The sequence below is a fragment of the Glycine max genome, chromosome 18 (assembly GCF_000004515.6).
Source record: "Glycine max cultivar Williams 82 chromosome 18, Glycine_max_v4.0, whole genome shotgun sequence".
NCBI lineage: Eukaryota > Viridiplantae > Streptophyta > Magnoliopsida > Fabales > Fabaceae > Glycine > Glycine max.
The window spans coordinates 10,926,624-10,998,712 of record NC_038254.2 but is presented as its reverse complement, the minus strand read 5'-3'; the positions used below and the strand labels follow the sequence as shown (position 1 = coordinate 10,998,712).

The window sequence follows — 72,089 nt, the reverse complement described above, 5'->3', positions numbered from 1 at the left end:
CTCTCCCTTTTTGATGATGACAATCAAGTGATTTCTTTTCGACATCATCAAAACATGAATGATTCACATTCTCCCTCTTTTTGATGATGACACTCATTATCAAGAAAATTCTTTTTGACATCATCAAAACCTGCATGATTTACATTCTCCCCCTTTTGATGATGACAACCACCTGTAGGTTAGGAGCAACAACAAAAAAAATATCTATTTGCATATAGTTTACTCCCCCTTGGTTTTGCAATGATTGCTTATATGAGACAATTGAAGATTTCATATTGTTTTTTATATATAAAAAGTTGTCTCATAAATAATAGATATTTTCCCTTACTATTTTATCTTTTCTCTTTTTGTCCCCCTTTGTCAACATTAAAAACAAATCATGAATAGAGAGGAGAAAAATGTTACCACTTGTTGCAATGTATGAGAGTCAAGTGATGTCAAAAGGCATTAAAACAAACTATTTTGCACCCACAAAAACACATATCCAGTATAAAACAAGAAAAACCATCAAAAGTAATCAATAATCAACATAACCTTTAAACACAATCATCAAAGACAATCAAAACTCAATAAAAAAAAACAATCATAAAAAAATAATCATTCAAATTTAATCAAGCAAAAACAAGCACAATAACACATCAATCAAAAACACAATCAATCAAACACACAATCAAAAGCAATCAACAAAACATAATAAAAAACAATTATCAAAGACAATCAACATAACTATCAATCATAATCATCAAGGACAATAAAAAACTTAAGCAAAAAACAAGCATCAAACCTCAATCAAAAGTTAACAATCATAGACAAAAATCATCAATAGTAATCAATCAAAGACATGTGACCTGTTGGTATCATTTAATATCACTTATTGGGCTTGTTGATCAAGTGGCCTTTGTTTGTTGTCTTCATAAAACACATATTCACTATTTTGGGGAGAAATATGAATAAACTCGGATGCATCTCCCGCCATGTGTTTAGAGAAATTGCTATCAATGTATCAACTTTGCTCTTCTCTGTTTTCATAGTCTTTCAACATGAGACCCAGAATTATGATTTTATTCTCTGAATCACTTGAAGAATTTATGATATTATCTTCCCAAGTGATGTATGCTTTCTTTTCTTTCTTCTCTTTGAAATTCCTCTTGTCGGATTTTTCATTCTTCTTTTAAAGGCAGGACGACAATCGAATCTCATGTGCCCAAGTTGATCGCATTCAACATTTTGGGGCTAAGGAGGAATCTTCTTCTTTCATCATCATTCCATTCTTCTCTAGTTTTTTTTATATAGTTGCATTTCTCTCTACCATTGTAGGAATAAAGGAATCAAATTCAATGGCTTCCCATATCTTTAAATCTATGGCTTCTATAAAGATCTGCATTCGGGTTTTCCAATAATGATAACCCTCACCATTGAACATAAGAGGCCTATTAATAGAATTTCGCTCAGGAAATGGAAAGTTAGATGAGGCCATATCTATTCTTGAAGTTTTTAAACTTTATACAAGAATCCTGCTCTGATACCACTTGTTGGACAAATGTGGCCTCAGTTATCTTAAGAAGGGGTGAATTAATTTCCCACTAACAAACTTTTAACCCCCTTCTAAATGAGATAGGCTCAGAATGAAGAAGAAGCAACAATCAATTTAATAATGTTATTTAAACATGCAAGACAAAATTGATTGCAACAAAATAAATTAGATAAAGGAAGAGAGAAACGCAAACTCAATTTATACTGGTTCGACCACTTCCCATGCCTACATCCAGTACTCAAGCAACCCACTTGAAATTTTCCACTATCTTTGTAAAACTCCTTTTACAAAGTCTGAACCACACAGGGACAACCCTTCCCTTGTGTTCATAATTCCTTACAACTTAAGAAATCCTCGATCCCTTAAACAATCTCTTTGTATAAGAAGAAAGAAGAGGAATTCTCTCTTGAAGAGAAGGATATTACAATTGAAGTGCATGGATGAACTCTTAATGGATTTGCAAGTGTTTTCCCAAAAGTTTCTTTTGAGAGAGCATTTGGCGATGAAGTTCTCTTGGAATATCTCTCTCATTGCTTTTTGAAGTCAAACACACACATATATATAGGCCCTTCGTGCCTTTTCAGAATGGTTTGAAGAGATGTGTCTTTTCAAAAAGTTTTTTATGAAATTCTTCATTGGTAATCGATTACAGGTTTCTGGTAATCGATTACACAATTATTTTTTTGAAGGGTCATGACTTTTGGATTTGAATTTCAGGAGTTTCATTGCTGGTAATCGATTACAGACATATGGTAATCGATTACATGTTCAAAATTCAAATTCAAAACCCTTTTCAACAACTATTTCTCAAACTTCCTTTCTGGTAATCGATTACACTTGCTAGTAATCGATTATTAGAGCCTTGCATGACTTTGAAACCCTTTGTTTTGAGGCAAGGCTTGATCTTGAATCAAGGCTTTGTTTGTTGAAGCAATCTTGTATTAATCTTTAAGCAAATGTAATAGCCTTGTTTGATTCTTCTTTGGCATCATCAAAATCATGTATACATACATTCACATATATGCTAAGAACTTGTGAAGAACATCTAGGTTATCCATGTCTAGGGATAAAGTGGTATTGTCTAACTTGTTTATGCATCTTTATTGGTAATGCAAATTATTTAATATAACTCTTAAGGGATTAGGAGCAATATTAGCTAATTTAGGCTCTCACACTTGAGGAATCATGGTTAGAGTAGGTTAGAGGATGTGGGTAATAGTCAGTTTAATGTTAAATAGAGAAAAATCATTTACGATTGCATCAAGAATAGTTTTGATGAGTGAAGCCCCCAACACGTTCCATAACTCATCATCAACGCCATTTCACAACTTCGAGCGTTTGTTTTCTTACCTTTACACATTCCTTGCTTTGTAGTTAATTTTTGCCAATTTATATTTATGTGTAATCAATGAACAAGATTCCATTTGATTTATTAATTGCATAAGAATTATATACATGCATACATACATACATACATATACATATACATATATATATATATATATATAATTGAGTACAAGCAACCCTGTGGACTCGACACTCGATCTCATCATTTATCTACTACTTGTATAAATTGGTATGCTTACCAAGGAGTCAACAAGAATCCCTTCGAAAGTTCTTTATCGAGTTCTCATTGGTGGATTCACTTTTGTTTGACATGTACCTTCTTAATGGTGCGGTTAATTTGTTGGGCTCGAATAAATGATTGATTTGAGAAATAGGTCTTCCACTTTGGTGTGTTAATTTGCATAGACCTAAGTTTCAGGAACTTTTATACGTGTTTAGTCATCTTATTTACTTACTATTTACCTTTGATACTTATTTACATATCACTTCTAGAAAATGGAATTTAGCGACTGAAATTAGCGACCAAATATATTCAGTTGCTATTAGCCATCGAAATAGTGATCAGACATTTTTTGTCGCTAATTGGGACCAAATTTGCCATTGAATTTATACTTAGTGGCTAACTTGCGTCAGCGACCGAATTAGTGGCTGAAATTTAGGGTCATTGAAAAACTTAATCGCTATATATCTATAAATACAAAGTATTGTAGCAACGGAGTTAGCAACCGAAGTGGACTTGAAGGTATTGACCGAGTAGTATTGGGTCGCGATGTTATGCTGATAGTGAGTGAATCAATTTTGGTCGCTATAGGATAAAATTATTTTGAGGTTAGCGACCGAATGTACTTTTTCTAGAAAAATTAAACTAAATTTTTAATTTATTATAAATCATAATAAATATATAATATACTTAAACACATTTTATACATGAAAAGTATTGAAATTAATATTTACATTATTTTATAAATCATAATGATTATATAATATTTTTAATTATACTTCGATAATTTTTAATAAAATTAACAAACCAACATTTGCATTATTTGATTACGATAAATAAATCACGGTTATTATTAGTCTTTTAATTTGTGTTTTTTACAAAATAATTGTTTAATTTATATAATTATTTAAAATTTATAATAAATAAATACCCTTTACGTTATGAAAATATGTGATAATCAAATTTTGTAAAATTAAGTATTTTAAAATATTAAGAATAAGTGTTACACTAATGATTCATTAAGGTTCAATATGGTGTAAGTGGAATTTATGCATTGATGAAAACCCAATTTGACTTTAGTAACATGTGCACTAAGCAAGACCCAATAAGATGTAATGTGTAACTTATGCATTCACTAAAAGCTCAAATTGACTTTAATTTAAGGCTTGATTGAAAAAAAATCGATTTCTCATAATTTGCCTATTTTACCAAATCGGTGTCCCTATTTTTCGTTGACGGCTAAATTTTAAACATTGACTAGACTAGAAAGTTGACCAACATTTTCTTAAAAAATAAGAACTTTAAAATTTTTTGAAGAAAGACTAGAACCATGATCCTTGAAGCAAGATACACACTCATTTACCACTGCAACCAAGTACTTATTTGAATATTTGGTACAAAATATAGTATTAATACAAGTTTTATGCAAAAACAGTTCAAATTCAAAGTTTATTCTTTTTTAATTTATTACATTTTTATAATCTTATATATTATCTTTTAAAATATAATATAAAATAAAGCTTGTTTAAGTATACATATTCTAATTGATGTGAAAATAAAATTTAATCTTATATATTATATTTTAAAAGACAACATATAAGATTATGAAAATATAATAAATTAGAAAAGAATAAACTTTGAATTTTGAACTATTTTTGCATAAAACTTATATTAATACTATATTTTGCACCAAATATTCAAATGGTCACATGTGTGTATTGGTAAAGGAGTTTGTCATTCACTCCAAGAACCATAGTTCTAGTCCTTTCAAACATTTTTTTTAACTTCTTATTTTTTAAGAACATATTGGTCAACTTTCTAGTCTAGTCAACGTTTAAAATTTAATCGTGAACGGTTAGTCAACCGTTAAAATCAGCTCTGAGGACTAAGATAGTGAATCTTGATATATAGAGGGACTCAAATAGTGAATTAAAAAACTAGGGAAACCGATTTGGTGAAATAGACAAAATAGAGGAACAAATTTTGCAATTAAGTCTTAATTTAACATATTCATTAACTAAGACTCAATAATGATTTATTAAGGTTCAGTGTGTAACTTATGCATTCATCACTTTCCAATATGATGTTAGTGTAACATATAACTAATGATTGATAAAAACCCAATAAGGCTCAATCAAGGCCTAATATCACTTTAGTGTAATTGAAACCCAATAAGACCCACTGCATGACTTTAGTGTAACATATGCATATGCACTAATGATTGATTGAAACCCAATAAAGCTTAATCAAGGCTCAGTATCCACAACCCCAAAAAGGTTATTCTACATTAGTTATTAACCGTCGTCGTAGGCAACGTCATAGAAAGTCTTTACTTTCTACAATGGTTCTATAAAAAAACCATCTTAGAAAAAGACACCCTTCTAAGACGGTTCTTAGCTAAAAACTATCTTAGGAGGGTATCTTTCTAAGATGGTTTTTAACTAAAAATCGTCTTGGAATGTGTTTTTTTTAATATTATTTTAAAAAAAATTAAAGATTCTAAGACGATTTTGGTCTAGAAACCATCTTGGAATGTAATTTTTCTATAAAAAAATAAAAAAACTATTTTATGTATTTTTAATAATAAGATGATGATATTTGTAATTATAAAGAAAAATAAAAAGTATTAATTATAAATAGAACATGCACAATATGTTGCTTCAAGAATACCTGCAACCAGGTAGAAAGTTAAATAAATGATTTTGATTACATGAATATACATAATCATTGCCAAAAACAACTAACTTTACATATACCTACAACTATATGCAGAAAAAGATAACTACAAAAAAACCTAACAAGCATTTGAGACCATAGTTACTTCAATTGTTCAAGTGTAGGGATTTTTGCTCATAATTTTTGCTGGTTTGGACAAGATGTACCTGCAACTGAAGACGTAACCACTGATACCACATGACCACTAGCACAAAAAGTTTTTACATCACCCTAGTTAACACCGAAAAAGAGAGGATATTTACTACTTCAATATGATAATGGAAACTAATCAAACAATCATATAAGCATAAATAGGTACTTCAATATTCAATAAAAAAGCAGTTCATTTAAGAAAAAAATTAATCAACTTAAAAGATAAAATATTTAACTAAATAAGAAACTGCAAATTTAACTTCATATGGCCATTCCCCATCAATGCAATAAGATAATTTATCTTTCACCTTTAATATCAAAAGTTTGACTCATGAGTCATTCTCATACAACTCTACATTCTTTTTCATTTGACAAATTTGAAAAATAGTAAAGAAGCCATTGTCATTCTTTTACAACAAAAGAACTATATTTTTTATTTTTAATTATTTTAACATCATTTCTTTGTTTAATGCAAAATATCTTTAATTACTGTCTCATCCTTGCAGCTAGCTAGTAGATGAAAAGGGACATATATCCTTTAAAAACTAAACCACTTGAGATCTCAAGAATGATATAGCTTCATTGATTGATCTTTCGAAGGGCACCTTAATTGTAAATTTAACAGTGATCCCAAAGTAAAGTAATTTGTAATTTTATAAGAAATATAAGAATTCTAATTAATTAACTTACCATTCCATGGTTAAGGATGTTTAGCTTGTGTGTTTTGTTTAGTATCAAATTGGGGGGACACTACTACAAAATATAGAATTAACATCGCACGATTAACATAAGTTTTTTAAAAAACCGATATTAACAAAGTGCGGTGGCATTTTTGTAAATAAGCCGAGTTAGTTAACATCGGTTTTGACAAAACTGATGTTAACCATATGATGTTAACATCGGTTTTTTTAAACTCGATGTTCACTACCTGAGGTTAACATCGATTTTTTGAAAACTGATGTTAACTACCTTAGGTCAACATCGGTTATTTTTTAAAAACCGATGTTGTTTTGTTGTAAATTAAAAACCTGAATTACTTCATCCCCCCGCGCGCTAAAACCCTATCATTTCTCCTTTCTCCTTCCGCCTGAGCACCAACTGCCGCAAATTGCCCTGCTGAAGCTACAACTGCCACTGAAACCCTACCGTCACTACAACCACATTGTTGTCAACTATGACTGCTCGTGAATCTTCTTTCTCAGTCCCACTCTGTGTTGCCTCTGGCTGCCACTCGAGGTAAGCTTCATGTCTTCATTCATTTTCGTTGCATTTAGACTCTGTTTTCTTTGCTTTTTATAAGGACATTGTTGTAGAGACCCATATTGTTGCCGTTGGACTTTGTTTTTTTACAGTCAATGTTTTGATAGTGGGGCAGGGGCTGATGGTTATATATGTGAGTTGTTTTCCTAACCGTAAGATTTATTTGATAGTGGGAAATGGAATCTAATGGTGGAGATGTGGGCAGAAGGGTTTGAGAGGTTTTAGGCACAATGGATGGTTTTGGGGATTTCAATGAGTTAGGAGAACACAAGGGCTTTGTGTACTTTGGGTCAGAAAACAAAAGCTTTGGTGAAGTAACCCGGCTTCTAGTGTGGCAGGTATTGGTTTTGCTGACAAATAGTGCAGTTGCGAACAAAAGCTTTAGTGTCAAAGTACATGCTTGACCAGTAAAAGGAGGTGCCAAGCCTAACCAAATTTGGTTGAAGTTTAAAGTGTCCTGTCATTGGGGAGGAGTGGTGAAGATTTGAAATCTGAGGCACAAAGAGTCAATTCTGTAAGTACAATAAGCCTTTTGAGACTCTGAAAGTTATTTGCATGCTTTCATCAATTTCAACTTTTCTAATCAGTTATTTGCCTTCATCTTATGAGGAAAAATACTTGAGTAACTTTTCTAATCAGTTAATTAGTAGCTAGTTTTTGTTATGAGTGGGAGAAAGATTTGAGTAGCTTACATTATGATAATTATATGGAGGCAAATGTTAAGTTTACCACTATCTTTTGTTGTTTTCAATTTATTTTCCTTATTCTCAACCTTGGGCAATTAGTTAACAAATGTTATAATTTTTTGTTACAATCAATCTCAAAATTAGGTTTGGATCTTGTCAAAGTCTTTCTAATAAAATATTAAGTTGACTACATCATTGTTAACACTGACATAGAACCATCATTGATCCTTCTTATTCCTATTTGAGACATCCTTTAAGTTTGGCCAGTGATCTCGACATCCTTTTTGAATTGCATAGTCTTTTTAATCTTGATCTTTGAAAATCCATGTTAGATGTCTAAGATTATCTTATTTAATCAAGAACTATAAATAAACCACCTTCAAAGAATTGGCAAGACAAAGCATTTATATTTGTGTTATTGCTTCCAAGTTTGTTAAAATGTCAAAATTGTACTCTTTCCTGTAGAAGCAAAGCTTCATGGTGAATCAAAGGTGATTCAAAGGTGTTTTGATGATAACAAAAGATGATGACAAAGGTGATGACAAAAAGCTCAAAGATCAATCAAAGAACAACTCAAGTGAATCAAGAACAATTCAAGAGTTCAAGATAAGAATCAAGAAGAATTCAAGACTCAAGAAGAAAGTTTAGAGTCAAGAATCAAGATTCAAGGTTCAAGATCTCAAGAATCAAGATCAAGATTCAAGAATCAAGAGAAGGCTTAATCAAGATAAGTATGAAAAGTTTTTCTCAAACATTGAGTAGCACATGATTTTCTCAAAACATGTTTACCAAAGAGTTTTTACTCTCTGGTAATTGATTACCAGATTGTTGTAATCGATTACCAGTAGCAAAATTGTTTTGAAAAAGTGTTCAAATTGAATTTACAACGTTCCAATTAATTCCAAAAAGCTGTAATCGATTACCAGTGCCTTTGAACGTTGAAATTCAAATTCAAATGTGAAGAGTCACATCCTTTCACATAAAAGCTTTGTGTAATCGATTACACTGATTTGGTAATCGATTACCATTGATTGTTTCTGAATAAAATCAAAAGATGTAACTCTTCAAATGGTTTTTGACTTTTTCAAATTGGTTTTAAGTTTTTCTAAAAGTTATAACTCTTCTAAATGGTTGTCTTGACTAGACATGAAGAGTCTATAAAAGCAAGGCTTTGTTTTGCATTTCAACAATCTTGAATACTTTTCCAATCAATCTCTTTCAATCCTTTACAAGCCTTGAATCTCTTTGAACTTCTTCTTCTTCTTTGTACCAAAAGCTTTCTAAAGTTTTCTGGTTTTCTAAACCTTGAAAACTTGTGCTATTCATCTTTTTCATCTCTTCTCCCTTTGCCAAAAAGAATTCGCCAAGGACTAACCGCCTGAATTCTTTTTGTGTCTCTCTTCTCCCTTTTCCAAAGGAACGAAGGACTAACCGCCTGAATTCTTTTGTGTCTCCCTTCTCCCTTGTCAAATAATTCAAAACGACACAGTCTGGGAATTCTTTTGATTCTTCCCATTCCCTTATACAAAAGTGTTCAAAGGACTAACCGCCTGAGAATTCTTTTGTATCCCCATTCATAAAGTATCAAAGGTTTAACCGCTTGAGATCTTTGTCTTAACACATTGGAGGGTACATCCTTTGTGGTACAAGTAGAGGGTACATCTACTTGGGTTTGACTGAGAACAAGAGAGGGTACATCTCTTGTGGATCAGTTCTAGTGGAGGGTACATCCACTAGGTTCAAAGAGAACAAGGGAAGGTACATCCCTTGCGGATCTTTGCTTGTAAAAGGATTTTTACAAGGTTGAAAAGAAATCTCAAGGACCACAGGTCGCTTGGGGACTGGATGTAGGCATGGGTTGTTGCCGAACCAGTATAAAAACTCTTGTGTGTTTGTCTCCTTCTTCCCTACTCTTTTACTTTCCGCTGTGCATTTAATTTCCGCTTTCACTTTCTATTAAGTTTCTCTTCTACTCCTCATTCTCTTAACAATTTAGTAACAACCTTAGAAGAGTAATTTTTAATTAGTAAAGGTTTAGGAATAATTAATTCAACCCCTCCTTCTTAATTATTCTGAGGCCACTCGATCCAACATTTCCCACCTCTCAAAATTATGAGTTGTTTTGAATGCTATGGTTAGGAAAACATGTATATGTTGGAAACTACAAATAAATCTTCCCCCCAACTGTAGCAAATTCTTATGTGTACATTAGTAAGTCATACTGCCTAATTGAAAAGCTTCTTCCATGGCCCTCAAAAATGACAAAAACTCTCTATTAATAATGTTGGTAGGTTCCAAATTGGCAATGTCATTGTTATTGAAGGATGATTGATTCCCCATTTCTATCTTACAAATTAGAAACCTACAAACTGGGCACTAGCCCGTACTTATTAGCCATGGTACAATGCAATCCTTATGAAACATGTGGTTGCAAGGAGTGAGCATGACCTCCTCACTGGGCTCAAAATCTTCCAAGCAAATAGCACAAGTCTTTCCATCTTCATCCTATTCTTTCTCCTTCTCTTTCCAAGGCTTTGCAGCATTGTTTCTGTAATATAAGCTCACCCTCCTAGCATACCTCTTTGGTGGAGGGTCATGGACTACTTTCTTAAGCTTGCTGAAAGCTGTTGATTTGGAAATTTCTACTAGTGGGGGAGCTTGTGTGTTTGTTTGGAATGTGGCTCTTTGAGGTGGTTGAAGGAAAATCTCTCTAAGCCTTCCCATATCCTCATTGTGGACATGAATTTGTTGTCTTCTAGGTGGTGTTACTGGAAAACTGCAAATTGCTCAAAATTTGGTAAATTAGCTTGTCTTCCACCCTAAAGCCTAGAAATTTACAAGTTCATGCAAATAAATAGCATAAGTATATCATGGAGTGGTGGGGAGAGGTTGCTTTAATATGATCATAGTGTTCATTGTCTTCCCTGCTCTAAAAAAGAATTCCATTACTACCAAAAATTAGGCTTTTGCGGTCTTCCTTTTTCATTCTTGACATTAGTATTTGAATGTTAATTCATTTACCAATTGTGAAATCCGGAATTTTTGAAGTTATATTTTTAACTAGATTTATGCTCATGTGTCACATTGAACCTAATACTTTTTAATTCTGTGAAATTTACAGCAATTGAAACATGCTTCCCTATGTCAATCATAAAAGCATTTGATTAATCATTGAAAACTTCTCACACTGATTACCATTCTTGGGAAGTCTAAACACACAAGCTACTTAATATGCAGTTTGGCCTTACTTTGGTATACTGTGGAATCCTAAAGGATTTCTGAAGTCTGAAAACTGTTGTCGAGCTAATACACCTGAACTTTTGTCATCCTAATAATATTATGAACCAATTTTATATACAAGTTATCATCCTCAAACAATGATAGTTCCATTCTCTGCTTCCATGAACATAAATTAAATTTGGCTTTCTTTTCTATGCCCTCGTGTCCTAACAATCTTGGCACTAAAACAATAATAGAATAAACTTACAGTGACATGAGTAGAGTTAGATCTATAAAACACAGGCACCTCATTGGATTCACGATGATTGAAAGTGTGGCCATCATTTCTTTTCAAGTGTAGTAATTTAAGTTCTACATACATGAAAAACCAGAGGAATTAATGCCTATTTTCTTCAACATGTTAGACCCTGATTTTGCTCTCATGTGTGTCTGTCCTATAATGTAAGCTACCCCAGTCTCCCAGGCTTCCATCACCTCCTCCAACTCTTCCATTACACATGTGTCAATCTTTGGACTCTCTGGTACCAAAAACCTTACCCTTTTCTTCTGCTGCTGGATCACATTGGGTGACTTTATCTCCTTTAGTTCTGATGGTCCTGGAAAGTCCACATTATCTACTTTATTCTTAGTCATCAAAAGGGAATGTGTAGAACATGTCCCTACAATTGCCATTCTATGATCCTTTACGGGCTCATCATTTGAAGAAACTAGACCCAGCTCTTTTTGTGCGTATGAACTTTGCTATGCAGCACAGAAGATCATTCTCAAACTCAACATCATCTCTGTGGACATCATCGTCTAGTTACTAGTTGTCATAATGCTCGACCTCCATCATGGAAGTTGCAAATTTGCTAATATGGTTCTATTTAGGGGGAAAATGATCACTTGAGTGGTTTGAAGAATGAAGGAGTGTATCAATTTGAAACTCAATAAGTAAATTGTTATACATATCAATGCTTTAAAATTGATTTAGACTACAACTCTTACTGCACCTTGACAACCCTGAAAACCAAACCAAAAACAGAGTACCATTGATTTCAGATCATAGCTGAAAAAGACACTAATTACCAGGGAAAATTTGCAGGTATATATAAAAAATAAGAATCAAATGTTATTTGCCTTGTAACTACTGCCATCCCTAAACTATCTAAGCAATTGCCTTCTTGGGAGATTTTTGGCATTCTTCCCTAATACTATACAACATGTAACTTTACCACAATGCTTCCTACACTTGTTTGGAAGTATGCAAGTTTGTTATAGCCTAATTACATCCCTGGTTTTCTCTTGCCCATATAAAAGTGCCTAATACATACAGATTACAATGATGACAACCAAGTTGTAGCTTCCTTGTTAGACCATTGGCTCTGCATGTATGTATGTATTCTAAGTTGGTAATGTCTTCATTTTCACTTATAAAAAATCATTAACAAAAATGCAGTGCAGACTTGCAGGATCATTGAGTTTTTGTATATCAATTCCTGTAACATAATTGAATAGTTGCACGGTCTTTATTTTGTTTGGTCCTTCACATTCATCCTTCACAAGGGCTTGCGTTTAAATTTGTAGGTTATGTTTCGTTCCAGTTTGTAATCTAAGCCACAGTTGGATTATCTACCAAAGGACTTGCAACATACTTCTCTTGTACAACAAGTGTTGAACCAATTGGCTGAAGGTATGTCTCTATTATAGGGTATGGATTCCCAAATATCATACTTATGACCATGAACAAAAGCTTCTACATGCCCAAATATGATAGTTGTTGGTTTTTTGTATGTTAAATTTTGTAACAGAAAAAAAAAGAACACTTAAAGACCATAGTTTAGTTCAGTACCCGCATTAGTTGACTGTGCAAACAGGACTATAATGACCATGCCTCATAATACAATATAATATCTTATGTTGGAAATGCTCCACACTTGTTCATTTACCCAACTTATGTTTTAAACTCATGTTTTAGACAGCTTTTGGCTTTTCTTTGCCTCATGCACTAACCTTAGATTTTGTTCTCATAAATCCACAGTGATTTTTATTAATATCCTATTCTTAATTCTTTAACCACTCTATTTTTTATATAAAAATATAGATATTAGAAGGCTTGTTCCCATATAAGGTACGAGGTGAGAAACACTAAAGTTGCTTTTATGTCTCAACCTCCTTGCTATAAATGCACTATTAAAAAAAGATTACCCCTCTAACAGATAAATTAAAAATGATAAGATGGCTGATGAAGAGAGAGAGAGAGGAGACTGGAAAATGAAACTAGTTTTGCAAAATGGCAGCAGCCTCTCTTTGCTTATTTTTTTTTCTTTTCCATCATCATATATATAAAATGTGTAGGTAAAAGGTACATGTGTTGCTTCATTTTAGCAATAAATTTAAGGTGTGCATGTGTCAGGCAACAATTCTATATTGCAAAACTGATATGATTGGTTTCATATGCACTACTCATATGCACTGATATGATTGGTTTCATATGCACTGCTCATTACAAAACTGATATGTTTGTTATGTTAAGATGTTTCCTTCATGAATGGTGGTCAGGTGTTGTGGCCTGAATGTGGTTGGCAGTCAGTTTGTTTGACTGATTTGATTATTGTTGCTGCTGCTGTTAGAAAGGTTTATAGGAAAGCTACATTGTGCACTCATCCTGATAAAGTACAACAAAAGGTACATTTGCTTCATCTTTTCTGCTGCACTCCCACTTTTCCTTTCCATCAAACCACTCCCACTTTTCCTTTCCATTCCCCCTAATTATTGCACCGCCTTGTTTTTAGATACTATATATAGCTACTACCTTCATTTTTCTGCTTATTAGCCTTTTCCATCTAGGTGAGCTATTGTTTCTGAATATACCTGCTCATAACACAGTAGTCTGCTTAATTACTTTCACCAACTCTATCTAGTATTTATGCTATTAATTGTTGACTGGTTTTTACAGAGTTATCTTGGAGCAAAAAATTCAACTGCATTGGCTACTCTTCAAGGATTTGACTCAGTAAGTGATATAAGTTAATATATGTTACTACCATTGTTGGTTTGTGATAGAAACCTAGTATAAGTGAATATATGTTACTGTCATTGTTAATATATGTTACCTCGCAATTCTCATATGCCCTAATTTTGTTATAAATAAGAAGATGTTCCTCTCTCCCAATCTCTCTTCTATATATATAAATGCAAACATGCCTTATTTCTTCAAAGTCTAAATTGTCCCAGCCCAACTAACCTAATTAACTAACTACCTTTCTCATTGACAAACTAACTCTATCAATCATCTAACAATTGATCCCATCCTCTCGCAACCTGCACTCATGTTCTGCAGTTGTGGCACAACACCCATTCTACCTGTTTCAGCCACCATGCAAGGAACAAAGTTCAATGGTCTGCTGGCACAACATCCATCCTCTCGCAATCTTGGTCAGTGTATGTGAGACCCAGAGTTTAGTCACCTTTGTTGGCACATCCTCCTCCACTCAAGAGCTCAGGTCTGCTAGTTTCGGAAGCAGTGGGTTTGCTGGTGTACTCATAACCTAATCCTTCTTGGTTGTCACATATTCCATCCACCTCTGTTAGACCACCTTCTCACTACCAGTGGGAGGGATTTCTCTTTTACTACCCACACTAGAATCCCATACTTCTAATGTGGGACTAGTCTCATACCTTGTTGGATCCTAACATTCGATCTTGGTTAGCATCTTGCTTTTGCTTGTATTATTCTAACTTTATAATGATAAAGCATGTCAATTATATCACTAATTTGTTCCTCTAGATTTTGGTTAGGGTAAGTGGAAGCATCATATGTTGCTTTTATTCTATGGATAATTAGATAATGGATAATGCCATTGAAGTGAAATGGTTCCAATTAAATCAAGATACATAGTAAGGGACAAATGATTCCACAAAGAGATAACTAGATAGCATTTGCTGCTCAAACATTGCAAGACATAGTAAAAATATCTGATAATATAGATGCTCATCTAATCTTCCATATAGTTGCACATAGCCAGGCCAGCCCTCTCCAACCCCACTACTAAAAAGCATCCACTCCCCACCACCTCCTCCTAAGAATCCCTACAAGTACCCATCTCCCCCACCTCCAGTGTACCCTCACCCTTACCCCCATCCTCATCCACACCCACACGCACACCCACACGCACACCCTCCCTATGTCTACCACTCACCACCACTCCCACCAAAGAAAAAACCATACTATTACCACTATCCACCACCACCTCCTCCAAAAAAAGCTCAAACCAACTAATAATATCAAGTTATTTACCAGCAGCATAAAGAGATAAAGACATGTTTGTTAGGAGCTATTCCCAGCACAACCAGACTTGTCCTTACAAACCAGCCCTCCAAACACCAATCCCACACCATGTTGGAGGAGAAGCATAGAATAAGACATGGATTTGGGGTTTTGGAAGAGAGGGTTCAACTCAACAAACTCCATTGAATCAATAATTGCCAAACAAGATTGTTGCTTCAAGACCGTCCCTCTCCAATCCAAAAGCCTCAGATAACAATGAATCATAGATAAAATGAATTTGTCATACCTCTAGCATATTCACAAAAGAAGATACATACCCAACTACAATAATAAAGCATAAGCACCCCCCAAACCCAGAATTTCAAATTAGTTACATAAAGAACTGTTGATGTCGATATTTGTCTGTAATCGAAATTTACATTTTGTATGTTCTTGTATGTCATGAATGTAATATGCTATACAAACAATTGTTGATGTTGATATTTGTCTGTAATCAAAATTTAGATTTTGTATGTTCTTGTACATCATCAATGTAATTTTCTATATAAACAGTTGTTGTTCATGCTGAGTGAACCTTAGATTCCCGTTTGAGACTGAATGCAATGCTTCTTGCGGACAGTTTGCATTAGTCATTGTATTTAGTCTTGAATTGTCCATTTGGACAGTTTGGGGAGACTGGTATTTTTATGTTAGATTCATTCGTTAAGGTTATTATTATTTTGATTAATTTGATGAAATTTTGGTACAATGCATTTCAATTTGTTCTCTGAGTGCATACTTGATTATCAGGAAATTAATTTCACCAATGTCATGTCGTGTACCTGGAGACCAATGCGAAATGCTGCGGAAATTTAGTCATAATTTTCAAAATAATGCTAACCCTGACGTATGAAGCTAACATAAAAGACAATCTTCCTAAATGGGATAGGGCCACACCTATAAATAAAAAAGTGAGATTTTCATGCATGGAATTGCTTAGATGGATTGAAGTTGGATGAATCAAAGTCGCATGAGCCCAGAATATGAGGATGTCATCGAGCAGTTCTTGCAATTTGCTTCAGAAAGGGGTCGACTGAATGAAGAAGGAAAATATTATTGTCTTTGCATCAACTATTTGAACGGAAGACGACAACTACTAGATGACATACGGGAGCATCTATTGTGTGATGGGATTAAGAAGAATTACACAAATTGGATATGGCATGGTGAAGTGACAGACATGCAGAGTGGGTCCCAATCTGAACCGTTTGATGTAGAAATGGGAGATCGCTTGGAGGACATGATTCATGACCTTGGATAAGAGTCTTTTCAGCAAGCACACGCCCCTGTGTATGAAGGATTGCAGAGTGATTCAAAGAAGCCTTTGTATACGGGGTGCAAGAATTCCTTAACCCTGTTGTCTACGGTGTTAAGTCTGGTTAATGTGAAGGCTAGGTATGGGTGGAGTGACAAAAGTTTTACTTCACTGCTTAAGGTAGTGCACAATCTACTTCCAGAGGATAACACGCTGCCTAAAAATTACTATAAGGTGAAAAAGATACTGTGTCCGATGGGTATGGAGTATCAGAAGATTCATGCTTGCCCCAATGATTGCATACTGTACAGGCATGAATTCCAAGAAATTTCCAAATGCCCTATCTGTAGGACTTCACGGTACAAAGTGAAGGATGAAGAGGAAAGTAGTTCTAATGAAAACTCAAAGAAGGGCCCTCCATCGAAGGTTTTGTGGTATCTTCCAATCATTCCAAGGTTTAAGCATCTTTTTGCTAACGAGGACGACACAAAAGACCTTACATGGCATGCAAATGGAAGGATTTCTAATGGAATGGTCCGTCATCTGACTGATTGCTCATAGTGGAAGAAGATTGATGGTTTGTATCTGGATTTCGGGAAAGAGCCAAGAAATCTTAGACTTGGACTAGCCAGTGATGGAATGAATCCATATGGCACCTTAAGCACTCAACACAGTTCATGGCCAGTTCTGCTAGTAATTTACAATTTGCCTCCTTGGTTGTGCATGAAGTGAAAATACATGATGTTTTCTATGATGATATCGGGCCCAAGACAGCCAGGAAATGACATTGATGTTTATCTAAGTCCGTTGATTGAAGACCTGAGAAAGTTGTGGGACGAGGGGGTTTTAGTGTTTGATGTGTTTCGCAAGGAGACGTTTGAAATGCGTGCAATGCTTTTTTGTACCATTAATGACGTTCCAGCATATGGGAACCTCAGCGGTTGCAATGTTAAGGGTCATCAAGCATGCCCCATCTGTGAAAAAAACACAAGCTACATATACCTAAAACATTGAAGAAAAATAGTCTACAGTAGGCATCACCATTTTTTAACACCCAATCATCCTTACAGACGACTGAAAAAAGATTTTAATGGAAGTCAAGAGCACGATATTGCATCGATACCGTTGACTGGTGAGCAGGTATACCAGCGGGTTCAACACCTAAATAATGTACTTGGAAATACCCAAAAGAAGGATAAAAGTAAGACTTGCATACGAAAGAAGAGGTCCATTTTCTTTTATCTTCCATACTGGTGTAATCTAGACGTTAGACATTGTATTGATGTTATGCATGTGGAGAAAAATGTATGTGACAGTGTGATTGGAATGCTCCTTAACATTCAAGTCAAGACGAAGGATGGCTTGAATACCCGTCAAGATCTAGCTGAGATGGGGATACGATCACAGTTGCATCCAAGGACTGATGGGAAGAAAATTTACTTGCCCCCAACTTGTCATACATTATCCAAAAAGGAGAAGATAAGTTGTTGTCAGTGTCTTCATTGGGTGAAGGTTCCACAAGGATACTCTTCAAATATTAAGAGTCTTGCGTAGTTGAAGGAGCTTAAGCTTGTAGGGTTAAAGTCTCACGATTATCACATGTTGATGCAACAATTGTTAGTCATGGCTATACGAGACATCTTGCCAAACAAAGTCAGGTTAGCCATAACTCACCTGTGCTTTTTCTTCCATGCCATATGTAGCAAAGTTGTTGATCCTGTCAAGTTTGATGAGCTGGAAAATGAGGCCGCAATTATATTGTGCCAGTTGGAGATGTATTTTCCCCCTGCTTTCTTTGACATCATGATTCACTTTATTGTGCATCTAGTAAGAGAAATCAAATGTTGTGGTCCTGTTTATTTGTGGTGGATGTACCCGGTTGAGCAATACATGAAGATTTTAAAAGGGTATACAAAGAATCTATATCATCCAGAAGCATATATTGTTGAGAGGTACATTACAGAAGAAGCCATTGAATTTTTTTCAGAATACATTGAGAAGGCTAAACCTATTGGCCTTCCTGTGCCTCGGCATAATGACAGAGTGGGTGGTAAGGGTTCAAGAGGACTGCTTGTGATCACTCCAAGTCTAAAAGATTTGTTACAAGCTCACTTGTATGTCTTGAACAACAGTAATGAAGTTTTGCCATACATACTTAAGCATGAAGCTTTAGTCAAATAGAATAATCCAAAAATGTCAAAGAATTGGGTGTTAAAGAAGCATAACAAGACTTTCTGTGATTGGTTTAAAGATACAATCTTTGCAGATGAAAATGATTCAGAAACATTAAGAAAGCTAGCAGATGGGCCTAAAAGAAATCTTATAACTTGGTAAGGATACGACATAAACAAGTATTCATTTTACACAAAAGCGCAAGACGACTAAAGTACAATGCAGAATAGCGGGGTCACCCTAAGGGCTGAATCTCAACACTTCGCAAGTGTGCATGATGCCAATCCCTGTGTAGCTTCCATCCCTTACTTTAGGTTCATTGATGAAATTTGGGAGCTTAACTATGTGAAATTTATTGTTTGTGTTTTCAAATGTAAATGAGTTGGCAACAACACTGGTGTGCGCACCGATGATATATGATTTACGTTGGTAGACCTAAAGAAACTTGGTTACCATAATGACCCTTTCATCATGGCAGAACAAGCTAGACAAGTATTTTATGTGCAAGACCCTTGTGATGAAAGGTGGTGCGTGGTTCTACAGGGAAAAACAATTGGTGTTAATGTAGAAGATGATGATTCATACATGGACACCTATGTTAGTCCTTTGTCCACACAAATCACTCCTAATGTTGTCGGAGAAGAAGAAGCTAACGACATTCATGCTAATCATAATGATCATGATGAAGGAGAATTAATTAACATCGTCTAATGTAATTTTCTATTTATATATTTGATTTAGCTAGATTGATTTACATAAGTCATACAGTTATTTTTTGTAATGTTTATTAACCCTGGTTTTTTTGTATAAAGGATCATGGCTTCTTCACCTGGCTCGCCTCCTCTTTCTCCTTCTCCTCCTCCTCCTCCTCCTCCTCCTCCTCCTCCTCCTTTAGACGCATCAGCTTCGTCGTCTACCATGAAGCGGACACGCAAAGCCATACGTCTAAGATTCTTGTCTACTAGACCACCTGGTGCTGAGAGACCAATGGTCAACATTGATCCTGCTACCAACAAGGCCGACGGTCCCCAAAGGAAGAAATTAAAAACATATTTGGGGATTGTGGCACGTGATAAGTTGGACGTCACGTACGAGAACTAGAAGGTCCCTACTGCTAAGAAGGACTTGATTTGGGAGGATATTCAGGTATTTTTCCTTTCTTATTTGATGTTCTTTAATTAATAGGCAAAAAATACATTATTGTAACAAATAAACCTTATTTGTTATTGTCATGCGGAATTTGAAATCCCAGAGGCTTCTGACAGTAGGAGGAAAAAGAAGTTACTTAAGACTGTCGGCGAGAGATGGAGGCAGTTTAAATCAGACCTCACGAGGAAATGGGCCCTTGCAGCCGATCAGGACGGTGTGGACGACACTGTCTGTGAGAAATACGACATAAGCAAGGAAAAATGGGCCCAGTTTTGCCAGACTCACAGAGACCCTTCTTGGGAGGTACGCACCTTGCCATTTAAGTTTTTTTTCAAAAAACATTAACTTGTTATAATTCATTCTAACAATTTGAAAGATTATTTTTTTTTATTTTTGCAGGACGTGCGGAAAAAGGCACAGGCCATCCAAAAATAGAACACTGCCCCCCATGTTTTGTCTCGTGGGGGTTATCAATATTTGGAGCAGAAGCTCCTGGCTGAGAAGACCATGTTAGACAAGTGGCCTCAGATATCTTAAGAAGGGGGGGGGGGTTGAATTAAGATATTCCAAACTATTTCCCCTAATTAAATATCTATTTCACTTTTTACTCAAGTTATGAATTCCCTTAATGACAATCTTCTTAAATATTAATTCAAATGAAACAATTTGAATATGAATATAAAGCAATAATAAATAAAGGAGATTAAGGGAAGAGAAAATGCAAACTCAGTTTTATACTGGTTCGGCCACACCCTTGTGCCTACGTCCAGTCCCCAAGCAACCCGCTTGAGAGTTCCACTATCTTGTAAATTCCTTTTACAAGTTCTAAACACACAAGGACAATCCTTCCTTTGTGTTTAGAGATCCTTTACAACAAGAGACTCACAGTCTCTTAATCCCTTAGAGAATGAGAAGAAGAAGAAGAACAAATCTCTCTAGAAAGAGATGGATTTTACAGATTGAGCACTCAAATAATCCCTTAATGAATTGCAATTGAATTGGCCAAGGAATTCTTGAGAGGATAAAATGAATTTGCTCTTTGAGAGGATAAACACTTGTTGTTCTGAAAATCTCTGAGCAATTTCGTGTTTAAGTCACATATATATAGACCATTGGTGGTCATGAGTAAAGCCTTTGAAAAGTTGTGACTCTTGAAATTATTTTTCTGAAAATCCTGTCTGGTAATCGATTACAGTAATTGTGTAATCGATTACAGCTTTTAAAATTTGAATTAAAACGTTTACTAACTGCTGGTAATCGATTACCAAAATTGTGTAATCGATTACACAGTCTAAAATTTCGAATTCAAATTTTTGTAGCTGTTATAAAACGTATTTGGCCACTGGTAATCTATTACATCCTCTGGTAATCGATTACCAGAGAGTAAAACCTTTGAGAAACACTTTTTTTAATTTAAATCACTTGGCCAAACCTTTGCTAATTCAATTAGGAATTCCCTTCCTAATATTCTAGTGATCATCTTGATGTTGTGACTTGTAATCTTGAAGTATTGTCTTGAATTTAATCTTAATCTTGAAAAACCCATTTGCATTAATTGCAACACATCATCATGATCATCATCAAAACATCAAAGGCAATTGCATCTACAGACCAAGAAGAAGCTGCACAGTCAAGAAGCATTGATGGTGTCATCGACCCTCCATCCCCCGTCAGACGCCACGTGAAGTGGAAGATGGCCCGCACCAAGAAAATAGGGGAGATAACGACTGAGGCCGCAAAGAAAATCACTGAGAAGATCGTAAGTCATTTTCAACTAACCATTAGAATTATATTTCTTTATTTTGTGAATGCCATGTACAAATGTGTCTTTTCTGTGCAGGATTCCTTTGAGGAGTAGGCATCACAGGGATCCTTCGTCCCCCATGGACGTCAGGATGTTCTCACCGCTGCTATTGGACGTCCAGAGCACCCTGGACGTGTTCGTGCTGTTGGAGCCAGTGTCACCATCAAGCAATACTTCAAATCGGCTCCACGGATATCCCACAGCTCTTCCTTGCTGCCTCCTGAAGAATTGCAGCAGCTAACGCAGCAAATCAGGGACCAGCTAGAGGAGTCGATCATAGAAAAAGTGACTTAGCAGCTCATGGCATCGTTCAGCCAGATGCAGTCCCAGTTTCAGTCCCAGATGCAATCTCAGGGACTTGCACTGCCTCCAGAGCCTCTAGTTGGTCCCTCAGGTCCTCGAGTAAGCACAAAGGAGAATTGTGTTGATCCCTCAGGAAACGATCCTGAGACGAGTGACTCAGACATGTGCGGCTTGTACATCGAAGCAAATCCTGCCCGCCTGGTTGCCCTGGGAATAGTTTATGAGGGATGCACTATTGTTCATAACACTCCTTTGTTGCCTAGTCAAGTAAAGGTGGGTGTGGAGGAGGTTAAAGATCCAAATGCTCCCGTTCCTGTACCCACTGATGAGGTTTCCTTAGTGGGGCAGGCAATTCACACCTTCCTTGCTTGGCTGACACATCTGATCAAGCCTTTATCACAGCAGGTACTTTACTCTTACTATATGTTTCTTCTTTTTGAATTAATTCATTCAGTGTGCCTCAAATTAGGCCATTTAACTTTGTTTCATGAACAGGCAGCTGTGTCTCCGACAAAACCACCTCAAAAGCTGGATCCGGAGGTCGATGATCTGCTTTATCTGATGACATTGACCATCCTAGAGCTTTTCTTGAGGCCTTACTAGGTTACATGGGATGCCACCGTGTTCGAGGTCTTTAATCCAGACTTCCCGCTCTACATAAAGCACGAAGACCTCTCCGAAATCGCACACGGTGGTCAATATCTCAACATATCAGTGTTACAGTTGTGGATTCTGTAAGTCATTTTAGATTACTTTTAATTACCTTATTGCTTTCAATTCATAAATATTTAACTTTGACTTAACATAAGCAGGCATCTGACTGAAACAAGTATGCGAGCGGGGAATTCTGATTTGTATGGATTCCTCGAGCCATAGTCCATTCAGAGGTCTGGGTGTTAGACAAGTGGCCTCAGATATCTTAAGAAGGGGGGGTTGAATTAAGATATTCCAAACTGTTTCCCCTAATTAAATATCTATTTCACTTTTTACTCAAGTTATGAATTCCCTTAATGACAATCTTCTTAAATATTAATTCAAATGAAACAATTTGAATATGAATATAAAGCAATAATAAATAAAGGAGATTAAGGGAAGAGAAAATGCAAACTCAGTTTTATACTGATTCGGCCACACCCTTGTGCCTACGTCCAGTCCCCAAGCAACCCGCTTGAGAGTTCCACTATCTTGTAAATTCCTTTTACAAGTTCTAAACACACAAGGACAATCCTTCCTTTGTGTTTAGAGATCCTTTACAACAAGAGACTCACAGTCTCTTAATCCCTTAGAGAATGAGAAGAAGAAGAAGAACAAATCTCTCTAGAAAGAGATGGATTTTACAGATTGAGCACTCAAATAATTCCTTAATGAATTGCAATTGAATTGGCCAAGGAATTCTTAAGAGGATAAAATGAATTTGCTCTTTGAGAGGATAAACACTTTGTTGTTCTGAAAATCTCTAAGCAATTTCGTGTTTAAGTCACATATATATAGACCATTGGTGGTCATGAATAAAGCCTTTGAAAAGTTGTGACTCTTGAAATTATTTTTCTGAAAATCCTGTCTGGTAATCGATTACAGTAATGGTGTAATCGATTATAGCTTTTAAAATTTGAATTAAAACGTTTACTAACTGCTGGTAATCGATTACACAGTCTAAAATTTCGAATTCAAATTTTTGTAGCTGTTATAAAACGTATTTGGCCACTGGTAATCGATTACATCCTCTGGTAATCGATTACCAGAGAGTAAAACCTTTGAGAAACACTTTTTAATTTAAATCACTTGGCCAAACCTTTGCTAATTCAATTAGGAATTCCCTTCCTAATATTCTAGTGATCATCTTGATGTTGTGACTTGTAATCTTGAAGTATTGTCTTGAATTTTAATCTTGAAAAGCCCATTTGCATCAATTGCAACACATCATCATGATCATCATCAAAACATCAAAGCCAATTGCATCTACACTGGGCAATTGCAGTTTGAGGCTGAAAGTTACATAAAGAGTTGGATGCAGAGTTCAAAACGTGATGTCTACCTTGGAGCCTACCTAAATGGGTAAGTCACACTAAATAACTGAATTTAATTAATGTTTACTAATATACTAACCCATATTCGTCTCCACTACAGCGGACACTGGTAGATGGTGGTCATCCTGCCTAAGGAACACCTAGTTGTCTGGTTTTGTTTATTGCATAACAAGCCAGACAACTACCTTAAGGGGATAATTAACAGGTCAATGTTCTTTTCAATACATTTGCATTAAAATACCTCAACAACACTAGTTTTTAATTGTTACTCGTCTGGAACAGTGCTTTAAAAGGTCTTGATGATGCTCCACAACCTAAATCAAAGGCTGCTGCTAGGTGGATTGTCATCAAGGTACGTCATTTACATAAAACTTCCACTTATATATACTTCTTATGTGTGTGTACACTAATTGTTTAATTAATATCCAAATTTCATTATGTATTTAGTGTAATAGACAAAAAGGAAGCACTAAGTGCGGCTATTATGTCATGCACTGGATGTCCACCATCATATTAGGAAGTTTTAGGAATAACTAGGAAGCGGTACGTTTATTTCAAACAAATTTGATTTTTTATAATTTGTATTACATTATTAACTTATCATTTATTTCATCATGCAGTATTTTAACGATCCTAGACCATTGGAGCCAGAGAGATTAAAGGCGCTTCGGATCCAGTGGGCACAATATTATCTCCGAGTTAGAGCTCAGAGCTAGGATTTAAGGACATTAAGTTTAGCTTAGTTTACTTTGGTTTAACATTTTTGTCATTTCCTATGTTATTTGAACATTGAATTCATTTGTTGATAGTTGTTAATAATAAATCAATTATTCATTGTTTATTGTGATTAAAATTGCTTGAAAGCAGAATAAAATGTTTATTTGCTGTGAATTGGGTTTGAAATTGCATTTTACAGGTACAATTTTGGGTTTATTGTAAAAATAGAAATTTTATATAAAAAAATTGAAAACAACATCGATTATTAATAAAAACCGATGTTAATATAGTAAACAACATCGGTTATTTAGAAAAATCGATGTCAACATACACCTTAACATCGGTTTTTCAATAAACCGATGTTGGTTATTTCTAATAACATCAGTTAGTTATACATAACCGATGTTAATATACAAATGTTAACATCAGTTATTTATAAATAACCGATGTTATATATAACTAACTACAGCAAAATAAGTGTATAGATGATGGACGTTCACATCGGTTATACATAAAAAAACCAATGTTAATCTATTAGTTAACATAAGTTTTTCTAGAAAATCGATGTTAATCTATTAGTTAACATCGGTTTTATATCAAAACCGATGTCAATGTTCATCATGTATACACTTATTTTGTTGTAGTTCTTTATATATAACATTGGTTTTTAAAAAATTGATGTTAACAATAATACATTCAACATCGGTACTTTCAACATCGGTTTTAAAACCGATGTAGAATGCCGTAAATAATCAATGTTGAAAGTTGTATTTTCTAATAGTGGGAAGAAAAAAATACTGAACTGACTATTGTACCCTCAAATGTGTGTAATCGATTACTCTGCAACGTAGTAAATTTGTGGGCATCTTGATTTGTCATTATGTGAAGGATCATTTTCCTATGCATCATATCTGAGACACAAGAATGAAGAATAAGCAGCTAAAGGCTTACATAGAAAATTCCACCTCACACAACTCACAGGGCATTAAGCAAAACCTTTCAAAAGATGGAAATTAATAAGAAGCCATATAAAAATCAGTTAGTCCAACACAGGTTTAAAATTACTACCTTATATCAATCATCATTATTGCATTGCTTCTAACCCATGGAAGAGAATAATTTGGTGAAAATGCCTTAAAAGAGTGAAATATAAGTCATCATTTCTAATTTTATATTTAGGCAGCTCATGAAGAAAAAAAATCATGAATGAATAAAAAAAAACCCTAACTTGATTACAGATTTCACATATTGTATTTCCTTTCTTATTGCACCATCTTTGGATATGCTTCCTATGAGCAAACTACATGCCAAGAAATAGTGAGCAAACAAGTTCATAAGGTATCACAAAAAGCATGATGTAAGTGCATGAAGAGCATAAAAGCCAATTTTTAAGGGTCTTTGATTTTATCTACTTCCCACTAAGCCTCTGCCTCAACATTTAGGTGCTTATATTGAACTTCAATTGTTGGAATATCAATCCCAACTCTGAAAAAGTAAATTAGTAATTATGACATGATAGAGAGCTTATAATCACACTATGATATTGTTAGTTAGTAAGTAAATTAGAATATTACAAAACAAAACTATAAAAAAAAATTAATAAGAACATAGGGGAAATGGAAAAAGCAAAGAAGCAGCAAGAGCAATGAATACATATTGCAAAAGACAAGGCTTCAAGTTCACCAGTTTTGAGATCTCTTTGTTAATACAAAAAACTCCAGATGTTAAAAAATGGGAATTGTTTAACTACTTTTAAGCCAGATTAAGAGGCCAAAGCTATGCAATTTGTCAATAAATTACAACATGAAATCATGCCAATAGGCAAGTTACATACATCATGCATCAGAAGTACAAATAATATCCTTAAGCTATTGCAAAATTTAAAATTAGTACTATATCATGACTGAAACAAAGAAACTAAGATGATTGTGAATGTATATATATATATATATATATATATCTATATATATATATATATATATATATATATATATATATATATATATATATATATATATATATATGCATGGTTTAATTATAAATGGCTTTGAAATAAGAAGAAAGACAATTCTTCATACCAGAATTATTAAACCCCTAGTTTAAGAATAACAATTAAAGTTAAGATGTGAAAGAGGACTAAAAGCAAGGGAAAATGAAATAATAGTTGTGGATAAGAACTCATACCATATGCTGATAGTTGTGGATAAGAACTCATACCATATGCTGATATCCATAAATCTTAACATTATATATCTTTTTAACATAAGCTACATTTTTTTTACTGTTTTAATTAACAACTAAATATTTTTTGTGAACTCAGACTATCCACAATCAAAAGTGATAGATTAATCTCTTAAAATATTAAAATCTTTTTAAGGAATTGATTTTTTCCAATAAATGTTCTTCTATATAAAAGTAGAACTCATGCTTAAGGGGTATGATTATACTCTAAATAACTAAAGCAAATTTTTTGCCAAATATATACCAATGAATTTAAAACTAGGATAACTCACATAATCTCAACAATCTGGTTAATTTGCTATCCCTAATATAATAATAAGATATATCTTAATGATAAAATCACCCAGGAAAATAATTAAGAAAAATGAAATTGAGAATTGAATGGAAATGTTACAGTTATTCATACCTATATGGAACATGACCTGAGTACTCAACTAGCACATTAATCACTCGTCCAAGTGTAAGCAAGCTTTTATTTATCTCCCCAGCCTCCCTTGCTCTACCCTGCAAGTATTTTCTTCTTCTTAGTGAAGCTATAAAGCTATGCTTTTTTTCTTCAGACAAATGGCATAGAACTAGGTAGAGATAATGCCAGCAGTGAAATGTGAAGAGATTAACACAAATTTATGACATTATCAATATTCTTACAGCCTGACTACAATAACTTATCAACCACAACTAAAGTATTTCCATAACAAGCAGGTTTTCATATTATTCCAAATTTTACCATTTAAATGCATGTGCCAACTTAAATCTAATCATTTGTACCTCTCTTGCACCTGAACGTGATATATTCTCAAACCCTGCGAGGCCCACAAGATTTAGCTTCCCACATTTAATCATTTCCTCACCCTCTGGAGTGCATTCCTTAATATGAATTATGATAGAAAATCGAGTAAGAATGGATGCTTTGTTTGTTAAGAAGAGTCTTGGTGATGTGTCATCATTTTCTCCTATTTCTTAACCCTTTTTGTCACCATTTTAATTACTGATTAGCCTTAATTGTCAATTTAATTATATAGTTTTATCAATTGGGCCTACTGGACTAATTTTGTGTTTTAAATTTAATTTCAGGAGAATTATACGCAATTGGGCTTGAATCTAGAATTGGGCTTGGACTTCAAGAGAGCAGACTATTTTATTCTACCAAATCTTATCTAGATTTTATCTCATCTAGATATTATTTAGATTTGATCTAATCTAGATATTAATTCATCTATATCTTATCTTATCTAGATTTGATCTCATCTAGATATTATTTCATCTAGATCTTATCTTATCTAGATTTGATCTCATCTAGATATTATTTCATCTAGATCTTATCTTATCTAGATTTTATTTGGGGCTGAAAATATATAACATCACCAAGTCTCTTCTCTTCTCTCCCTCCTCTCCTCTCTCTCTTTTTCGTTTTAGTTTTAGAGTGCAACTCTCAATTCGTTTTAGTTTCTTTTTCGTTTTGGAGAATAATTCTAGTTTTCTTCGTTTCTACTATAATTTCGTTCTCTATTGATTAATGGAAGGCTAAATCCCCAGCGTTGTTTTCTCTTGAGGATCCAGCACAGTTCACTTTGAGGTTCTATTATTACTGTTAAATTTTGTTCAGTTTTTCCTCTTCACTAATTACTCTGAATTTGTTGCTATTAATTCATGCATGCTTAGTGCTTGATTAATTGTCTCTGTGCTTAATTTACATTCATGCTTAATGATCGTTTATGAGTAATTGGTGTATGTGTTGCTTAATCACATAATGAATGCCTTATGTTAAATTTCGCTTAGTAATTTAATTTAGGGTTGGATTAAGTAGTTGAACTGAATAATGATAAACTCTCATAACCTAGGATAAGAGACTTACTTGTGAATCAAGGGGAAGTAACGTGTTTTAATTTTGATATTTTCTAATTCACATATATTCGTTGTTTAATTTACAAAAGCAAACAACCCCCCCCCCCAATTCGTTACTATTTTCCTACTATCTGTTATGAACATTTGGTTGACCATTGCTCGTTGGGAGACGACCTAGGATCACTTCCTACATACTGCATTTTTAATGTTTATTTGATTCGGGTACAGCCTCGATCAAATTTGGCGCCGTTGCCAGGGAGCAATGTTCAAAGGTTCATAATAGCTAGTGATTCGTGTTTTATGTTTAGTTGTTTTATGCTTAGTTGTTTTATGCTTTCGTGTTGTGTTAGTGTTGTTTAGTGTGGTGTTTTGTTTTAGTTTTTCTGTTCAACGCTTCCCCTGTTTTAGTTTTTGTGTTTTTCTGTGAATAGTGTTTTGTGACCACTTTTGCTGACTTGGAAAACAGAGTAGTAGTGCAAATCCATTAGTGACTGAATTAGTGACTGTTGCTGACAATTTAATTGGCGATTTTTGTTTTGATAGTTAGGGTTCTTATTTTTAGCTGAATTTTGGTGTGGTAGGTTCTTTTGACTCATATTTTGTGTGAAAAATACCAGGAACACTTGTTATGGCCAGATTTGAGAGATTCAAAAAAATTGAGAACTTGTGTTTACCAAAACTTCAAACGGCCATAACTTTTGCTCCGGGTATCAGAATGACTATTATTATATATGTATTTGGGGTAGGAAAAAATTTCCCATATTGTGGCAGCATGCCAAAGGCCGGCTGAGGTCTCTAGCTAGCCAAAATCGCCTGTTTACTAGTCTTTTTTTATTTTTCAAGTTTTATTGTTTTATTTTTCTAAACTTTCCTTAAGTAGTTTCCATAGTTAGACTTTGAATTTTTGCCTGAAACTTTTTGTGCCATCTTTTCATGATTTTAGGGTGTTGCTCACAAAGTTTCAAGTCATTTGGATATCATTTGAGGGTAGCTATAGTTCAAACCTACACTGTTACTTGCATAAGAAGGCAACTAGTTGTGCATGCTGAATGTAGTGTATGACTAGAGGCAATCCATCTGACTTACAACCCTTTGATCCTAAGATAGATAGGACATTTCATAGATTAGTTAGGCATCATTTTATACCTTTTGAGCATCCTGAGCATTTGTTACTGGTGAGTCGGTGCATTCTGTTATTGGTGATTTTGAACATCCTGATTTTGAGCATTATAATTTTTCCAAGTCTATGTGGTGTTTGGTTTCATGGGTGATTCAAGAGTAAACAATAGCCTAGACACTTGAGAGATAGAGTGTATATCTTGTGAGGCTTTATCACTTTTCATTCTTGAGCTGATTAACTATTTTGCCATGATTGGGTTGCTTGGATGATTTTCACGAATGTCTTGACTCTTTGGATCTCTTCATGTTAGATGTTACCCATTCCTTTCATTCCTTGATGTTCATTGAGAAATATGTAAATGTTTTTGTTTGTCTCTCTTTGATATCCTTGGATTTTGTTCTTTATTGCATTTTGCCTAGGAGTGCAAAAGGCTAAGTATGGGGGGTTTTGATGTGCCATTATTTTCTCCTATTTCTTAACCCTTTTAGCACCATTTTAAGTACTGATTAATCTTAATTGTCAAATTAATTAGACAGTTTTATTATTTGGGCCCATTTTGATGTTTTTAATCTAATTTCAGGAATTAATGAAGCATTGGGCTTGAATCCAGAATTGGGCTTGCACTTGAAGAGGGCAAACTATTTTATTCTACAAAATTTTATCTTATCTAGACTTTATCTTATCTAGATATTATTTAGATTTGATCTCATCTAGATATTATTTCATCTAGATCTTATCTTATCTTATCTAGATTTGATTTTATTTTATTTATGTGCTTGGATTTAAAACAGATTTGTAAGCTTTGGGGCTGAAAAACTATATAACAACACCAAGGTTCTCGTTTAGTCCTCTCTTCTCTCTCTCCTATTTTCATTTTTAGTTTTAGGCTTTTCTTTTAGACATTATTTTCGTTTTGCAATTCCAGCTTTTACTTTTCGTTTCAGCAATAAAATTTCGTTCTTCAATCTATAATTTAATTCTCTATTCATTAATGGAAGGCTAAATCCCCAGCGTTGTTTTCTCTTGAGGATCAAGCACAGTTCTCTTTGAGGTTCTATTATTACTGTTAAATTTTGTTCAGTTTTTCCTCTTCACTAATTACTCTGAATTTGTTGCTATTAATTCATGCATGCTTAGTGCTTGATTAATTGTCTCTGTGCTTAATTTACATTCATGCTTAATGATCGTTTATGAGTAATTGGTGTATGTGTTGCTTAATCACATAATGAATGCCTTATGTTAAATTTCGCTTAGTAATTTAATTTAGGGTTGGATTAAGTAGTTGAACTGAATAATGATAAACTCTCATAACCTAGGATAAGAGACTTACTTGTGAATCAAGGGGAAGCAACGTGTTTTAATTCTGATATTTTCTAATTCACATTTATTTGTTGTTTAATTTACAAAAGCAAACAACCCTCCCCCCATTCGTTACTATTTTCCTACTATCTGTTATGAACGTTTGGTTGACCATTGCTCGTTGGGAGACGACCTAGGATCACTTCCTAGATACTGCATTTTTAATGTTTATTTGATTCGGGTACGGCCTCGATCACAGCCACAGAGAAGACTCAACCCGGTGATTCTTGATGTAGTAAAGAAGGAGGTAACCAAGCTTTTGCAAGCTGGAATCATTTATCCTATCTCCGACAGCCAATGGGTGAGTCCTGTCCAGGTAGTCCCGAAGAAAATCGGCCTCACCGTCATAAAAAATGAGAAGGAGGAGCTGATTCCTACTCGGGTGCAGAACAGTTGGAGAGTCTGCATCGACTATAGGAGGCTGAACCAGGTTACCAAAAAGGACCATTTTCCCCTGTCATTCATTGACCAGATGCTTGAACGCCTGGCAGGTAAATCTCAGTACTGTTTCCTTGATGGTTTTTCTGGTTATATGCAAATCACTATTGCTCCTGAGGATCAGAAAAAGACCACATTCACCTGCCCCTTCGGCACTTTTGCCTATAGGAGGATGCCTTTCGGTCTGTGCAATGCCCCTGGTACCTTCCAGCGGTGCATGATCAGTATTTTTAGTGATTTTTTAGAAAATTGGATAGAGGTGTTTATGGATGATTTTACTGTTTATGGATCCTATTTTGATACATGTTTGGATAGTCTGGATAGAGTTCTTAGTAGATGCATTGAAACTAACCTTGTGCTGAATTTTGAAAAATGTCACTTTATGGTAGAACAAGGTATAGTTTTAGGGGCATAGAGGTAGACCCTGCAAAAATAGATGTTATTTCACAATTGTCTTACCCTACTTCTCTTCCGCCATGACTTAGGGAGTTTTCTTTTTCTGTCTCCTTCTTTACTTTTATTGCACTTGTCCAAATTTATTGATTGCTTTGATTGTTCTAGATCTTTTGATTGTGCTACATTGAGGACAATGTGTTGTTTAAGTGTGAGGGGGGGGGGAGAAGATTGTTCTTTAATTTTGTTGGGTATTCTAGTTTAATTTTATTAGGTTTTCTAGTTTAAGTTTGTTAGGTTCTAAGTTAATTTTGTTATTTTGGTTTTATGTTTGTGTACAGCATTGCATGTTCCTCTTTGAATTTTGGGTTATGTACAGTAATGGGTAATTGTTTTTGAAATAGGAGTTTCTTGGCATTTTGTGAATTGAAATCCTTGTTTTTCTCTACATGTCAAATTAGTTTTGAAAGTTCGAATTGAAAGTGATAGATTTACCCCTAGTGAGAATTTGAGCCATCATCATCTATTTTATTCGGTGTGTTTTGCCCCATTGATTGCTTGCACAATAGCCTTGGCTTGACTCTTGTTGATACTTCTTGCTTCACATGCATGTTGGGAGATGATTTAGGCATTTTATTCTTATAAGCCTCTAGCCAAATGAGCCTACCTTGAATTAATTCCTTTGATAGCCCCTTTGAGCCTATGTTCCCCGTTCTTTGTTTTGAAGCTCATTACAAGCCTTAAGTGAAAAACCATGATTTCACCCTACCCTTAAGGAATTTTGGAGCTTTGGAATTGTTTTGGGAATAAGTGTGAAGGGGGGGGGGGTATGTTTCATTGGATGATATGTTTTTATTGGCCATGCTTGATGATGTATACATATATTGCCTAATTGTTTCTTTATTTTTTTCAAATGCTTTCAAATGCTATTGTTCACGAATTGTTTTGGGAATAAGTGTGAAGGGGGGGGGGGTATGTTTCATTGGATGATATGTTTTTATTGGCCATGCTTGATGATATATACATATATTGCCTAATTGCTGCTTTATTTTTTTCAAATGCTTTCAAATTCTATTGTTCACGTTCTGCAAAAAAAAAAAAAGAAAAAAAAGAAAAAAAAATAGAAAAAGAATGTAGTTGAATAAATGAGGTCTTGGCTTGAAGACTTGGATTGGTTTGAGGACTTGGTTGATTTTGTTTTGGGTTTACTCTTTAAGCTTAATTTATAATTTTGGTTTTGGGGTTTACTACTTTTTCTTACTTCCCACTTATTCCTCATTGCTCCTCTATTCCTGTGGGTTTTAGCTATCATCCCATACCTTCATCTACCTTGTCCTTGGCCCCATTACAACCTTAAAAGACCTTTTGATCCTCATGTGCATGTGTTTGTGATGTGGTTGTCAATTTTAGAGTCTTGCCAAGTCTATGTGGTGTTTGGTTTCATGGGTGCTCTGAGAGTAAACAGTAGCCTAGACACTTGAGAGATAGAGTGCATATCTTGTGAGGCTTTATCACTTTTCATTCTTGAGCTGATTTACTATCTTGCCATGTTTGAGATGCTTGGATGATTTTCATGACGGCCTTGATTCTTTAACTCTTTACGTGTTGGATGTTACCCATTCTTTTCATTCCTTGAGATTCATTGAGAAATATGTAATTGTTGTTGTGTCTATTTTGTTTCTCTTTAATGTCTCTGGATTTGTCCCTTGCTTTTTTTTATTTTTTATTTTGCCCAGGAGTGCAAAAGGCTAAGTGTGAGGGGATTTGATGTGTCATCATTTTCTCCTATTTCTTAACCCTTTTTGTCACCATTTTAATTACTGATTAGCCTTAATTGTCAATTTAATTATGTAGTTTTATCAATTGGGCCTACTAGACTAATTTTTGTGTTTTTAATTTAATTTCAGGAGAATTATAAGCAATTGGGCTTGAATCCAGAATTGGGCTTGGACTTGAAGAGAACAGACTATTTTATTCTACCAAATCTTATTTAGATTTTATCTCATCTAGATATTATTTAGATTTGATCTCATCTAGATATTATTTCATCTAGATCTTATCTTATCTAGATTTGATCTCATCTAGATATTATTTCATCTAGATCTTATCTTATCTTATCTTATCTATTTTTATTTTATTTATGGGCTTGGATTTAAAACAGATTTGTAAGCTTTGGGGCTGAAAATATATAACAGCACCAAGTCTCTTCTCTTTTCTCTCTCCTCTCCTCTCTCTCTTTTTCGTTTTAGTTTTAGAGTGCAACTCTCAATTCATTTTAGCTTCTTTTTCGTTTTGGAGAATAATTCTAGTTTTCTTCGTTTCTACTACAATTTCGTTTTCTATTGATTAATGGAAGGCTAGGTCTCCAGCGTTGTTTTCTCTTGAGGATCAAGCACAGCTCTCTTTGAGGTTCTATTATTACTATTAAATTCTGATCAATTTTTCCTCTTCACCAATTACTCTGTATTTGTTGCTATTAATTCATGCATGCTTAGTGCTTGATTAATTGTCTCTGCGCTTAATTTATGTTCATGCTTAATGATTGTTCATGATTAATTGGTGTATGTGTTGCTTAATCACATAATGAATGCCTTATGTTAAATTTCGCTTAGTAATTTAATTTAGGGTTGGATTAAGTGGTTGAACTGATAAAGGTAAACTTTCATAACCTAGGATAAGAGACTTGTTTGTGAATCAAGGTGAAGCAACATGTTTTAATTCTGATATTTTCTAATTCACATCTATTCGTTGTTTAATTTACAAAAGCAAACAACCCTCCCCCCCAATTCGTTACTATTTTCCTATTATCTATTATGAACGTTTGGTTGACCATTGCTCGTTGGGAGACAACCTAGGATCACTTTCTAGATACTGCATTTTTAATGTTTATTTGATTCAGGTACGGCCTCGATCACTTGGCTGTACGCCTCTTTGTAGAACCTTTTTCTATATCTTGTAAATTTCATTTGCAGTGCAAACAATCTCTTCTTCCAAGCCCTTGACAAAAGCACCCGCCCTTCCCATCCTCCATTAGAGCAGTAGGTTTCCTAGACTTATCATCTATAAATTTCAAAATCTCCTCAGGGACCAAAAGATATGTTATTTCTTCATTGTAAAGCTCTAGAAATGTTACTTTCATGTTATAGTCAGCATTTTGAGCTTCCAATATATCAAAAATCTATTTCACAGCTCTTGGGATGACACTAACATCACTCGAAAATTCAACATTCTGCAGAATCAAGTAGCAAAGAAAGACATAGATTTCAAATTTTCAATACAAAGCAATGAGAAAATATCATGAAGACTTTAGTTAGGTAACATGAATAACCTTCTTTCTTGCACCTCCTTCCATTGTGTATGTCTTCCCTGTCTCGATTTGTCCATATGCAAAAATAGTGCAATTATAGCCCTCAAGCACTTCATACACAATTGGAGACACTGCCTGATCATATAGTTCTTTTTGTTCAGTGTTAGGACCAAACACCTATGCCAAAAGAAACCAAAATCAACGTAATCACACCGGACAATTTTATTCCATTAACAAGGAAAAAAAAGTGTGAGGCCTTCCTTATCCATATCATGATTACGATTGATAAGAGAGTAGGTAGTACATAATAATGTCATAATAATTAAAGAACTATATTCAAAATTTAGTCGGCGACTCTAGCCTCGCTCATCCTTTGCTTCTTGGACAGTGGACTCTCTACCGAAGAAGAAGCATCATTCACTGTGTTGGCGACTGCACTGTCCAAATCATGGTTGTCATCTTCATCTGTGTCAGAATCGCTGAGTTCAATAACCGAACCCAAAGGGGGCACCAAAACAACGCCATTTCTTGGCCTCCTCTCGATGACAATCAAAGTCTCCAACACTTCTTCTTTTTTGCAAACATCCAATGGCTGGCTAAAACGGGAGATGAAGATTCAACGAATGCAAGGCGCGACATTTGGAGAGAGAAATAAAGAGAGAGAAAGAGTGAAATCAAACTTGGATCTGATTGGTGAGTGAACTAGCGAGTGTGCGAGGCGCGGTTGACGTCGACGATAGTGTGGTGGGGCTCTAGCGAGATGCTGACAATCGACGTGAGCTCTAACAGGACGACAACAACATTGTCCTCGTTGTCGTGGCATGCACTGTTCTTTTTAGAGATAGATAGACAGAAAGGGATACCAGGGTGGTGCGAGAGTGATGAATATATGGGTAATGTTACAACACACAGTGGACGCAAGAGTGAGAGATTTCTAATTTCAAAAATGCCACAGCCTAGCCTACTAAGACGGTCTTTACAAGTAACCGTCGTAGTCGAGTTCATTTGAAGACGAGTTTTTAAAACCGTCTTTGTTGGAGAAGTGCTATATTTACGAATATGCCACTGCCTAGCCTACTAAGACAGTTTTGTCACGACCGTCGTTGAAGGTGCGACATAAAAAAGCCTTTTTTAAGTAGTGATCACTTTAGTATAACATATGCACTAATGATTGATTGAAACCTAATCAAGGCCCAATATATGACTTTAGTATAACATATGCACTAATGATTGATTGAAACCCAATAAGGTCGAATAAAGGCCTAATATATGACTTTAGTGTAAACATATACAATAACCAAAGCTTAACAATTAACTAAAAGTTATTAGTGCATGTTTGCGTGTGATGCACAGCTTAACAACTTTTTTTTTATAGATACCACTCTCACTTGATTATATAAAAGAGTCAGGCTCAAGTTTTATTTTTTTAATCTCACATGTTAAGCCCAATTTTATAATTATCTTGTATAAAAATAATTATTAAATATTATATTGATAAAGGTATAAAATAATTTAAGAAAAATTAATAAATATAATTGAGTTATAATTAAGTTAGGAAAAATTAAGAAAAATAATTAAATTATAATTTTCGGTTAGGGGACCGAAATAGCCTTAGGTTTTGTTTGGCCCAACTTTTTTGGGCTTAAAAGCTACTTATAAGTTAAAATAAAAAATTAGAACTTAAAAAAATAAGTAGAAGTTGTTTATTATTTTTCATTTTTATACTTTAAAAACTCCTTTTAAGTTAAAAGTTAGGCAAAATAATTGAGTGTACAACCTATAAATATTAAATTTTCCAAAAATTCCACTTTTTTGTTATTTTATCTTTAAACATAAATAGGTTTCTTAAAAAAAATTTACCAAAGTTAAAGCAAGCCTAAAAGACTAAAAAACAGTTAGTAAAAATAAAAACAAACTTAGTAAAAATAAAGACTCTTAGTAAAAACAATTTTACTAAAGTTAAAACAAGCCTAAAAGACTAAATAAACACTTACTAAAAATAAAAACAAATTTAATAAAAATAAAAACACACAAACACAATTAGTAAAAACACACTAAAAATAAAAAAGCATATCGAAAAGAAGTTTCCTGTTAAAAAAAGTAGTACTTTCCACTCATTCCAAGACTAAAAAGATTGTACTCTTCAATGGCCACTGCATCTCACATTAGATGGCATAGTGAGGATCAGAGGGACCCAAATGTCATGTGTCATCCATATGATGGTGAAGCGTGGAAGCATTTTGATAGAATGCATCCAAAATTTAGTCAGGACCCTAGGAATGTCAAATTAGGGTTATATTTTCATGCAACGATTGCTTCCAATTGCATTTGACTCATTACCAAAACCTATTTGGAAGCCACTTGTTGAACTTAGCCAATTTTTCAGAGAACTAAGTTTGACAACATTCAATGTTGAACAACTACAAGTTATGGAAAATAATATACCTGTGTTATTGTGTAAGTTAGAACAAATATTCCCACCAAGCTTCTTTGATTCAATGGAGCATCTTCCAATTCATTTACCTTATGAGGCAAGACTTGATGGTCCAATCCAATATCGTTGGATATATCCTTTCGAGAGGTATAAAATGCATAATCATTTATACACCATTGTATTATATAGTCATTTTTAAAAAAATACTTATTCATATTAATTTTAGGTTTTTACACTCCCTCAAAAATAAAGTCAAGAATAAGGCTAGAGTCGAGGGATCGATTTGTGCAGTGTACTTAGTGGAGGAGACATCTACCTTTGCCTCATTTTACTATCCTGATCAAATTGCAATGAGAAGGACTAAGATGCCTCGGAATGTTGATGCAAATGAAGGTTCTTCATCTTCTCCTCCTATATCAATTTTCAATTACCCAAGAAGAGCAAGTGGTAAATCGAAAAGATATTTTTTTGGATCAAGTTGATCTTCATGTTGCTTACTTGTACGTTCTTCAAAATTGTCAAGAGGTTGAGCCATATTTAGAGTAAGATGATTTTAATACTTTTATAACTCTAATTAATAATTTAATGATGTTATGTTGTGTACTTTGAGTAATTTGTTTTCTCCTTTCTAGTATTTATGAGAATTTTTTGAGGGAACTGAATCTCATTGCTTCGGACGTTCAATTTAACCAAGACATTTCATCCAACTTTCCTACATGGTTCAAGCAATATGTAGGTTAACACTTTATATATTATTCAAATAATATTTCTTCTATAATGATATGGTCTTATATAGGACATTAATTGTTAAATTTTTTAAGTTCTAAATCCAGAAAATAATATTCAAGATTCAATATTAGTTAATTTGGCATGGTGACCTAAGAGAAAAGTTGAATCATGGCCTATCTAAGTTCTAAATGGATACAAATTTCAAACAGTTAGCTAGAATGAAGGCATGGATTCTTCTAATTATGTTGTTTACGTACGGGGACTGATGATCAACTAGAATATGATTTTTATGGAATGTTGTATGATATTATCCAATTGGAGTATACTGGCATCCTATTGATGAAGTTAGTGTGATTGGTTTGATAATATTGCTTATATAGGGACATGAGTAGGTAAAAAGTATGAGATTGTTGAAGTAAGGCAATCAAAAAGACACACTAAAGCATACGACCCATTTATATTTACACAACAAGCAAAACAAGTTTATTACACAACATATCCCAAGGGACATCGAGGATGGTTAGCCGTAATGAAGACAAAAGCTCGCAACAGAATCATTAACAATATAGTAAGTGGAACTGAGCAAGAGGCTCCCTACCAAGATTATGAGCTTGTAGGGCTTCAAGAAGTATTAGAAGTTGACCTTGATGTCATTAATGAATCTCTTGCGGATGTTGATGGAGGTGGAGAAGAGATAAATGCAAATTTACTTTAAAAAAACTAGACTTGGTTAAACCAGACGAGGATAAATGCATATTAAGTGAGAATGATATTGAGAGTAATTTTGATGATACAGATACTTCTTAGGTAATTCATACATTAAAGTTGATTGCATGCCTTATGTTCATTGTGTGTGTGTGTGTGTGTGTGTGTAAATATGAAAAAGAAGATAAGTGACCTATTTTGGTGTAGAAAACATGTTTATGTGAGCTTTCATTACAAGTTGGATTTATTTGCTTACACACACACAACATTTTGTACATATGTATGTCGCACACGATTTCAAAAATAGACCACTTTCTTTTCAAGTTGATAATTTTCCTTAAAAAGAAAAGGGTTGAAAAGCCTTTGTGAAATTTTTCATTTCAGTAAAAAATTTATCCTATTTTTTCGTTTTCTATTAAGGCATGTATGAAAAGGCTTTGAATTCACTTGTTTTATAAAGATGAATAAAAGGTATTTAAAGTGTATTTGTAAATCCATATTTTAGGACGTTACACTCTTAAGTTTATATTGAAAAAAATTAAAAGAATTTATAAGTTTTTATGTTGATTTTACTAAAATAATTTGATAAGAAATTATCAAAATGTCATGAATAATCAATATCATATATAAGTTAATTTTTCTATTCAAGCTCTCCAAAGTCTCTATTGTATATCTGTTGGAGTATTCAAATAATTTAAAGTCTTACATTGGATAGAAATAAGAAAGTTGAGCACTATATGAGTGAAAATAAGACCCATAAACTTGAGTTTTAAGATTTTGAATTGAAATGTGGTATCAAGTTTACTTATGTAATTGGTCATAGTCCATTAGTGAAAATCTTCCCAATATTTACCCCTCAAGATGCATAACAATTGATATCAGAGGATGTTGGTGGCAATAACTAGATAAGCCAATGTTTATCACCCTCAGATTGCACAGTATCACAATTGAATCAATGGACATGAAGAAGTTGGACTGATTAATGAAACTGTAAATAATCATTGTAAACATTATCACCTAATAATTTAATGAATAGCTTTTATATTCTGTATCAGTTAAAAAAACAGCTTTTATATATACTATGTACACTCATTAACCTGTGTGGTTGTTCATAATATCCAAAGAACCTACTGGATATATGTGATCCCTAAGTGACCATTGAATTATAAAGAAGACAAATAAACACTTGCAGAATGCAGGTTCAATTGGCATTTACTAAATTCCACAAAATCTTCATATCTCCCATTGATATACAACATTTGTCCATGTCTTATTATTTTCCCTTATTTAACATTTCCACATTTTTCATCCCCTCACATACCTGCTGTTACTAACACTCCTCCACTATATAAATCCTAAGCTAGTTTTCACCATCCTCACACACATTCAGCTTATTTTCTTCTAAAACCAAAATGGCTTCCTCTTACGACCCCGTTATTCTTGTTACTCTGGTGATTACTGCATTGGTTTCACATGCACGTGTGGTTGAGTCCAGATCACTCTCCAACCTATCTACCACCCTGAGCCTTGCTGTTAGGTTGAAGCTGGAGGGTGAACCCTCTAATTAACTTTTGGGAGTCACTGTGGCAGCTGCAAGCATGTAGTGGTGAAATCGTAACGTTTGTTCTCAATGGTGAAACTTACCTAGGGCAAGGTTGCCGCCAAGCTATTAGGGTTATTGGACATGATTGCTGGCATAACATCGTTGCTTCTCTTGGGTTCACCACTGAAGAGACTGATATATTGGAGGGATATTGTGATGAGATTGTTCATTCACCTCCACCGCCATTGGTAGAGCCTTAAAGGAGTTTTTTTTTTTTCTTCACAAGTGAATAAACATTGTTAGTGGACATTGATGATCTAACTAATAAAAATAGTTTTGTTGCTTTTCTTTCATTTCTATGTTGACACACGTCCTTGCACTCATTGAGAAACACAATATTATTCAGCTTAAAAGTAGTTGATATGATTTGAACTCTGAATCAATGATATATATGATATAACGGGATTATATATGCATATAATGTGTGTTTCTTAGTGGGAGCATTCTGTTCTTAATTTATATTAGTCTGACTCTTTTTTTATATTTTTAGAATCTGAAACATTTGATTGCAATAAATCACCTTGTTAAATCCTGCTAAAATATAATAAAAAAATAAAATGTAAATATTATAAAATTTAAATTAACAAAACTATAGGTCCAAGGTAAAAATAAGCGTGGTATAATTGCAAATGCAAGAGTTAAAGTTCCAAGTATGCCTTCTCAAATTTTGATTTCCAAACCATTGCTAAGTATATGATATTCTAATTTTCTTTTATACTGAAAAGTGGCATTTCTTTAATTTCAATATATAAACATCCCGCGTTATATTGTGATGTATGTCAAATAAGACATAGCATGAATGATAGTAGAAAATGATATTATACACATCCAAACAAAGCTGATGTACAAAATGTATAAATCTTTTTTTAATTTGAATCTTATCATTTGATGTTATCATGTAGGAGAGTTACATACTCTATTTACGGTTCTGCAATTTAAGCGAGTGGTGCGACCACAAATTGTGAGGTCAAATTGCCCTCAGAAAAGGATAATCTCAAGGACGCTATGTTTTTCTGTTGAAAGTTGTTGGTGATACATCTTTGGGCTTCATAGATCTCTTTTTGGTTATAATAGTTTTAAACATTTATATAAAAAATGACATAAACTTGACCGTGACATCATTTTATTAGTTTAGCATCCCAGTTCCCATCTATTTTATTCATTCCCACGCTTCTGTAAGTCATTTCGGTGAGAGAAGCTCGGAGCGCATAATGCATTCGTGGAGATAGCAATCTTCTATTGTGTCAGATCTTTAATGAAAGTTGTGGTTGGCCAATTTTATGGGTTTGGTTTCGAAACACATTTTGAAACCTTATACATTTCACAAGCCAAAGTAAAAAAATAATTAAACACCATCAGTTTTTTTTAGACTTTTTTCTCATTTTTTATTTTAATAATACATATGTCTCTTCCAAATCTAATGTCTCTATTATTTTTCATCCTCCACTTTTTACTTTTAAATTTTTAATATTTCATGTACATTTTATTATGGGTTAACTGTGTGGCATTTCAATATAGTATTAAAATTTAGATGTAAATTTTTTTTTTTCTTTTTCTTTTAGGTTTTGTAGATTGTAATATATTATAAACATATATTACTAATTTAATTGTCAAAATAATATTTATTATTAAATATATAAAAAAATTGTTGTAATTTTTTTATAGACTTGATATATAATTATCTTTTTTATATATATTTTATGTACAACCAATCAATTATTATTATTATTATTTTATTAATACATATTATCATCACTACTAGAAAATTTGGATTTTAAGTCGGTTCTTATGCCCATGTCACGACGGTTTTTAACCGTCGTTAATGCCAACGTCGTAAAATGTATGAGCTATTTTACGACGGTTATGAAAACCGTCGTTGTAAGGTTTTAATACTATGACGGTTATGTATAACCGTCTTAGTATGCGTCAAATATTACAACGTTTCTCCTATAACCGTCTTAAAGTGAACAGATAATTTTGGATTATAAAGACGGTTACGATAACCGTCTTAGTAGGTGACAATCAAAATTTACATTTTAAGACGGTTTTGAGGACCGTCTTTGTATTTTATCCCAATTTACGATGGTCTTTGTGACCGTCTTAGATGACATGTCAAGACTGCATACGAAGACGTTTTATTGGAAACGTCTTTGTATGTTAAGCCAATTTACGACGGTTATGAAAACCGTCTTTGTAGGTCTACATTATGTTGTCATTTTACGACGTTTTATAGGAAACGTCTTTGTATGTTAAGCCAATTTACGACGGTTATGAAAACCGTCTTTGTAGGTCTACATTATGTTGTCATTTTACGACGTTTTAGGGAACCGTCTTTGTATGTCTAATTTTTTTTTTTATTTACTTCGTTTTATTGATGCAATTTTTTTTACATTGATCTCTGGTACCTATAAATTATATCAGACCATGCAAATTAAATAATAACATCAAATGAAATCTGAACAATAGCATCAAATGACATAATTGTAGCCAACAATTGTAATCATGCAAATTGAATACCCTTTTTTGAATTAATGATCCTCTAATGTATCCAACATACAAAGTTGTAGCCATAATTGTTCTAATTCTTTGATGAAACCACAGGAAAAATGTACTTGTACATAATACAAATCAAATTTAGCAACTGCTTTTCCTAAAAGATAAAAAGTATGTTGCCCATTTTTGTCGAACTGATGTGATGGCCTCCACGTCTAACGATGAACCATCAGAGAACCACTACAAAATTAACATTAGAAAAAATTATTAGTAACTTAACAAATATTAACCAAAGTTACAATTGTAACTTCATGCATTATGTTTACCTTGTGCCAGTCATCTTTCAAACCGGCAGTCACGATGCACCACATCCAGTGCATGACATAATATCCGCACTCAAACCCTCCACTTTGCACATTAGTCTACATATAACATTTTTAATGGTTACTTAACATTCAACACTTAATGTATGAGAAAAACGGTTCACTACAAACAAGTATTGATTACCTTGGGTTCAACCCACCGAGGTGCACCTTGATTAGACATGCCTTCAAAAGAACTGGTTATTGTCTTCATTGCACTAGTTTAAAAAAAATAGCATATATATGACAACCATTTTTGTTGTATATGTAACAACAATTACCAACTAAAGGATGCCATGATTTGTATATTTGAATAGAACCTGTTAATTGCGCCTTTGATGTTAATATCAGGCTTCTTCCTCAGAGAACAAAACCAAACGACCGTGTTTTCCCTTGGGTGGAGAACAAATAGTTGCCAATGTGCCCTGAATTGGACAATTATAATAACAGAATTGTACAACAACAAAAAAAAAACTTAAATTCAAAGAACAATTGAACTTACTGATTCAAGTAAGCTCCTAAATACAACTGCCTTTGTGATTCCTTGACCCATGTTTCAATGTATTGTTGGCATTGTTGACGTCTTTCCTTAGCATTTTGTATAGATTGAGGCTCCAGCAAACCATATAGTGACTGATCAGCTTTGCTTCTACCGCACTCATTCATAAATCTATTTCGAAGACAAGTCATGATTATTTTAAATGTTTGAATGTAAAAATAATGGTTATCAGGTAATCAAACATAAAGGTTGTAGGAAAATGACTTACATGGTCCACAATTGTAGTATCGCTATGTTTAAACACTTGTCACCTGATATTATTTCTGCTAGATCTGCATGTGTGATGTAAAATTTTGCCCCAATCTCAGGAAGTCCAAATTGGTTCGCCTCCCACGGCACTTCCACTGGATTCTGGTACACATAAAACAATATCTTCATCAACTCTCCCAATGGATCGGATTCACCTGCAAGCTTTGCATCACTACTATGTTCAACTGGCTTCCGCACATTAAGGTCAGAATCCTAAGTCGTACAAGAAAATAAGTATTAAAATTAATCAACAACTTAACAAATATTACAAGTGTGTATTCAAATGACAATTTGGTAGGGGGATTATTATATTACTTACATAAGATAAAGGTTTCACTAGATGTCTGGGCCATCCAATGAATGAGTTCACGGCGTCCCTGACATATTGAATCTCTGAAGTGGGTAACGGGACAATGGCTTCACCATCGTATACAGTGTCAACACACACCCTTACTACATCATCTCCATAAGCAACTGTGTGTATCAAGCCACCTACTCCAAAGACCTTTCCCCCTGCCACCAGCTGTGTACTGTCACCACAAACAATGTAGAAGCCCATACTACATGTATCAAATGTAGACCGCTCGTTACCAACAACATTATTAGCAGCTTCAGCACAACTCTCTTTCGTGCTAACACGTGCAACAAATACGTCAGGGTTAGACGGTCTTGGGGGAGCTGACTGTTGCGTATGAATTTGGGATAATTCACTCTTGATCGCATCCAACTCCATTTTCATCTTGTCCATACGGTCTTTGTTCTCGTCTTCTACCTCTTTCTTCACCTCTTGCTTTATAGTTTGTATGATTTCAACCAATCTTTCGGCGGTGATCGCAGGCGAAGAACTGTGGGACCCACAGGAAGCATGTCCAAAGTAGCTGGTTATGGTCACACCATGTCCACCGGCACGAACACGTCCAGGATGCTCTGGACGACCAATGGCAGTGTTTAGGATGTCTTGACGACCATGTGGGACAAAAGCTCCCTGTGTAGCTTGTTCTTGTAATTCATCCTATGACATTGACAACAAATTAACTTGTGGTTATGGTTACAAATTACAATTTATAATTGTGCCATATATTAAACTTACAATTTTGTCTGCGATTTCTTGAGCTGCTGCAGATGTCATTTGTCCAAATTTGTTTGTCCTAGCCTTTTTCCACTTCTCATGTCTCGCAATAGGGGATGGAGGGTTGACGACCATATCTGCATTTTGACTATTTTCACCTTCATTCAGTCTTGACTTGGTTTTCTCGGCCATTAATTTTTTTTCAAGCACATCGTAGCCTCCACGAGAGAGTACATGGGGAGATTCATTGAATTTTTGAATTTCTTGTGCTTTTTTGCGTATTCCCTGTCATCATTTTCAAATACAACTCAAACATGTTTGACATTAACAACTAAATTACGTAACTAAAATGTTATGTAAAAAGATTGAAATTTAAACCTTCCAAGTAGGGGTCTGTCGAGTCTTTGCAAATTCTTCCCATGTATTTTGATCAATACCATACTTAGCAGATGGATCCTTGTTTTGTTCATCGTCATTCTCAGCATATACATATCTGGTCGTCAGGGAGGACTTAAATTGCCTCCATCTGGTCCCAACGGTGGACATAACCTTCTTCTTCGCAGTTAAACCTTCAGGTATGTCAAATTTGGCCTAAAATAATAAATAGACAAAGTTAAATTTGTTACTGCATAGACCACATTTCCACTGCAATTAAATAATATATGTACCAGTCACTAGAAGGTTGCAAGCTGCTTATAAAAAGTTGACAAAACAGTCTACTATACCTTATTGTTGTACATTACTAAAAACTACATATATGGAAGCATTTTTCCCTAATACAATGCACAGTCTAAAACTACATATATGTATCGAAATTTGCACTTGAATCAATGCTTGTCTTCAGTACGTACCCCCCAAAAAATAAAAATAAAAACTCCATTATTATTCATGAGTGTTTGCTCTTAATGGGGGGATACTAGTACCAGGTGGCACTCAATAATACAATTTTTTATTTTAGTAAATGGACAGCTCATGTTATTTTAGTAAACCTAACCTGCTGTTTCATAACTATTTTGCTTCTCTGCCAAAAATTAGAGAATATTTTTAAAATCCCAAGTAAATGCTCAAGATCTATGGGCACTGTTAAGCACAGTATTTTTGCAATTATAAGAAAAACTGTACTAAATTAATCCTGAATGTCCCCTAATTAGGCACTGATGCCAAAGCAATTGAGCTGGCTAATGTCTGCCCTTGTTTAATTACACCTTGTCGGTCTGTCATGTACCAATAACCAAATTGCAATAGCAATGCTCTTCTTTAAGATGATTGCCAAAATTTTATGTCTCATGAAGCAAGCCACCCTCTCTCCATTTAACATTGCCTTAGGATCAATATCTCAGTGAGTGCATCAATTTTGCAGAGAGATCTTCCATCCCTTAATTAAATTACCTGCTAGTACCAAGAAATGGGAATCAAGAATTCCTTTCAGTAGTATTCATGGATTAGGTACATCTGCCTGCCATAACTCCAAAATAGTGAGGGAAATACATTTGTATTTAATGAAGAAAAAAAAGACATTTATATTTTTTTTATGATATGTAATGGGAATAAGATGTAAATTATTAAGACCTTTGGTAAAAAAAACTATGGCAACGGAATACAATATTTAATCCAAGAATAAGACTTTTTAAAATGTTTATATATATGTTACATGAATTCAGAGTCTTGATGTAAATTCTCAATGAAAAAACAGAATTGAAGGCAGCACAACAATAGATGGATAAATATGTCGTCATTAACAAATTACGTACAATCAAACATATATGTCATTGATTCTTTTTCTGTTTACATTTTTATTCTTCTTTTAAGCAAGATATATATAAGGGCAAGGTGGTAATAACACTCAGAAGTTGCTCAACCTCAACAGCGCCTCATGTTTGAAATGGGGGTGTATATTGGGGCCAATATATGAAAAGACCTGTCCCATATTATTTGTCACAATTAACTTTGGTGTTCAGAAAATACATATTCTTGTGATGCCATAAAAAAACAGTTTAAGGAATGTCGTTTTTCCAGGAACAACAGTTGAAGATGAATCCACACACGTGGAAATTAATTCTAGCATCTTAGTTTCTGTCACCCCCTCCCTCCCCAAATTCAATTTTCATTGTATTTATTTTGTCATCAAACAGTTACAATGCAACCCCAAAGGGAAGCACCTGAAGATATGGTGTGCAAGGACAAGTTCTTAATCCAGAGTACAAAGGTTCCTGCCGAAACAATCAGTGAAGATGTTACTTCCCGCTTGGTATGGATATTTATTAGTCTGTGATTTTGAACTCTGGTAGATTTTGTATTAGTTTATATCTTTTGACTTATTTATTTGCTGATGGCAGTTTGTTAAAGATGGAAGTAAATATATAGAAGAAAATAAGCTGAAGGTGATCCTAATCTGCCCACCCAATTCACCAGATCTCTCTCCTATTAATGGAGATTTCAAGAATGGGCTTGACCATGAAAAAGTTCAGATATATAGTAAAGATGAAATCCAATCCCCAGAGACCATGGTCAGAGGACGCTTCACTAATGTATGGCTCTAAGCTGTTTTCTTTCCTCCACTTTTTCTCTCATAGATATTTCAAATCCCTGAGAAAGATACTTGAAGAATTTCTTAGTTACATATTTTAAGGGTTTTGTTGGTTTTTATTTCTGGATTGTTATTTTCATAATTTAAAAGGTGTATCATTATAGAGTTGCAGACTGTGTTCACCTTTCGTGTTTCCTTGAGAATGCATTCTTTTAAATTATGTAGGGGAGCCAAAAGAAGAAGCAAGGTTGAAAGTGTCAAAAAATAAGGAGTTGAATATGGTCAAGGATTTAGAAGAATTGAAGCCACAAAAAAAGTTAGAGGTTGAAGTGCCAAAAGATCTGGATTTCAACAAAATAAAGAATGCAGAGGAGTTGAAACCAGAGAAAGCAGTAGAGTTGAAAGTGTCAAAACTTCTGGTTTTGAACAAAGTAAAGAATGTAGAGGAGCTGAAACCAGAGAAGGCAGCAGAGTTGAATGTGTCAAAAGTTCTGGATTTGAACCTCGTAAATAATGTAAAGGAACTGAAGCCAGAAACAGAAACAGAGTTAAAAATGTCAAAAGATCTGGAGTTGAAAACAGTAAAGAATGCTGAGGAATTGAAGCCAGAAAAAGAAACAGAGTTAAAAATCTCAAAAGATATGGAGTTGGAAACATTTAAAAATGTTGAGGAACTGAAGCCAGAAAATGAAATAGAGTTAAAAATAACAAAAGATAGGGAGTTAAAAATCTTTTAAATTCATAACAATCCAATTCCTATTCTGACATCTAAATCAATAAGTACAACCTCTCATACTTCTATCTGCATATCAATCCAATTCATGTTTACTCATCCCATTGAGCAGAACAATCTAATTCATAAAACATCTTCATAAATATTTTCAGTTGATAGTATCCAAGGATTTAAATTACAGTTGCAATCACAGTCATGGTTACTGAAATTTCAGGCAAATGTGGCTAATACAAGCAGAAAACCTTCCAGAACTACAAACCACAGTTATGGATCCCAAATTCAAAGCCATTGTAGTTTCATAAATAACATGCAGATTCTGAGACACATGTAGTTACCAGTTTAGCGTACTTACCAAAATGTCATCCCATACAAGAACTTTTAGAGTTTCTGGGACATCCTTCCAAGTTGTATGAATGATAGGGATTTTCTCCCGTGCCACTACCCCCAGGTAACTATGAAATTTTTCTTTATGAGGGCCAGATCCTCTACCAGTAGAAGGGTTGACGTGGACAGTTGGTCGTGGTTGATCTAAGCTTTTGGCAGTCAACCTTCGCATCCTGGTAGTTTGTCTAGTCTTCTTTTTTGTGGTTTCCGTAGGAGAATCTCCTGGTGGAGGCGGGGACCTCGGGGGTGTTGCCATGCCTGCATAGAAATACGAAAATAAATTAAGCCAACTAAATTACCACAACATAAATGCATCAAATAGTAATGAAATACAAATAATAAGAAATTTAAAATGACAATGGATAAGGTAAACAAAATGGTGTTATATACCGCATTCAAGTAGATGTATTTTCCCATAAACCTTCGTCATGATCGATACGATTTGCATATACATCATCCTCCTCATTTTCATCATTTACGGGAGGCATTTCTGTGGAGAAGGTCGGCATGTCGTTAACATCAAGGGTTGAAGCATCAATATTGGGAGATATACCAATTGTTTTCCCCTGAAGAACAACTGACCATCTTGAGTCGTTGGGATCTTCAACATAGAACACCTGTCTAGCTTGTGCTGCCAGGATGAATGGCTCGTCCTTATAACCAATCCTTTGAAGGTCAACCAAAGTAAACCCCATTTTGTCTTGTCGGACACCTGCATTTCCATTAACCCATTGGCACTTGAAAACAGGCACTCTAAATTCACCATAATCAAGCTCCCAAATTTCCTTGATTTGTCCATAATAAGGCATGGACGCTCGAATAGGATGGTTATCCACTGCACTACTAAAGTGGTCTGAATGAGCATCAATGGTGACTCCACTGTTTTGTACAACACTGTGATCATCCTGCGATTTTGTGTAAAATGAATAATTGTTGATATCATACCCCTTCCAAGTAAGGACATTCAGATTAGGCCCAACAGCTAACATTGTTAATGTCTTAGAAGCAGTGTTAATTCCAAAAATTGTTTTTCTAAACCAATTAATGAAACTCCTATTGTGCTCCTGCAACACGCGCATCATATTCATGTTTGGGTGACAAGCTGCAACATATTCCTTGTGAGCATCTAAGTACGGTATAACTTCAGCAGTGTTGTTTAGTACATATAAATGCGCTTGAGAGACCTGTTCCCGATCCATGGTTACAACATTGAATCCTCGTGTACCCCTGCCTTGTCGGGTGGACTCGTGACGGCTTTCAGGAAGACCGACAGGTGAACCATTTTCAATGTACTCAGAACAAAACTCAATGGCTTCTTCAGCCACATACCTTTCAACAATGCTTGCTTCGGGGCGATATCGATTTTTCGTATAACCTTTCAATACCTTCATGTACCGCTCAACCGGATACATCCAACGCAGATAAACGGGCCCGCACAATCGTATTTCTCGAACTAGATGAACAACCAAGTGAACCATTATGTCAAAAAATGCAGGTGGAAAATACATCTCCAATTGACAAATGATAATGGAAGCCTCATTTTCCAAATCATCCAACTGTTTTGGGTCGATTACTTTGCTGCAGATGGCATTGAAGAAAAAACACAATCTAGTTATTGCAACTCTTACTTTGTCAGGCAATATACCCCGGATGGCTATAGGCAATAATTGTTGCATTAAAACGTGACAATCATGAGACTTCAAGCCAACCAATTTCATATCACTCACAGATACAAGGCTCTTTATATTTGAAGAGTATCCTTGTGGGACTTTGACATTTTTCAGACAATGACAAAAGCTTTTTTTCTCAGTCTTTGACATTGTATGAGATGCAGGCGGCAAATAAGTTCGAACACCTTTTGAAACTGGGTGCAACTGTTGTCGTATGCCCATCTCTACTAAATCTTGACGGCATTTCAAACCATCTTTTGTCTTGCCTTTAATGTTTAGCAGTGTCCCAACTAGACTATCACATACATTTTTCTCAACATGCATAACATCTAAGCAATGTCTCACATCTAAATGACACCAGTAAGGCAGATCAAAAAATATAGACTTTTTCTTCCAAAGCTGGTTGTGGGACCCATCCTTTTTTTGTGTCTTCCCATATATAGTGACGATGTTCTTCACCCGATCAAAAACTTCATGACCTGACAAAGGAATCGGTGCACTGTCAAACTCAGATGTGCCATTAAATGCCTTCTTCATTCGCCTGTATGGGTGAAAAGCTTTTAAAAATCTTCGATGTCTTGTATACACTGTCTTCTTCCCATGCTTTAATTGGAGGTAAGTTGTGTCTTTCTCACATATAGGACATGCGTGGTGGCCTTTGACGCTATATCCACTCAAATTCCCATATGCCGGAAAGTCGTTAATGGTGCAAAAAATCATTACACGCAACCTGAATGTCTCCTGAGCATTCCTGTCATACACATCAACCCCTTCTACCCACAATTTCCTGAGGTCTTCAATCAACGGAGCAAGATACACATCAATGTCATTTCCTGGCTGTCTGGGACCGGCTATCATCATACACATCATTATGTACTTCCGTTTGATGCACAACCAAGGAGGAAGGTTGTAAATCATCAGCAAAACAGGCCAGGAACTGTGGTTGCAGCTCAAGTTCCCAAAAGGATTCATTCCATCGGAGGCGAGACCAACCCTTAGGTTTCTGGGATCTTGTCCAAATTCCGGATACAACTCATCAATTGACTTCCATTGAGGAGAATCAGCAGGATGACGGAGCAATCCATCTTTAATCCTCCCATCAGCATGCCATGTTAGGTTTTTTGCGTCTTGTGCATTAGCAAACAATCGCTTAAACCTTGGTATTACTGGAAGATACCAACACACTTTTGATGGACAATCTTTGTATGTGCTTCCATCAACACTGCTTTCATCAGACTTCACTTTGTAACGTGACGCTCCACATGTAGGGCAGCTGCGCATTTCAGCAAATTGATGTCTATACAAAATACAATCATTAGGGCATGCATGTATTTTGTGGTATTCCATACCCACAGGGCATAATATCTTCTTTGCCTCGTAATGGTTCTTGGGTAATGTGTTATCTACAGGAAGCATATTCTTCAATAACAAAAGTAATTCGTTGAAACTTTTGTCACTCCACCCAAATCTTGCTTTCAAATTCACCAAACCTAAGACCGCTGATAACCGTGTGTACTTTGTGCATCCCATATACAATGGAGTCGTAGAATCAGTATCTAAGCTTTCATAGTAAGGTGAATGTGCTTGCCTAAAACCCTCTTGTCCAAGATCACGTAGCATGTCTTCTATACGATCACCAACTTCTTCGTCAACTGGAGCAGTCGAAGGGCTTGATGACATTTGTGGTAATTCACCATGCCAAATCCATTTCGTATAATTTGGACTGATACCATCACATATAAGATGTGTTCTAATGTCATCCAAAGATTGTCGTCGTCCATTCAAACAATTAACACATGGACATAAGTATAGTCCACCAATGGGTGCTGCATTATGTTTGGCAAATTGCAAGAAATCTTCAACTCCATTATCATACTCGTCACTTATGCGTGGTCTTGTCATCCAACTTCGATCCATTTTGGTGTACTGCCATAGCCCGCACATTAACCGATATGCATGTCAACCTCTCTTTTTCATAAAAAGGTATGACCCTACCCCATTCGGAAAGACAATTTTTTACTTCATTCAAACAAACAAGTTAAGACGGTTATGTTAATTTTGACAAAATTTCGGCAGCATTTCGCTTTGGTCTCCAAGTACACAACATGAAAGGGGTGACATCAATTCACGCCTATCATGTATGCACCCAGAGAACAAAGCAAGATGCATTGCTCGAAATTTAGTCAAAAATAACACAACATACTTAACTTATAAGTCAAAATGAAGTAAAAACAATTTGTCTTCCCAAACTGTCCAAACGGACAATTCAAGTTTGAATACAACAATTAATCCAAACTATCCGTATTAATCGTTGTATTCAATCTCAAACGGGGAACTATGGCTCACTCAATGAAATACAATGTACTACAAAAGAATAGTAACATGTTAACCATTGCCTATAATACTTAAGCACATAAGTGTGAGAATCACATACATACCTCGAACGATGATAGTAAGGAAATCTTGGTTGTCGGGGATGCAACTTTCAATGAGATGACAGTATGCTAAATGGAAGTGTATCAACTATATTGCTATCCTTAACAGTCGCCACACGCCTTAACAGTAACACCTGCATCATAGCAAAGCTTGTAAGACCACAATAAGAGTAGTGTTGTAGCAGTGGAGAACAGCCAACCCCCTTTTATCTTTTCCATGTTCACGCCCTAATTCTCTCTCTCAAACACACTTATATATATGTATATGGTCCCTCTTATCTTTTCCAAACCAAACATAGCAGCCTCATGTCCTAATTATAGAAAGCCACTAAGCAATTTCTTATTTCATCATATTATATAATTAGTTAATAGGGAGGGGGAATGAATCCATGCAGAGTCAAAGGAACCAATTCAAGACAAATAATATCATTAGCAATTTATAACTGTTGGGGAAAGACGAAACATTGTGCAGACAATTCCAAAAATAAAATAAAATGGAATGCTACAAAAAAAAATATTACTAATAAATTGGTTCCTCTGGATAACAGGAAGCGCAAGGTACTTTTTCCCTCTTGCTATGATGGCAGTCTTACACATATATGCAAAAAATGAGTGAATTGTTATAATGTGGCTTGTATTTATTTATGTTACGGGTTTTGCCTGATATGCAACTTGTCCCAAAAAGTCACTTGGGCAACCCAACAAGGAATTAAGAATTTCAAGTAGCTCTATGGTGGAAATAAGCAACTACTAGTTGTAATCTTCATTGATCGTACAGTGAATTTGAGTATACTGGGGGCAGGGTTTGAGCTTTGAGTGCACTATAGTGCATTATGCTTAAAAAGTAACTTCTGAAGTGGGAAGCTAAAACAATTCATGAATGTGTATTTTGTAAACTGAGTTAGACAGCGTTTGATTTTCTGCTATTGGATATCTAGTCTTTTTTTATACTATATCTCATGCATTTTGTGGTTATAGGGAGAACCTGTGAAGGTTTTTGCCAATGATAATAAAAAGATTGCTTGTGGTGAGTATCTATATCTTAATATTTCTGAAGTTTATTTGTTTCTTCCTTCTGTGTAACTTGAATGATTTACAGTAAATAATTGCAAGTCTGTGGTGAGTTTTACTGTGAATTGTTGTGCATTGGGGTAATTTACTATAGTCTTTTTGTGATTAAGCTCCTATCATTTGTCATGTGTTGTAGAAAATGGGAAAAAATATATAAAAGGGAATGATGGCTGTTGTGACTTGTGAGAGAGAAATTGTTATTTTACCCGACCAAAGTATTTTTTTTATCTGTGGGAATCGAAGATAGTGTCGGGGGGTTTACAACTACTCACACACCTTGCTCAACCAACTGAGTTAGACTCCACCACAGCATTTATAAAAGAGTAAGGGTATGTTTTAGAGTTAGGAGGGAAGGGAAAGGGATCAAGAGAGAAGGAAGGGTCAGTTAAAGGAAATGAAGGGTAAACCTTTATCCTGTTTTGAGTGTTAACTATGACAAGTAAGAGGAAATGGAGAGTTAGTTAAATTTAAATGATTGTATCATTCTTCTAAAAAAACTAACAAAATCAATCCAATATATGCCCATGCATTTTTTTTTATCCTCAAAAATATTATATGTTAGATAAAATTCAGTACAAGTCGTACTGTGATTTTTACAATCACCAATGAAGTCTCCCATGCATGACTTGGGATAAGTCGTAAAAGCATGTAAGATAGGGTTTATAAAAAGTCTCTGTTCCCTTTCCCTCCTTTTAGAAGACTCCCAATCAAGGGGAAGGCTAACCAGAAGTTTTACCTTCCCTTTCCCTCCCAAATCCCTCATCCAAACATGCCCCTGGTGTTCTGACATCTTCAATATGAAGTTTACTTCTCTAATTCACAATTTATACAACATCAGATGTTCTTGGAAAGGGGTATTGTGCCATTATAGTTGTTGGGCAATTTTAAATGGAGTGTGTCTTATTAATTTATATATATTTGAGACAAATATTTATAAAAAGGACGGATGTAATTTCAAATTTTATGCATTCATTGGGCTGAAGTTATAAAAAGTAAATTTAATAATAAAGATGTCTATTTGAACAAAAGATATTAGAAACAAGGAGGATAAGATTTCATCCCAAGAGATAAGTTAAAATCATTTTAATCTGAACTGACTTATATGCTTTGGATGTATCATACATGTCTTGATTTCAACAGTGATACAAGTTTTCTTTTCTATTGAGTTATTTGTTCTCAGATCCTGAAATGCAGAACCACATAGAGAAGGCTTTTTACAGTGGACATGCTTCGTATAGAGTTTCTCATTCGGTAATTTAATGAAAGTAGTTTTCTTAATTGTTATGAATTTCTTTCGAATGTTAGTGTCAAAATATTATTTGACCCATCAGTCTTCTTTATGAAGAACTCCTAACTATTTTATAAATATTTTTGGCTTGATATTACAGACTAGATATCTTGATATATGGGAGCCAGCCACATTGGCCATTACGAGGGAAGGTTACAGTATCAAATGCAGTGGACAAAGTGGAGTTGTAATCACAGAAAAATTTTCACCGTCCACCACTGTAAGATGTTTTATTCTTTGTTATTCTGTATGGATATTTGGCTAATTTATCATTGATTCTAGGAAATGAAGTAAAATTCTTTAATGAAATGTCCCTTTCCTCTTTTAAAACACAATTTTCTCTATTATTTCCTCTCATGCCAAGACTCTATATATAGGCAAATCTTCGGAGAAACTTTCTGGCAGTGTGGCCTGATGTTTCAGAATAATAATCATAATGTTGTGAAAGCAACAGCGTGTTTAATCTCATGGCAATTGGGTTTGTCTGAGGATATATATTAGCTATCTAGAAGAATGTTGTCAGAATATAATTACAGACTGTCTGAAATTGTAAGAAGCATTATATTGTAAAATATGTGATTGTCTGTTCAACTTTCTGGGTTGTGTTGGATGAACTGAGTTATCTCTCACCTGATAGGTTTGATGGAAACCAAAAAGAGCTAATGAATTTGACAATCAGACCATTTCTGTACACTGTTTATTTCTCTATAATAGAGCTTCTATTAAATATTTAATTAAAGTTCTAAGAAGTATGATATTTCCGAATTTGTGATTGTCTGTTGAACTTTGACCTTTGTTTGGAGTTATCTCTCCAGATAGATATCAGTAAAGCCAAAGAGTTCATGAAGTTGACATTAGATAATTTTTGACCTTTTTTATTTCTTGATGATAGAAGTAGTTAATTTTTTATTTCTCAAAGGAACAATAGTTACTCAACTGCAGGGATGCATGAGGAAAAGAGGATTAAAGATGTATCTATCACTTAGAGATAACTTGTTATAGAGTTATATAATTTTAGTTAGATTAATCCATATCATAAGATTGCTTAGGCAAGTAGAGGTGTGAACACAAAAAGTTCAGAAACAACATTAAATACAACAGAGACAGCCAACAACCAGCAATGTGAAAGGGACCACTCACACTTTCAACGACTTCACTTCCAATCTTTTCCATCTACTACAAACGGATACCTCAAGGATTTAAAATGACCTCGACTTGTTAAACTTCATTATAAGGAAGGGAAATAAAATATACAGGGTATGATGAAAAGAGCTTGAATTGAATAGAGAAAACATCTAAGTTTTTATACAAGTCTTTGTTAGCCAAAATAATATAGGATTAGAGGCAAATTCTTCACACACTATAGAGCGTTTTTAAACACCTTTATAAGCGGATCCACACTGAACAAATTATCCTAAGAGATGTTAAAGGAGTTTGTCCTTATATTGAACCTTGTGATTCCAAAACTCAGAAGAGCAATCTGGGGATTGCTCTTGTTGGAGTTGGTTGTGAACAAAACAAGGTTGATGTTAGGGTGGACAATAAGCTTCGAAAGACTAGTGAAATAGTACTTGGGTTGAGTGGAGCCTACATAGACTAAGAATACGGGTGAAAAGCCTGTAGAGGCTTACACAATAATGGTGACGGCCTATACAGGTAAGCACTCATACTAGTGGAAAGCTAGCAGAGGTTAGAAAACAATAGTGAAGGCCATGTAGAGGCTAGAAGAATATTGAGTAGTGAAACCTACAGAGGTTTAAAATACTGGTGGTGCCTGTAAAGGCTGAAGAAGAATCCTGGAAAGGTTGAGGATGTTTGAGGAGATACAGTACATTGTATTTGGTGTCTATGTTAATGAAAATCATACAGTTATAGGAACTAGAGATGCCTCCAAGATTTATGGATGAACTAATATAAATTTGTGTGTGTTGTCTTGGTTTTCTTTATGATTCTCATGCATGTGTTTACTGCATCTTCATCATATCTTTTGATGTCTTTATATTTAAACTGAGTTAACATTTTTACATTTAAACAATATTTTTGAAAGAAATTTTATTTTATTTTATTTCAGAAGCAACATCAGTGTGGTCATTTTTACATAATGTTATGCAAGTCAATGGTCATTCACTTCCAGGAAACTACAGATAATTTGTCTGATTCCACTTTTAAGTAAGGCACTAATACAGTGTGGTATCTACACAAAATGAATACAAACAAAGAAATAGTAGGGCAAACTTACACACCTTTTTTCACATGCGAACTAATATACATTGCATCTATATTCTCAACTCTGACTATACTAAATAAACCACATAATTCTCTGTGCATTCTAAATTACCCAAGTCAAAATATATTAGGAAAGTCAAAATTTGTTGGAATCTTACAAAGGGATAAAAAGGAAACAATTTTGTATGTGTTTAAGTGTCCAGATGGGGATGACATGAACTAATTTACTGAACAAACAATAAGCAAACAATGTGCATTCACTTCAACAACCAAATCCATTACAGCAAGAAAGAGTGAGAAACATAAAAGCATGTATACATACCAGCTTGCCACTTTCAGAGAACCATTTACTGAACAAACAATGTGCATTCACTTCAACAAGCTGGGCCTGTGGGTATCTGAATAGGGCAAAAGCAGGCAAGTTAATTATTGTTCTGTTTACCTGTTTTCATTGGGAAATATTGGTAGACTATTTAAAAAGTATTGACAATAGATTAATGCGCCTCTAATTGAATCGAATTGATACTGACACAATTTTGTTACATAGCTATCATTGCTGCTAACCATTTTCAATCTTTAGATTACACTTAGACATTAAATGATATAGGAAAACTAAGTATTCTAATTCCAAATATTACCGAATGATCCACTATTGTGTTAGCCTGATGGATACTCCTACTTTTTCTCTTTCTCTCTCAAATATTTATGGCTTTGCTGTACATTTACTTTCATTGGCAGAATTTCTTAGAGACCGGGTTAATTGTTGGTGGATGGGATAAATATGAAGGTGGACAAATTTATGGAGTTCCTCTGGGTGGAACAATAGTACAACAACCTTTTGCTATCGGAGGTATTTCACTGTTAAAAATGTGTTGAAGTACAATTTTATTATTATTATTTCTGTATTCATGTTCAGCTAAACATGTGAGTATCCCTATATACATATATTTTCTGTATCAATTGCCCATGTTATTCCCTTGATATCAATTACTTGTTGCAAATGTGGGCATGGGTTTTCTATTGTGTTCATTGTTATTTCTAAATTTATAATTGCTAGCCTGTTAGCATTTTCCTTGGGATGCATGGCTTTTGTTTGCAAAGCTATGTTTTACTTGATTTTTCTTTTGCAGGATCTGGCTCCAGTTACTTGTATGGTTTCTTTGACCAAGCCTGGAAAGAGGGAATGACCAAGGATGAAGCTGAGGTATGTGCTTGGATTCTTACTGCTTTGCTTTTATTAAGTTGAAAAAAAAATCACTTAAAAGTTTTTTTTAAATGCAAAAACATCTTCAGTGCCAATGAAGTTGTCGTGGATGTTAGTTTTGGGAACCTAATCTGATTTTCTCGTTGTTGCAACAAAGATATGAACACCAACTAATAGCCTAATAATTTAGAAGCTACTAGAAATTCTTAGGATGATATTTTTTGGGTGAAATTTTTGCTTGAATCTTTGTTGCTGGTAGATAATGAACCATTGCCATAGCACATGGTCTTTATTCACTTTTAAAATTGCAAAATTATTAAATTAATCACACAAACATATGCTTCAATTTTCAAACAACAATTATATGTACAATGAAGAAACCCCAAACAAAGAATGTACAGGATAGCATGTACCTTGTTAGTACTACACCCGTTCCCAGAAAAGAAACAAAAAATGGTCCAGCATTACATAAACCATACAGTCCACACGATTAAATATTAAATAAAAAATCATGAAAGGGAAAGAAGAGAAAATACCAGCAAGGCGCAATCCAATGGTCTAGCATACAACAAGTAATCACCGGTTAACACAACTAGAGTTCCAATGCAGTAGAATAATGAGCATATATTGGTCTTCTGGGCACGCCCAAGCCTTGTCTTTTTGGCCTTGATAACCTGCATTCTAACCAACACAATCAAACATGAAGCTACCCAAACTGAACCACAGGAAAAACAAATCGAAAACCAAGAGCAGAGCATTTTCACACAACACCACTAAAAATGCACAAAATTAAAACAAAATTATGACACCTAAACATGAACACCTCCTCTGACCTGAAATTAGCCCACCATGTATAAAACCTATTATGGGGAGACGATGCGGGGGACCTTCGATGGCACTCAAACAACAGGCATGGGACACGGCAGCACGAAAGCTAGATAACAGTGGGGATGAGGGAGCTAGGTTGGGACGAAAGAAAATGAGGGAGGTAGCTAGGTTCGCATGAAAGTCACGGGAGCGCGAAAATGCTAGGGCTTCTTGGTAGTAGTCAATACGCGACTAAGAAAACAAAGACGGTCTTTAGGACATAACCGTCTTTGTACCCTAGTAAAAAATTACCATTCTGCCATCTCGTAAACTCTTCAAAGGCGGTTTTCGCAAACGTGGTCGTAACATTTGAGTTTATTACAAAAATGCCACCGTGAGCCTTTCTAAGACGGTCGTAAGGAACCGCCTTAGATTCTGTGACGTAAAAAAATAAAATTATTCTGTTAATTACAAAAATGCCACCGCGTGGCATTCTAAGGCGGTTCTGTAGAACCGTCTTAGATTCAGTGTCGTAGAAAATTAATTTTCTAGCATAAATTTAAATAATTAAATATTATGCGTGTTCATAAACATAAATGTTTTAGAAATGATCAATGAGAAGTAAATATATACAAGTGTTAATATATGGTCTAAGCACTTGATTATATGTCTGTAACAAGAGTTTGTAGTTGTAAAATGAGGGAAAATATGTGTGACTAAGAATATGATGGTCAACTATCAATGCAGTGACTGAGTTTATGTCAATCACCTATATCTTGAGACTTCAACTTTTGATGTTAACTTTTGACTCTCAATAAAATATTTCATAAGACTTAAATCATCGATCCAAATTACTCTAATTGATGACTTACATATACCACAGGGTTTTAAAAATCCCTATGAAACGGTTATATCGTCCGCATCTTAACGGTATCGGACCACGACATTAACGTTACAGACCGATATTGTAGAGCAATTGAAAATCACGTGTAACGGACGCAGCATGACGGTGTTATGGCTGTGACAAATACAAATGAAAACGCAACAGAATGTAACGTATAATACCAAAGCACATGATCAAGAAAGAGACACAAGTGCCAACAAATAGGAAACGAGAGTAGTTCAGTTATTTGTCACCTTTTTGTTGCTTCGTATTCTGTTACTACTTTCTGACCTGTTTTAAGGTGATGGCTTATACGGGGAGGACGGGGAAATTTGTGGAGGATCTATTTGTATTCTGCTTCTAGTCATGAGAGTGCTTATGATTTGGTTAGTTTAATAAAAAAAAAATTATGAAAAATAAATTAAATATATTTTTAGTTCCTTAGTATATTTTTAATTTTTTTTATTTGTAAAATTATTTGTTTGTTTTTAGTTCTTTTAAATTATGTTTTTTTTATCCTTAAAGTATTTTTAAATAGTATAAAACATTATAAGAAAAAAAAATATACATAATATACCAAACAACTAAAAACCAATAAAAATAAAATTTGCAAGGAGAAAAAACAAAAAGTATTAAATTGTAAAAGACTAAGAAAATATCTATTTTATATCACTTTCCTTTTACATCACCTTGTTAAACACAGGATATAAGGGAGGAAATACAGTTTGGTGAAAGAAAAACACAGTTTGGTGAAAATAAGGGAGAAAACACAAAATTTCATCCCATATAAACCTATTTTGGAAGCCTTATGGATTAACGTTCTTAAGGTTATTCTATTCTATCCATTTTGCAAACAAATGCACATTAGTCACATTTTATGGATTATTACTGTTAACTACCATTAGAACTTTTGTATTGAATTTAATTATTTATGGAATTCAAAGTTTGATGCGGAATTAATTACTTAGGACCTCTGTCAAAAAAAATACTTAGGACCATGTTGAATTAAATTACGACTTTTGATATTAAATAATCTGCTTACGGAGCCTTAAGCTAACCAGTGATTTTACCCCTCTTACACGCTAGTTTTGAACCCCCAAGTTGGGATCATCACAGGAGCCAAATTAAAATCCCAATTAATACTACCAATATAAGATAAGAGATGAAACACCTTATTTGATAGACCTATACATATCTTGCTGTATTTTATTGTCTGAATTAATTTGAGATATATATTTTCTTGGGACACATTTTATTTATAATCAGCAATAACAATAAGAATAGGATCTTAATTTTGAAAGAGACTAACATATAGAAGCTCATTCCAAGTATCAGGAACACCAGCAAGGCACCAGTGGCTGCAATCCATGTCCAAATGCCCACCATGTCCATAAACAGAAGGGTGGCCATCTATCCTTAGCTGGGATAGGGTTGTAATGTCCAGCAAATACACAGGCTTTTGCATGGCCTTTAGCACTTTCTCTAATACCACCTCTGCTGGGTTTGGTCCTCCAGGATACCTTAATCCCGATATTGGCTTAGTTTGCCCTGCACAAAAGTTTGCTCTTGGCTCACCCCATTGCGCTGGACTGCAACAATTCACACATGTTAACTCCAATTTCACAAAATTTTGTGTTAATTTGTTGTTTATTTGTATATGTTTTTACCATGACCACATATCTTTTTGAAAATAAATATTTTTTTATGTGGTAAAAATGGGTTGAGGGTGTGCTCTAGCTAGAGTTCTTTATCTAGTTTTTGCCCTTCACAAATTTAAAAGTCATCATAATAGTCAATCATTTTCCTACATTTCTTCACGGAGTGAAATTTATGTAAGTCACACACTCACACTCTATCTGACTCTCAGTCAGAATCAAACTTGGCTCACATGAATTTTAAGGAATAAAATATAATGAATATAAAAATAAAATAAAAATCCTTAAAGAGTTTGTGACGAAAGAGGAAGAGTGCGGTGAAACTAGACAAACAAAGGAGTGATATTGAGAGAGAAAATAAAGGGATATTTAAATAATTTTAAATAAAAATAGAAAAAGATAGTGTCTATAGAAAATGGGGGGAATTGTAAATAATTGTAAAAAGATAGTGTCATTGATTACACGAACTTGGAGAGTGAGTTTTCTAGTGAATTTTCTCAAGTGATTATAATTGAGTCACTTTAAGAATTGCTTTGAAAATAAATGGCCATGAAGAAATTGATAACATAATTTTGCAATTTCCATCTCATTACACTAGTATAGTCCATTTAAATATCATCAGATACTTACTTTTGATGATCTGGAGACACTCCTTGGAATAAAACCCTTGTTCTGGTAGGGTCAATATTATAATCAATCCATTTGGCCCATGTATTCAGCGCTATCTCGTATGCAACCAAGCGATTCATGTCTCTAACAGTACGATTTCCTACTTGAATCAAATCCCATCTACAAGCCCAAATCATACGGAAATTGAAAGACATAGAAAAGTGTTACAAATTTTTCATGTGAAATATGATGAATAGTGAAACTAGCAAAAGGATTTTATTTTACATACGGTTGTTTTCTTCCTGTGTGAAGCCACCAATGCCAAGAGTCAAATATCAATATATCTATTCCTTTCCACGTTTGGCCAGCTTGAATTGAATCTAGTTTCAGTACTCGACCAATACTCTCACTAACTATGTCCACAAGAAATGCATTGCGTGAGAACATCACCTTAACACCATAGGTCTGCAAATTATGAGATACAATTGAAGTTATGTGGTGTTTGACCCAATAATTGAACCTGAAATTAAGGTTCACTGAAACAAATTTCTAGTCTAAGCTTGAAATTTAATTCATTATTGTTAAATCAAAGATTAATTCTATGCCAAGTAGTGACCAAATTATATGTAGAGTTGTAGACATATTTGTTTTGTACGAGACTATACTGTACATGAGTTAATAATACCTACTGTCATACCAAACATATGTGAAAATACACGCGTCTAAAAATGTGTAGAAATAAAACGATTTGTTTATCATTCATAGAAGATTCTTAATTTTTTTAGGTGTAGTTAATCTTCAAAACAAATTTCCAAATTTTCTGTGCTTAAGTTGAAAGAATAAATTACTAATTATGATGAAATGTATTAGACAATTGCCAGTCTTATCTACATCTGGGTCAGCGCCTGACAATACAAAATTAATGATTCTAGTTAACAATACACTAGTAGTTAAATTGGTCATATTCATTGTTGTGGCCCAAGTTAATGATTAGATAGAAGTTTCAATGATCTTAAAATGAAGTTGTTTTCACAAAACAGTATAATATTAAGACCAGCAGGTGATCTGTATCTTAGGTGTGGACTCATTTCAAACTAATTTAAAAAAAAAAAAAAAAAAAAAGCTTGAACCATTATGTCACACTATCGATTAATTTAATGACTAGTTATTTCTTAGCAATACAATTATGCTATAATAAAAATTATGCGGATAATCTAACATAATTTGTTTCTTCCTCTACTTTTGTCGGTGTGTTTTCAACAATTTTCTTGGTTCTTCTTTTATCTGTGTGGATAATTAACAAATATGTGATTACTCTTCAATGATGGGTACAGGACACCAAAGCTTTACACCAATCCTTGTTATCAATACAACGTTCCTTCTATAAATTGTTTGGTTACCTTTTCTTGCATGCATGAGTGAGACTCTAATATCTTGGGTGTCAATTAGTTAGAGACTAGTTGTTAGAATGTATTATTCATATATATTATATATGATTGCATTTAAATTATCATATGCTCTATTTAATTTCAATGATATCCATGCAGGAATGCTTGCAACCCAATTAAACTTTTATTTTGCAACTGATCATTTGGAGTTAAAATTGGAAGAAAAACCACCTTGACATGGCTCAAGTAATTGGGGTGAATGTGAATTTGTTTAGATTTGATAGGTTTGGGTTGTGACAATGACTAAGAGAATAGGAAGAAAATTAAGAAAAATAATAGTTATAAAAGAGATCTAACCGGAAACGTGAAAATGGAGAGATCTCCATTCCTCACTAAGTTGTAAGGGGCTAGTGGCACAGCTATGTGAAGCATGCAAGTGAGTGATTGCCATTGATTCAAACTCAAAGAATCCCCCACAAACATGAGACTCCTCCCTCTATGTCTTCTTAAGAAATCTTCACCGTTGAATCTACAAAACAACAAGGTTCGTTGAAAAATGATGATAAGTGGGTCCAACACATCTTGCATGTTCTTAATGATGATTAAAATGGTTTTTTGTTTGGATCTAATGTAGCATGTGATCCAGATTGAGGACCAATTGGTTGAAAGCAACTTTACAACAGCACACTTTTAATGGAGGAAGTCTCTGCCAACGTATGGACCAAACTTTATGTGGTAGTTCAAAGATATATATAAGTTTAAGAACCTTACGTAATTAGTTGATTGATGGGAGAGTCCATGGGGATGGAAAAGAAGATATAAAACGTGCAGACAGAAGCAACAAGGTTTTTTGGGTTAAAGGATGACAAATTAAATCACAAACATAATCAAATTAGTTTTAAATTGTGATTGCAGTCGATCACAATCGTAATTTCGTTGCAATCCTTGCCATGATGGAAAATTGTAAATAAATACAGCCAATGCAATTACAATTATAGAGTCCAAAAACCTTAACACTATACAGCCAAAATCACGATCACAGACTATTTTTTAAAACCTTAAACACAATCATTATTATTCTTTAATTGATCTGATGAATAATGGGTTAGGAGAAATCTGAATAGTTTCATAAAGTTAACTTCGTAAGGCTGTTAAAGATAAAGCATAAGCTGGATATGACATAACTTGGAAATGTGGTCTCCAGCTTGGTACATAGTCCATTGTCCCTCTTATAAGACGAGTAACGTAACAAGTTCAGCCTTTTCCAAAGGAACAGTATTTGTTTGTTTGTTTCCTTTTTCTATAATATATATTATTCTTATCTATCCTCTCTTCCATTTGTATTTTGGGATGAGCAAAATTTTAAAACAATGACAAGATTTATCTTTTTTCAAATGGTAGCAAAGGAACAAAGAGAATTAGGAAATAAAATTATAGATAAACTATTATAATATTTTCTTCAAGATTTTAAAATGACAATTGCAATTATTGAAATTTTTAAGAATTAGAAACAAAAAAGACTGATCCAGCTTACTTGTAATTGTGATATGCTAACACAATATCACTAATGAGCGCTCTACTTTTGTCTTAATAAACAAGTAAAACGTCATTTCATGGTTCTAATATCTTTCTTTTTATAGAGATAACAACTGGGCCATGAGGAATTGTGAAATCTCCATCTGATATTACGTACAATTCATTAAATTGTGGGGTCTTAAGGCCTAATCCTTAACTTCAAGGTTATTTATTCTTTCTTGTTTTATAATAAAGTCATTATTTGACAAAGGTCTTTTACCCTTATAAGGTGAACTAATTAATTAGTTGTTGATTTGTACTTCATGGATTGAGTCCCATTAATTCCAAGAGCATAACAGCACCAGGATTCGATTCCTTGAAGCAATATACTAGTTAAAGATAACTACATGCAATCCATGACTCATGTTTCCTTCCTAATATTCTAATTTCCCTTGAAGTTGATCAATGTCCAGAATTTTTGTATTATTCAATTATGGAAAGCATGATAAAAAATAAAAAATTTAAATTACGTTTTTTCATTGACTGTGTAATGTTTCTATATAATTTTATATATACAAGTAAATGTTTTTATACCGACAAAATTTAAAAAGCCTTAAATACTCACTATGTTTCTAAATACAGTAATATATAGTTATTTAAAGTTGTTTTACATTAATCAAGGAAATCAATATTTTTATTTTTATTTTTGATGAAATGGTGAGTTTTATTTCCTATCATACCCCTCGCAATTAACCTTCTAACTACAGTTAATTTTTTCATAATACATCCATTTATCTCACTGCAATTATTTCTTCATAATACATCCATTTCTCTCACTGTAATTATTTTTTATTGTTATAATGAACTAATTTCTCTTTCTTTAATAAATCGTTAACTTCTTTATTTAATGTACTCTCACTCTCTAAAATTAAGTAGCTAGTAATCTTTGACGAACTTTTCAATTATGTATTATGCTATTTTGTGATAGAAAATATATTACGATAGAATAAATAGAAAAGTAAAGAATATTATAATAGAAAGAGAGAAAATAAATTATAAAAGGTATAAAAAATATACAATTTTTTTATACATGTAAATGTTTTTATACCAACAAAAATAGTCTTAAAACTGTGAAAAGAACAAATATACAAGAAAAATATCTTTTTTCTAAAAAGTCAGCACCTAAAATGGAACAGAGGGAGTATATATGACTTTTCTTTGACAATTTATTATAGGATGAAAATATAAATAAATTTATAATTGCATTCTAACTAAGTCCAAAAACTAAAGAATGAAAAAAAAAACATCTAGATTAAAGTAAAATATCATCATTTGGATGAAAAGACTTAATTTTGGAAAGAGGAAAAACCATATAAAAAAAAACAGATATCCCCAGCAAAAAAAACGTGCATGATGAATCTATGTAGCAATAGTCATATTGCATGGCACTGATAAAAAAAACAATGAACAACTGACACAGAGAAAGAGAAAAGCAAATAAAAGATATGTATACTTACCTTGTTAAGTTGCAGCCTGCTGGCTGCCATCTATATTTGAGATAGAACTTATCCGGTCTGCCATTGTTTTGACAATCAAATTCTTTCTCTATAAAGGGACACTGTGAGGTTGCATAAAGAGGGTATGATTCATCATAAACCCAACTTCCTTGGAACAAATTACAACCATAATTCTCTGCAAAGCCTCTTCCATGTATCTGAATGAGAAAGGTAAGAAACAGCAAAACGGAAATTGAGAAAGACCACCCCATTGGACTGAAAGAGTGATGATGAAAGGTGGAAGTAGTAGTAATACTAGAGTTAAGGCTCACAATAAATATGATAATCAATAGACAAGGTGGTGTGTGGCGGTGGTGTTTGGATTTTGAGTTTTATTTGTAAATGTGATGCGGTAGTTGAATTGGTAACTGCCAAAAGGGTGATGGAAGAAAGCCGTTTCAAATTTGTTTATGTAGTTTTGTATTTACGACTAATTTGTGCAAGTGGCAAAAGTAACATCAATGCATTTAAATCAATAATCACATGTAATGAATCTTATTAAATGGGGAGAAATTTTTCCGTGATAAGAATAAGAATGAAAATCAACGGTTACAAATTGTGATATATATTATAATTATTTAAATAATCAAATATCTTATTTTCAGTTCTCTTAAAAATTAACTTATATGGAGTAACCCACGATGCAATTAAATTACAATAATAATTAGCATGTATTATTTGTATACTAAATTAATTAATAATTAATTACAGAACCTTTAAAAAAAAAAATAACTACAAAACACTTAAAATGCAGTAAAAAAACACAAAACACTTAAAATAATATTAATTATCTTTCGCTCCTCTCTCTTACAAACATTAATTTTCTAATTAAATTCAAATTCATTATCTAATTAAATTCACATTTCAAATAATTTTTCATTAACAGTAGCATAATAACATTCACGCCACATTTTCAAAATTTAGCCAGCTACAATTTCATTATTTTCTTCTCTGCTATAAATATCTCTCTTATAACCCTTCTATTAAAGAATTCCCTTTTTTCATATTTATAGTAGATGACATTCCTTCATCTAAAAAGTTATTTGGTTCATAAGTAAAGGATTTTGGGAACTTCTCAATGATAAATTTAATTACATTTTTCGTGGCTTGTTGTGCTGATATTTTTTTTTACATAGTCGGAGAAAAGCTAATAAATAAATGATAAAGATTAGTAATTTTGCAAAACAATGTTATTATTAATATTATAATAAAAATTAAAATAACACTTATTAGGATGTTATAAGAGAAAAATAAGTAATTAATATTATATTAAATAGCTAACCGGCACTTATATTAAGACTTATTTTTTATATGTTACCTGGCACTTGTTATGGGACTTATTTTATTATTATTTTTTATATAAACATAATTATCTCTTAATTTATGTTTTAAATATTTATTTTCATAATTTTTTTAAATTTAATTATATATTTTAAAAAATATTTTATTGAATTAGTGAAGACAAGTTAGTAAATTAAAAATACTTTAGTATCTATTTTAATTAAAAATATATTTTAAAAGTTTATAACAAATATTCCTTAGCGATATAAGTTAAATAGACAAATTAACATTGGAGGGAAAGGACTCTATAATTCTCACATCTCTCGAGTGACAAAAATGTAATATATATCAAATAAGTATTCAGATAAAACGAGAATATATCTAATGTAACATACCCTATGACATCGAGTACCCTTCCGGTCATATATCCATATATTTTGTACAACACATTTCGACCTTCAACATATACAAGTGACGAGTATCATTTGGCCATGATTATCGTCAATAAACCCACTTAAGGATAATTGCTTGGTTAGAAGTACCTAAACAAGATTAAGAGGCATATTACCTAGCTGATAATCAAAACATGCAGGTCCATAAACCCAAGGCTTAGTAAGGTCAGTATATAAAGGGAAGAGTCCCTAGGTAAGAGGATTGTTCACCTTTAAGTATACACTAGATATCATCAACAACTCTGAGTCGAACCCTTATTTGAGCGTCGAAGTGCCTTTTGCATGTACCCTCCACTCTTTCAGACTCGCACGCACCAGAGATATCTGCAAGGAACTATCAGAGAGACCCCTCGACACAGTAGGAGACCCTTCGGCATAAGTGTCCAATCCATTTGCAATAGGAACATTTTGGCACCCATAATAGGGTTGAGTAAGTTATATCCCGACCCCAAGAGATTATGGCAATAACTATAATTGGAATGAATATGACAACAATGGAGCAACCAATTGATCAGCAAAACAAAGAGATACATGTAGAGGACCAGACCAACTTGTCTTTGATCGTGCGGAGAATACAAACTCAAGTCTCAAAAATGCAAATGGATCACACTGAAGAAGTCATTTCCCTTTGGCGCAAAAATGCGCATCTACGAGAATGTCACAGGTCATGGCAACCTGAGGCTAATCTGCCTGAAGAAGGAGAAGCTGAGTTAACCACCGTCAACTAACCCAGAGCTACTAATTTGAGTGTACATCTAGACATTATTTCCACATCCTTAAACACTTTGGGAAAACAATTGCTACAGTTTAAGAACCCCTTTGTCCCCAACATCATGGAGGCTACTCTCCCTTCCAACTAGAAAAACTTGACCATTGAGAAATATGATGGTACCACAGACACTTGTCAACATCCAATAAGAAAAGAGGGAACCATTATGAACCTTTTACAAAACATTTTGGAAAAGTTGAGTTGAATATCCGAAACCTTGACCCCGTAGTGGCTATGTACCACTTGATAATAGTGTTAAGGCCGAGGGCTTTGTGAATAGCCTATGCAAAAAACCAACATCTGACCTCAATAAGCTTTAGAGAAGAGTGACTTAGTACATGCAGATGGAGGATTTGGTCGAGTACAGGAACCAGGTGCAGGTGGATGCCATGTCGGCCAAAAAGGATAATGATAAGCCTAGCTCCAACAAAGCTCACGACGAGGGATGAGGGATGCCACCTCGAATATAATGTTATGCTGACTACATTCCCCTTACCGCCAATAAATCTCATATCATGGATCAGGCCTTGGCCATAGACATTTTGACTATGCTGAAAAGAGCTAACACCCCACCAAAATCCAACTACTCAAAACGTTATCGATATCAGCACAATCATGGTCACTCAACAAAGGAATACAACGCCTTGAAAGACAAAATACAAGAACTTATCAAGCTTGGCCATCTAAAGGAGTTCATTCACAAGCCACAGTCAAACAGGCCCAACAATTCGTACACACCATAGTCAAGCCAAGGTAAGGACGGAGAACATGCAGGTTGTTCAAAAAAATAGAGAAGCCGAAGTTGCTCAAGGGAAATAGAGGAGGGACCCCTCGACCAACCAAGGTGGGTCATAAACATCATCATCATAGGTTTCTCTGGAGGATAGGCCAACGCCTTTGCACGAAAAAGAAACATATAACAAGTCTGATCTGTTAATATGGTCTCCCGGCATTGAGCTCCCAACATGCCTCCCATAAGCTTCACGTCAGATGACTTCAAGGTGATCAACCCAATGCAAGACAACCCCATAATTATTAGTGTAGAGATAGCCAACTGCATAATCAAGAAGAGCCTTGTAGACCAAGGAAGCTCAACCGACATCTTGTTTTGGAACACTTTCAAGCATATGGATATACCTGAATTTGAAATCCTCCCACATGATGACCCATTGTTCGATTTTGTTGGAGAAGAGGTAGGGATAAAAGGGTGTATTTGGCTTTATACTAAGTTCGGGCACGAGGGGCCACTGCAGAAAAGGCTAAACATATGATATGTGATAATGTATGCTCACACATCATACAATATGTTCCTCAGTCATCCCTCACTAAATGCCTTGTACGTAGTTGTTTTAACCCCTCACCTCGAGATGAAATTTACAACAGATGCTAGAACCATCATAATCGTGCATGCCAACCAAAGGACGACTAGAGAAAACTATATGGCCAGCCTTAAGTTGTGTCCTCATGCAAGGGAGAAAGCCCCAAAAGTTGTCCACCACGTGGAGGCCAAGGCGGAAACTAAAGAGGTGGAGGAACTAGAAATCAATCTGAGAACTAATGATAATAATCGGGTGAAGCCGGTAAAGGAGACATCCACTTTCCAACTTGAACCTAAAGAGGGATGAGTCACTCAGTTGGGAAACCAACTTTCTAATGTCAATCGAAGCCGAATATAGTGGGTTATCCAGGAGCACAACTGACTTATTCTCATGGTCTACGATAAACATGTGTGGGATCGATCCAAACTTTCTTTGTCATAAGTTAGTTACATTTAAAGATTCAAAGCCTGTTGCCCAAAGAAAAAGAAAGATGGGGGAAAAGAGGTGACGAGCAGTACAA

General features: G+C 34.3%; 4 protein-coding genes across 6 annotated transcripts; 2 read left to right on the top strand and 2 right to left on the bottom strand.

Annotated features, from left to right (window-relative positions):
• Positions 1-40,874: 40,874 nt before the first annotated feature.
• LOC102670118 (egg cell-secreted protein 1.1) lies at positions 40,875-41,265 on the top strand. Its single transcript, XM_006603146.1, has 2 exons — positions 40,875-41,013; positions 41,111-41,265. Exons 1-2 carry the CDS (start codon positions 40,875-40,877, stop codon positions 41,263-41,265), a joined length of 294 nt encoding a protein of 97 aa, XP_006603209.1.
• Positions 41,266-44,044: 2,779 nt separating this feature from the next.
• On the bottom strand, positions 44,045-47,035 carry LOC106796831 (uncharacterized). Its single transcript, XM_014770424.2, has 6 exons — positions 45,819-47,035; positions 45,048-45,740; positions 44,688-44,941; positions 44,423-44,590; positions 44,241-44,345; positions 44,045-44,138 (listed from the first exon to the last, which is right to left on the bottom strand). Exons 1-6 carry the CDS (start codon positions 45,987-45,989, stop codon positions 44,045-44,047), a joined length of 1,485 nt encoding a protein of 494 aa, XP_014625910.2. The 5' UTR covers positions 45,990-47,035.
• Positions 47,036-47,783: 748 nt separating this feature from the next.
• Positions 47,784-59,392, top strand: LOC113001084 (vesicle-associated protein 2-2). Of its 3 annotated transcripts, XM_041012325.1 has the most exons (7): positions 47,802-48,045; positions 48,134-48,325; positions 54,525-54,573; positions 55,798-55,868; positions 56,006-56,125; positions 58,870-58,981; positions 59,262-59,392. In XM_041012325.1, the coding sequence occupies exons 1-7, from the start codon at positions 47,935-47,937 to the stop codon at positions 59,375-59,377; spliced, it is 771 nt and encodes a 256-aa protein (XP_040868259.1). In that variant the 5' UTR covers positions 47,802-47,934; the 3' UTR covers positions 59,378-59,392. The 3 variants fall into 3 exon arrangements, with proteins under 3 accessions (XP_040868261.1, XP_040868259.1, XP_040868260.1); XM_041012327.1 differs by lacking the exons at positions 58,870-58,981; positions 59,262-59,392 and adding an exon at positions 57,977-58,093 and having other exon boundaries at positions 47,784-48,045; XM_041012326.1 differs by lacking the exons at positions 47,802-48,045; positions 48,134-48,325 and adding an exon at positions 53,778-54,104.
• A 2,808-nt stretch (positions 59,393-62,200) lies between these two features.
• Positions 62,201-68,175, bottom strand: LOC100802364 (protein trichome birefringence-like 43). Its single transcript, XM_003551853.5, has 5 exons — positions 67,710-68,175; positions 65,035-65,206; positions 63,579-63,754; positions 63,311-63,469; positions 62,201-62,614 (listed from the first exon to the last, which is right to left on the bottom strand). Exons 1-5 carry the CDS (start codon positions 67,958-67,960, stop codon positions 62,314-62,316), a joined length of 1,059 nt encoding a protein of 352 aa, XP_003551901.1. The 5' UTR covers positions 67,961-68,175; the 3' UTR covers positions 62,201-62,313.
• Between the last annotated feature and the right edge of the window lie 3,914 nt (positions 68,176-72,089).

What these genes read in the sequence shown, in the direction of transcription:
- LOC102670118 (XM_006603146.1), top strand. Translation starts at nt 40,875, where the DNA reads ATGGCTTCCTCTTACGACCCCGTTATTCTTGTTACTCTGGTGATTACT. An exon ending in TGTTAGGTTGAAGCTGGAGG is followed by an intron (nt 41,014 to 41,110) that starts GTGAACCCTCTA and finishes AAACTTACCTAG; the next exon opens with GGCAAGGTTGCCGCCAAGCT.
- LOC106796831 (XM_014770424.2), bottom strand. Translation starts at nt 45,989, where the DNA reads ATGGCCGAGAAAACCAAGTCAAGACTGAATGAAGGTGAAAATAGTCAA. An exon ending in AAGAAATCGCAGACAAAATT is followed by an intron (nt 45,741 to 45,818) that starts GTAAGTTTAATA and finishes TCAATGTCATAG; the next exon opens with GATGAATTACAAGAACAAGC. An exon ending in TAGTGAAACCTTTATCTTAT is followed by an intron (nt 44,942 to 45,047) that starts GTAAGTAATATA and finishes TGTACGACTTAG; the next exon opens with GATTCTGACCTTAATGTGCG.
- LOC113001084 (XM_041012325.1), top strand. Translation starts at nt 47,935, where the DNA reads ATGCAACCCCAAAGGGAAGCACCTGAAGATATGGTGTGCAAGGACAAG. An exon ending in TCAGAGGACGCTTCACTAAT is followed by an intron (nt 48,326 to 54,524) that starts GTATGGCTCTAA and finishes TTGTGGTTATAG; the next exon opens with GGAGAACCTGTGAAGGTTTT. An exon ending in TAATAAAAAGATTGCTTGTG is followed by an intron (nt 54,574 to 55,797) that starts GTGAGTATCTAT and finishes ATTTGTTCTCAG; the next exon opens with ATCCTGAAATGCAGAACCAC.
- LOC100802364 (XM_003551853.5), bottom strand. Translation starts at nt 67,960, where the DNA reads ATGGGGTGGTCTTTCTCAATTTCCGTTTTGCTGTTTCTTACCTTTCTC. An exon ending in GCAGGCTGCAACTTAACAAG is followed by an intron (nt 65,207 to 67,709) that starts GTAAGTATACAT and finishes GTTGTTTTGTAG; the next exon opens with ATTCAACGGTGAAGATTTCT. An exon ending in GTGTCTCCAGATCATCAAAA is followed by an intron (nt 62,615 to 63,310) that starts GTAAGTATCTGA and finishes GAATTGTTGCAG; the next exon opens with TCCAGCGCAATGGGGTGAGC.